The following is a 68828-nucleotide window of genomic DNA, read 5'->3' as shown; positions in this document are numbered from 1 at the left end:
GGGATGGTCAGTGACTCAAGGGTCCTCCCCAGGAAGGACGAGTGGGAACTCGCTGGTCATCCATGTAACTCACATCTCCTCCTGGCGTTTTGCCCAGAACAAGAATCAGCCTTGGTGCAAAGGTGAATTCAAGCCTCCACCACAACGGCTTCCGCCTTTCAGAAGGCAATTTTCCTGGGTCCAGCCATCAAGGTTTCAAAAGGCCTCCATTCCCTCCACGCACCCCATCACAGCAAGGCCCTTCCTGTTTCCACCTGCATTATCGCTCTGGTGCACAAACACCATAGGGGGTGGAGGGCTTGATTAACTGGGAATGGCTTTAGCTGTTTCAGCCTCTCTATGATCATTTTTAAAACATTAAAAGCACAGAAGATGATTCTTTAACTGTTTTCACAATCAGAAATCAAAGGGGAGGAGGAAACCTTTTAAAATCAGAATAGACTGAAAGTGGAACACGTGCCCAGCAAATGCACAAGCCCACACTGACGGGAGGGGGGTAAGTGCACAGGGAGGGGGGACACACGTGGTCACTTCTGCCTGCAAAGACGGGAGGGCCCAGGAAGAGGGGTCCTGAAGGGGGACTTTAACCTGCGTTTAAAAGATGTTTAGGGGCCAGCCTGGTGGTGTAAGCAGTTAAGTGCGTGCGCTCCGCTGCAGTGGCCCGGGGTCCGCCGGTTCGGATCCCGGGCGCGCACCGACGCACCACTTGGCAAGCCATGCTGTGGCGGCGTCCCATATAAAGTGGAGGAAGATGGGCATGGATGTTAGCCCAGGGCCAGTCTTCCTCAGCAAAAAAAAAAGAGGAGGATTGGCAGATGTTAGCACAGGGCTGATCGCCTCACCAAAAAGAAAAAAAAAAAGACGTTTAAAAGATGAGGTGGTGCACACCAGGCAACAGCTGGCGAGGGGTTCAGAGGTCATCCAGGCCTGTGTCTCTTCCATCCGACACTATTTCCATGCAGAAACCTCTGTCTTCATTGCCTCTATCACCAGGAAATCGTATCAAAGTAATTGGGAAGATGGATCCCAAAAGCCTGGAATGTAGAATGTTAAGAGTGGAAAAAAATTGTTTTCTCTTTTTCAAATGTTCAAGTAGACATAAGAATTGTGAATAAGTGAGCAAAAGTTGGCTGGGAATTCTGGGCAGGAGGGTGACATAGACGCTGTTCTCTGGATATCGTTCTCAGCCTTCCCTCCCTCCTGTCCCAACAAAACACCCCTGAAATGGCCGTCAGAAAAAGCAGAAGACTTGCAAAAACCCTGGAAACTAGCCGCCCACACCAAGGAAATGTGAGGACTTTCTGCTGGACCGTGCCCTGAGGGCCAAACAGAAGGCCTGGTTGAGAGAAGGCAGGCTGCTACCGCACCGATAGGGGCTGTGTGTTCAGGACAAAGTAGAAGATGCTGGCTACCCAGGGGAGTCCCCCTCACTCAGCAGGCAGCCACCATCCCAGGGTGGTCCAAGGGATGATGGGGTGAAGGCGCACCCCTAAGCTTCCCTCCCTCTCTGCACTCCTGCAGCTTTCAGACCACCCCAAGTGCACTCTGTGCCTGGCTGGTCACACCTGGGCACAGCCACCGAGAAGCTCTGAGAAGCAGCTGGTGGCTCCATAAAGCAGAAAAGCATGCCGCCATCCTGCCAGGAATTCCCCAAAATCTTTAATTAACTTATTTGCAATGGTATGTCTTCTTCAGAATTTAAAAATAATAAAACTCCATTTTTTTTTCCTTTTCTAAAAATTCATCCATGGAGGTGGCACTAAATCTCCCAGCAGCGGCGGCTCAGCTCCTGCTTTCTCCCACTCCTCCTGGGCTGCATGGTGTCTAAAACGATCATTCCCTGCTGTGCTCTCTGGCCGTTCTCCTCGAGTCCTTGGGTTGAACCTGAACGACTGAGAAAGATTCAGGCAGAAACTCTTACCACCTCCCACTGAAGTGGCTCAGTTCCTTCTTGACTTGAGTCGTCGTTGGATAGCTAAAAATGATGTCCCTTTCTTCCCCCGCTAAGTGTGGGATCATTTGAGAAACAGGTCACAGGAATTAGGCAACTGGAGATGAAAATGTCAGGTTTATCACTGACAAAGGGGACAGGAGAATGTGGCTTTATCTCAGACAAATTGGCTCCCTAGTGGTTCACGCTTGACCTAGACAGACTTTGCCATCAGCCCCTGATAACGCTGCCCCCTGCAGGGCCACGCCATTTATTGCCAGGCAAAGAGCAGCCCAGAAAACACTCTTGCTGAGGAGCTGAGCCACATTCACCAGTCAGGTAAGACATTCCTCTGAGGAGTGGGTGACAGAAAGGCCTCCAGAGATTCTGTGGCCTAAGTTGGCACCCCACTCCTACTCTCAATCTCACCCCCGCACAAAAAAAATGAAACCAGGGAGGGGCCGGCCCAGTGGAGTAGTGGTTAAGTTCACGTGCTCCGCTTTGGCAGCCCGGGGGTCGCAGGCTCAGATCCCAGGTGTGGACCTACACACCGGTTATCAAGCCTGCTGTGGCAGCATCCCACATATAAAATAGAGCAAGATGGGCACAGATGTTAGCCCAGGGCCAATCTTCCTCAGCAAAAAGAGAAGGATTGGCAAAAGATGTTAGCTCAGGGCTAATCTTCCTCACACACAGAAAAAAATGAAACCAGGGAAATAAAGATCCTACTCTAACAGTCATACCGGTCAGCCTTAGACTTTTCTCTGTGAGGATGAGGCAAAGGAAAGCTCACAGGATCTGGGAAGATTCTGCAGCTCCAAAGATAAACATCCCCTAAAGTTTCTGAGGAATCTGCCTCTTTAGGGGGGAAAAGAAAAAGATTTACTGCAGCACAAGTTTCTTAAAAAATATCTGAATACCTGATTCGAATTCTCAATAAGATTCCGGGGGCTCTGGAAAAGATCTAGAAACTAGAAAAGATCATAATAAAGAGGCAGAAATCTCAGAGCAGGCAGTGTAACAAGGAGACAGAAACCACAATAGCTGGGTCAAAGCCTATGACGTAGGCTGTAAATAGCAGACAAGACACTGGAGAAAATAAAATTAACATGGTGGAGGGTGAAATGATGGAGAGACGAAAAGGAGAGAGGCAGGCGGTCAGACATGGGGGCTATAACCTGGGAATGACGGGGATTCTGGGCAGAAAAGAATAATACAGCAAAAGCAGTAACTAAAGACATGGGAGGAGAAGACTTTTCTGGGATCCAGAAAGAACTCAGCTGGAAACTGAGGGGATATTCCGAGTCTCAAGCAAAGTTAATGAAAAGAGGGCAACATTTAGGCACGCTATGCTGGAATTCTCAAAGGAAAAGGAGTTCACAAAATTTCTGGAACACACACACACCCTTGGAACAGGGAACTGAAGAGTGAGAGAGATTTTGCTTTTCTTTTTATATCCTTTGTTCTGTTGTATTTTTTTAAACCACCACGTGCATATATTTCTTTTATAATTCTAACAACAGGCTTAAATTGGAGGAAGGGGTGATAAATAAGGATCTTATAGACAAAGGGGGAAAAGAACACAGAGCCTAAAATTAAAATGATTTCAGACTTCTCACATCATCCAAAGAAATAAATGTCAATTTTTTTTTACCTCAGCTCATCATTAGAAATACATTTTACTTTCTAACCCATATATATATATATATATATATATATATATATATATATATATATATATATATATACATACACATATGTGTATATATTGAAACAGGATAAAGGATATAAAAAGAATATTTAAATCTCCCTCTTTCTTAGATCTTCAGATATTCATGATGCAATAATTATCCTTACTACAGTCAATGCACTTGAATGTTTTCTATTCTTGTCTATATCATTCCACGTTTTTTCAGATGCAGTCACAATCTATTAAATGGAGTGGGTTGTGACCTGCAGTTTGAAATACACTGATCTAGAAAAACCTAAAAGAAAAGCCATGTTGTCATTCATGGATGACGGCAGCAAAAAGACCTTCTCAGGTGTGGAAGTTGTTTGAAAAATAATCCCCCTGAATAAATCCCTTGAAAATGTATGCTAGGATACTAGGGAAAAAATCAGATGTAAAAACTCAAGAATGAGGAAAAAAAATCCAGCTTAAAGCATCTGCTTACAGGTTTATAACTTTCATGTCTTCTCAAAAGAATGGGAATTGCTGGCATCTTTTTTTGCAATCTTCTGGCAATATCTTTTAAAAATTGGAATGTACGTACGCATCTCACTCTTGGGAATCTATCGTACAAAAATAAAGACATCAGTATATAAGGATATATAAACTAAGATGCTGCTCGCAGCTATATGTAGAGCAGCAAAATCACTAGCAATGACCTACAAGTCCAATAACATGTAGATGGTTTAATAAATTATGGTGTGTCTATACTAAAGGAATAAACAGCATGTAGCTATTTCTAATAAATTAGCTATAAGTGTATTAACTGGAAAAGTGTCCATGACAAAATGAACCTACGAGAATGTCCGTGATAAAATGATTTAAAAAAGCAAGTAGTTGAATAATTTCTGTATGATTCTGTTTTTGTAAAACATTGAGGCAGAACCTATTAAAGGGTTTACAGCTGCATGTATTTATGCGAGCAGAAGGATGTGGAAGGGACACGGCAAACTGTCAAGGCTGGTTAATTCTAAAGGGTGGGGCAGAGGAGAAAGAGGGAGATCACTGGCTGTTCTGAAACACTTTTGAGCTGACTTGTTGCAATAAATATGCCTTACTTGCGCAATTTCTAATCCAATTTAAAAAATGATCTACTTGGTAAAGGGCATTAAACTTAACATATAACTTAAAGTTGTAGGTTATATAACTTAAAGTTAATATACATGTACTACTCTAAATAATTGTTTCTTTAAAAATTTTTTCAAAATTGAAGATTCCAAAAAAGTATTTATTCCTTTAAAAAAGATTAGCTATTATAAACAAAACTGACAAAGTTTATAATCCCAGATGAAATTAAGAGAAAGTGGGAATGAATGAGGAAAAACTTATTTTCCACAACGAGAAGTAAAACTTATAGTTCTATATGGACTATGACCATTGAATATCATATCAAACACATCTGACAACCTTTAAGGTAAACTCATGTAGAGTTAATAAAGAATTCTAACTCTTGCTTTCTAAGTTATTGAGGATGACAGTAAACAAGCAGTCTATGCAGCACTAAAAAGAAAATTAACAGAAAAATGTGCGTTAGGCCTAAAACTAAAGCACAATATTAAGTCCCAAACAACCCTCCTTATCAAGGGGACCAGGGCAGGTCCTGCTTATTCCTGAGGAGTGGGTTTCCGTTCCCTGCTAGCTTGCATGATTATTCAAACAAGCCAATAATATTCTCTATGAAAACCAGGGGTCATCTCACGCTTTTGATACTATAAAGCCTGCCTCCCACAGCCCTTGCTTATTCACTCTGTTCCTGAGTACCCTCTGGTCCCTGTATGACCCTGCACAGTATGCTGTTCCCTCCTCCCCTGGACAGTGAGCATATGTGACTAAAGAAACCCCCCAGAAACGGGTGTCATGTGTTCAGCCACCCCCATAACCCTAGGGCAGGAATCTTTCCTTCGCCAGTGGGGTGAATAGCTGGCAATTAAAACACAAAAGGATATAAAAAAGCAGAAGGCATCAAATAAATTGACAAAAGCAGTGCTAATCCTGGTACGGCTGGGAGAGAAAAGGAAAAGAGAAGATTTCATTAATTCAACAGAAGATAGGAAAGGAGAAAAAGGATGGTGAGCAGAAAATATAGCATAATAGTAAAAGTAAGTCCAAATAAATCATTAATGGCAATAAATGTGAACTGATTAAGCACATTTAGGAAGACAGAGATTATCAGACTGGGTAAAAATAAAAATCCTATTGTATGTTATTAATTTTTCCTTCAACTCTGGAATAATCTCAGCTACCGTATCTTCAACATTACTTCCCCACCATATTCTTTTTTATTTACTTCTGCAATTCCTATTGGACATGTTTTGGAGTCTCTCAATCTATCCTCCTGCTTTTTGAACTGTTCCCTCTTATTTTAAATCTCTTTGTTTCTCCATCTGCATTCTGTGTAGATTCTTCAGAACTATCTTCCAATTCACTAACTTTATCTTCAACTATATCCAGTCTAAAGTTCATCCCATCTTTTGAGATATTCTTTATTTCATGACTATATTTTTATTTCTGAGATTTATAATTGTTTATATGTCATATCCATATGTTCGTTTCATTTTCATCCACATTGTTTCATAATTTCTTGTTGTCAAAGGATGTCTTCATTTATCTCTTTGAGGTAAATGAGAAATTCCTTATTTTCAAGTGTTGCCAGTGTATTCTGAAAAAATGAATTTCATCTGAGTTCATATTTCAGTTGTCGAGTTGGTTGGCTGTCTTTTTTAGCATTTGATTACTTCACGTGCTTTAGAATTTTGGTTTGCAGTCTCATTATGGCTGGGAGTTTTTTCTTTTGCTTTGTGCTCTATTTTTCACTTTCTCCTTTCTCGTCTGGTGGATTTAGTTTGGCGGTTGCATCCACTGTGCCTAGTCCAGAACTGGTCCTGTGATGGCAGCTGTGAACTTGTGCTCTTCACTGACATGAGGGTCTCGCAGACCCAGGCACAGGATTAGAGGACGGCTTGACCCAATTCTTGATTGTGAGGCTGTCTTTGCTCTGCTGCCTCCTTAAGCCCACAGTTTGGGCCATAGCTCCTGAGAGCTGGTCAGTTGCCATATTTTTCAGCCTCCTTTCACAAGTGAGGGGGCCTCACTCCAGTCCCCGGCTTCAGCCAGAGAGTCTGGTTCTACCCTCTATTCCGTGCGTAACATTTTAGCTCCCACTACCCCATCGGCCCTTGGCTTTGGCCCTACTCACCACTTTGCTTTCCAGTTAGTTCTCTTTCTTGTCCACTGAGATGTTTATCCTGTTTTTTAGCCTGTTTATGTCTTATTAATGTTTTTTAAAACTTTTTCTCTCATTGTTATGTGTTTGGAGCATAAAGGGTATGTCAAAGTATGAACTTTCCAACCTTCCTCTAGTGAATGTTTAAGTCACTTGGAGATGGAGTTTCTACTTCTCACAGTGGAAACATACTAGTGGATAGAGTTTGGGGTGAAATAGTCGAGCACTGAGACTACAACCCTGGAGCTTAGTGGGCTGCGCAGGGATGTGGACCAGACCAGCAAAAGTCCATCTGGGCAACATCTCATTACGGACCAGCTTCCTACAGCTACCCCATGTGGCAGTAAGATGATTTGCAGGAGCAGAACGTTCCACCCAAAGTGCTCTCCTGCTTGGGAGTGGAAGCCCAGCTGACACCCCCTTTGTGAACTGCACGTGCCCACCACAGGCTTTTTAGACAATTCAGAAGACCACAGAGAAAGCTAATATCACCTATGGGCTCTCAGTCGGCTAAACAGAAAAATGAAAAAGAGGTGACCCTTTCATTTTTGGAACAATGCATACTGTTAAGATAGAATACAAACAAAATAACAGAAAGAAAAATAAGAGAGACATAGTGGAGTGTTTAAATTCTTCTCCAGAAAAAGACTCATAAACTTCAATATTGACCGAAAAAAGAAGCACAAAATTCCGAAGAAACCAATAACCAAGAGGACAATAAAATAGAAGTTACCAAAGAATTAGCTCCCTAAAGGACTCCTGGGTTAGATGCTGTTGCTGGCAAGGCTTTCCAAATGTTTAAGGAACAGCAGTGTCTATTGTTGCACAAATTATTTCAAAACCCGGAAGAAAAAAAGAATGCTCCTCAATTTGTGTTGTAAACTGATCTAATTCTGATTCTCAAATCTACCAAAAAAATAAAGTAATAAATAACAATCAAAGAAAACCATAGACCAGGGTTTGCAAACACAAGTGTCTTTAAGAGCCAGAAAGTAATATAAATGGGTGACATAAATTGGGTGCGAAATGACAGGAAAAAGCAGGAGCTACAGGAAGTGGAGAGTGTGCAGTCCTTCATCAGGAATTCAAAACCAACCTGGGCTGGTCAAATTAACAAGTCCCATGAGTCACCAGTTTGCAGCCTCTCATATAGGTCGATTTCTGTTACAAACATAGGTGTAAAAATCCTAAATGAAATATTAGCAAGTCCAATTCAACCTATATTACAATTAAAAAAAAAAATCTACTAAGACCAAGTTACATTTACCATAAGGAATGCAAAAATGTTTTAACATGTGGAAATTATTTTTAAAATAACCCATCATCTCAATAGGTTACATTAGAAAAACCCATATGAGCATTTCAGTAGATGTTGGGACTTACTTCCTGACAAGCAGAGGCCCAGGGCTCCAGAGCTGGGTTGGGTGTGAGCTGGAAGAGGGTTTCCTAAAGGCAGCATCTAGGAGTAAAGCCAGCACCAGGCCCAGCAGACAGCCCAGTGAAGTGTCTGTCCAAAAAATGGACCAGATAAAGGCGTGAAGAGAGAGGCTGGGGAGATGCTTGGAGGCACAGTCTCGGGGCTCTACTGCAGGGAGCCTCCATGTCCTCTGGTCCTGAGCCAAGTTCCGACTCGAGCTGCCGAAACCGCATTTGAAAACATTCAGCATCTATGCCTCATAAAACATCTCCTAAAACTACGCCTCGAAGGATAATGCCTTCACGTGAGAGAGGATGTATCATACAAGCATCCCACTTAAAACCAAAAAATCCTTTCTCATTCTGATTTTCTGAGGAGGCATTTTGTATTTTCAAGACTTTCTACAATAAAAGGGGAAAAAAAAGCACAGTGGAAGTTATGGGGAACCTGAAGAGGAGACAGAGAGCAGCAATGAACGTTGCATTTTATATGGTCAAACCTAAATCAGTCTACGCACGTCATACCTCGGTAACAAATCTGTTTTAAAAAAAGTTAAATCTAAATGGATACTGATAGAGTGACTGGGAATAAATGCTAAATAAAGACTCCTACACCTCCACTTCATACTACATACAAAAACAAACCGCAGAGGGATTAAAGAGTTAAATGTAAAAGTATAAAACAGAAATTGTGGGGGAAAATATATGAGACCATATACCTCATCAAAGATGGGGGGAGATCTACTGAACTGGAACAGAAAATGAGGAGCCACAGAACAAGAGGAACATATTTGATTCCCAAAAAAGTTAAAAATTTTAGAAAAGTCTTAAAAAATCAAAGTACAGTGATAAATTTAGGGAAACTTTAAAAGGATGAACAACTCTTAAAATTGATAAGGAAAAGACAAATGCAATATCGTTAGATAAACTCATGAAGATTGTGAAGAGGCAAATTCCAGGAAGAGCAAATCCAGTCAAGAAAGCAATTAACAGACACTCCCCAGCAGAGAACTGCAAATTATAAAACCAAGGAGGTCACGTCTCACCTCTCAGGTTAGCAAAAATTAAAAACAGCGCTAACACCTGCTGCTGGAAGGGATGCAGGAAAACAACACCCTCATACAGTGCTGCTGGAAATGGGAACTGGCACAGCATTTTGGAAGAGCAATCTAGCAATAGCTCTTAAAATTAAAAATTCTTTTTTCCCCAGTAATCCCATTCCTGGGAAACTCTACCATTGAAATAAAGGCATTAGTGCATAGAGTTATGTGTAGAACCACATTTATTATAGCCTTGTGGGAGTGGCAAAAACTGACCAAGTGAATGCCTGTTCAAGAAGGGAGTGGAATATTATGCGGCCATTAAAAAGAAAGACTTAGACCTGTCCCATCCAACTTGGGGGAATTTCTACTATGTGTTTATGGTGAAGGGAGAAAAGCAAGATGCAGAGGAGTGTATGTAATATGAGTCAACTTTTTAAATATAATGACATCCATTCCCCCCAAAATAAACGTGTGTGTGTGTGTGAATTGTTACAGAGAAAGGTGGAAGGAAGGAAGATAGGAAGGAAACAAGAAAGCCAGCCAGGCTGTTAACATGGAGGGGAAGGGGAGAGAAATACTTATAAATAAGTTTCTATATTTAAAAATCTTGTGTGTAGTGCCAGCCGGGTGGCATAGTGGTTAAGCTCTCACACTCCGCTTTGGCGGCCCAGGGTTCTCTGGTTCAGATCCTGGGCATGGACCTACGCACCGCTCATCAAGATGTGATGTAGCGGAGACCCACATACAAAATAGAGGAAGATTCGCACAGATGTTAGCTCAATGACAATCTTCCTCAAGCCTAAAGAGGAAGATTGGCAGCAGATGTTAGCTCAGGGCCAATCTTCTTCACCAGAAAAATAAATAAAAATTAAAAATAAAAACGTTGTGTGCAATGTGACCCCATCTATGCAAAATTATGTCCACATAAAGAGATGGGGGAAAGGATGCTCACCAAAATATTAACGATGAATATCTCAGGGGGTGAGATTGCAGGTGACTTTTACTTTGTTCCTTATATTTTTTCTGTTTTAAATGTATATAATAAGTATCTATTATTTATATAATCAGTGGAAAACAAAGTTATTTTCATGGGGGGGCATATTGGCAGGCAGAGGTCCCTAGGGGACCTGATTTAATGAGCACACAAGATCGATATTTAATTAACATATCAATTGCTGGCACGTCCAGGGACGGTTTCCAAAATCCTTGAAGTGTAGGTTCTCTTAAGTAGCCAAGCTGTTGTCTGAAACATTGTTTACAATTCTCCCATTTAACTAGGGCTGAAGAATGGAATGATGGCGAATACTGAACCGGCGGGAGATGATTAAAGGTGGTTTTATGTAAGTGCCATCAAATACCTGGATCTCCTGTACTCATCCCAGCTTAGAATTCCCTCACCAAGCCCCTCTCCCAGCAACTTCCAAATCCCTTTATCATTGCCTTCAAATTTTTACTTTTTTTCACCATTTCTTTTTCCAGACCCCTCTGTAGTGGTTTTTGCTTTGTGTGTGTGTGTGTGTGCGCGTGTGTGTGTGTGTGTGTAAGAGGAAGATTAGCCCTGAGCTAACATCCGTTGCCAGTCCTCCTCTTTTTGCTGAGGAAGATTGGCCCTGGGCTAACATCCCGGCCAGTCTCCCTCTACTTTATATGGGACGCTGCCACAGCATGGCTTGACAAGTGGTGCGTTGGTCCATGCCCGGGATCCGAACCTGCGAACCCTGGGCAGCAGAAGCGGAGCTCGTGAACTTAACCACTTCTGTAGTGGTTTTTAAGGTCTCCATTTTAAATCTTCAGTCTTGGTTCTGTTCTATTCTGGTGCTCGGCACTCCCCGGCGGGGGATGCACCTTGCTTTGGTGGGGACTGCTTTCTCTCTTCTCCCCTTTCTCTCTCCGTGGACCTGTCGGCTTCAGGGGAAAGCTACAGGTGTCTACGCGGAGCTTGAACATGCCACGCTCTGAAAAAATGTTAGGGTCAGCTGGTTAAATAGGAAGTTGGGCTTCTCCTGCTCTTTCTTTCCCAACATTTTATTGAGCACTGCTGGGTGTCCAATGCCGGCCGCAGGATTCAAAGGTGAATAAGGCATGATCCCAGAGAAATCACGCCCAGATACGTCCTCGACTGTACAGTGCTGGGGAAGCACTTGGGGAGGATGCCATTGATGGGGGGAACAGCACATGCCAAGGTCTAGTGGTTTCCAAGTGTGTTCCCAGATTAGCAACACAGCATCACCTGGGAACTTGTTGAAAATTCTAATTCTCAAGCCCATTCCCCACCTACCAAAGCAGAAACTCTGGGCGTGGGGCCCAGCAATCTGTTTTATCAAGTCTTCCAGGTGATTCTCACACAGCCTAGAGTCTGAGAACCGCAGCTCTAGCAGAGGCGTGAGGATGCTTAGGATGAGAGAGACGGGAGAAGAAAGAGGCTTTGTGAAGGGCCTCGGATGCCAGTCAAGGGGGTTAGACTTCGCCCCATAAGTGCGGCCTTCAGGGTCGCAAAAAAAAGCAGCGGCCTGTGGCACTTACGCACTCGCTCCCAACTGGGCGTTTCTGGGAGCTCTAGCATTCTCTGCGCGCCCTGGAGCGGAGAGTTTATCCGCGCGGGGCTGAGTTCTCCGCCCCTCTCCCCCACCCCACCCCGCGACACCAGGCAGCCAGCAAGAGAGAGGTCGGGCCCCGGTACCCTGGGTTTGCCGTCCAAGAAGAGGCGAGCACACACTCGAGATGGATCACGGACGGAGACAAGGAAGGCGCGGCGTGGGTACCCGACCCCGCGCCCCGCCCCACGCCCTCCGCGGCCGAGGCAGGCGGCTCTGCGGGCCCCAGTCTCCGCCCCTGGCCCGCGGGGCGCGGCGATTCGGGCCCGCGGGCCCCGCCCCGGCGCGCGCCCGGCCCGCCTCCCGAGGGGCAGGCAGCAAGGCTCGCGCCCGTGCGCGCGCCCGCGGCCGGGTTGCAGGGCTGGGCGCGCGCCCCGCGTCCCGGGCAGGAAGATGGTGGCGAGCGCGCGAGTGCAGAAGCTGGTGCGGCGGTACAAGCTGGCGATCGCCACGGCGCTGGCCATCCTGCTGCTGCAAGGCCTAGTGGTGTGGAGCTTCAGCGGCCTGGAGGAGGACGAGCCGGGCGAGGTGCTCCGACTGCGGGGCTGGCAGGAGGGCAGGCCGGGCGCGGGGGCGCGCGGGCGCGCGGGGTCCTGGCGGGGCTGCGGGCGGCCCCGGCCGGGGAAGTGGGGCACGGGCCGCGTGCGTGCCGGGCGCGGGCGGCTGCCTGGAGTGCAGCATCGGACGCCTGGCGCCCCCTTTCCAGGCGGGCCCGGGGCACTGCGCGTCGGGGCGGTGCGCGACCCGGAGGCCCGGGCCGCGGGCGGACAGGGGACTGGGGTGGGAGGGGCGGGTCTTGGTGGCGTGGTCTCCCGCCCCAGGAGCAATGAAGGTCAGGCGTAGGGAGCGGGGCCGGGAGGCGGAGCTGGGTCCGAGCCTGCTCCGAGGTGGGGAGCCCCAGGCCAAACTTTCTGAAGTTGGGAGGGGGCGGGGGTGTGCGCGCCGTGGGCGGAGCAGGGGGGCAGAGGGACCCCGGGCATCCGCGCCCAGCGGCGCCTGACGGGCAGTGGCTAGTGGGGAAGTGGAGCCCGGAGGTGGAACTCAGTCTGGCAACTGAGGGAAAAGGGAGCGACCCCGGGCAACTGAGGGAAAAGGGAGCGACCCCGAGGGAGAGACGTGGAGTGTCCCCGATGCATGGCTTTCTCAGCCAGGGGTCTGAAGAACCTGCGTGGGTCTTCAGGAGAGGATGGCAGGGCAAAGTGAGCTGGTGAGTTGGCCTCAGGACATTACGGAATTGGGGAGGGGGTCCCTCTGGCTCTAAGGGAATGAGGACAGCAGCAGCTGGTTTAGCAGAGCCCCAGGCCCTGGAGCAGGGACAAAGCCGTTCTGCTCAGTCCCCAAGTCCCTGCCCCCAGGGTCTCACTTACTCTTGGCTGATGTGATTTTAGCTGGAGGCCCAGATATGTCCTCCCCAGTCTGGTCAGGAAGGGTCCAGTGGGGTCTGGGGCCATCCTGAAAGGTCTGGGCGGATAGGCCAAACCCTGGCCCCAAGCTGTGGGTCAGAAGGCGGGGCTTCCCTGCCCCCAGCGCCACCCCCTTGGTTCTAGTGCCCCTAGGGCTCTGAGTCAGATGCTCTGCTGGCCATGTCCTCTTGGGTTCTCCACGTGGCAGGGTGAAGGCCAAGGGAGCCCCAGTGCCCACTTCCCCTTCCTGCATCTGGGCAGTCTGGAAAGCCTGGTGTTGATGGAGACTGGGAGAAGAGCTGCCCTTGCCTTTTTTGGGAGAACCAAGAGGCTGGGATGGTGAGGGGAGCTGGAACAGAGTCACATGAGACCATAACTCCAAAAGGAAGGGGCCGTGGGGGAGGCTGGCTCTGTGACATCCAAAGGGAGTGAGCTTGTTCTGTGTGGACCAATAAGTAGGAGAAAGAGGAAGAGTGTGTTTCGGGCTCAGTGTAAGAAGAGTCTTTGGGCAGATGAGACATTCTAAGATGGAATGGCTGCCCAGGCAGTTAGGGAGCCTTCTGACCCTGGAGTATGTGACAGAGGCCGGTGACCACTCTGGGGAGAGGCATGGCACGGCATCTGAGGCTTCTCAGAAACAAATGGCCCTGAACAGCATGGCTCCACGAGTCTTTGTTTGGGCTGCGAGATTGTCCAGGCCTCAAGGTCCCTGCTGCCCTGCCCACAGGCTGGGGTGGAGAACTGGGGCAGTAGAGTGGCTGGAAGCCCGTCTCCCCACCTCCTCCTCCAGCTTCCTAGCAGAAGCTGATAGGGGAATCCCTGGACTGGAATGGAAAACGATCCTTGATGACCTAAAGGTTGTGCTATCCAAACAGCCTTCGGTGCTTGGCCCCCCTCAGCAGCCACCTCACCAGACCTCGGGGTTGCCAGGCAGCATAACATAGTGCTTACGAAGGTGGGCACTGAGGTGGGACCACCCCACTTCACCGACCTATGTCCTATTCTAGCACTGCTACTAAGTAGCCGTGTGACCACTGGCAAATTACCTAACCTCTTTCCATGTTCTCATCAGTATCACCCCACAAGACGGGGATAATAGCACCTCTTTCATTGGGTGATTGTAAATATTAAATGAAAATGATGCCTCTGAAGTATTTGCAGGAGTTCCTGGCATATCCTAAGCTGTCAGTAAATGACTCTTCTTCTTATCTCAGCACTGCACACTGAGAATAGGGATTCATTCATTCATTCACTCATTCATTCAACAAATATTTCTTAAGTCCTACTTTGTACCAGGCACTGTGATAGTACTGGGAATACAGAAATAAACAAAATAGACAAGGTCTCAGCCCTGGTGGGCAAACAGTCTGCGGGGAGAGACTGACAGTGAAAAGGAAATTCAGTAGAATAACAAGGGGGCTGGTTTAGAGCAGGTGGTCGGGGAAGGCTTCTGCAGGAAGTGGCATGTGAGCTGAAGGAGCCAGTCAGCCTGGGGAAGTGGGGGCAGAGTTTGGGCAAAAGACCCTGAGGAGAATGGGCTTAGCTGGGGCCCTTTGAGGAATGGGAACGAGGGTATGGTGGTACTCTGGAAGAAGGTTCAAGACCTAGTCCAGGGCACATCCTAGAGACCACAGTAAGGGGCTGGGGTTTTATTCTGAGTGCAGTGGGAGAGCACCAAAGGGGCTGAAGCAGCGATGGGATCAGATATGCATTTAAGACGCACACTCTCTCTGTTTATGGAAGGGCTAGAGTGGAGACCAGGGGTGACTATTAACATCCAAAGAGCCACTTTATGCTTTTCCAAGCTTTCACAAACATTGTCTCACCACTTACTTTAAACACAGTCTGAGAAGTCTGAAGGTGGTAGGGTGTGGGGTGAGCGTTTCTCTGTTCACTGTCTCCGTGGCTCAGAGACGGATTCCGAGGAGGGGCTGTGGAGCCTGGAAGTGGCAGAGGACTTTGAATGCCCCCTCAGTGGGGAGGAGGCGGCCTCGGAGGCCAGAATGCATCCATGACAGAGGTCAGAGGGCCAGAAGGAGGGGACGCTGACCTCAAGGACCACAGAGGGCAGCTCCACTAGGGCCACAATATGGGCCTCTGCCGCTGACCAGATGAACATGCCTGCAAGGGGGCAGAGGTGGGGGTTGGTTGCCCACCAGGGGACCTCCCTCCCATTCTTCACTGCTGCCTCCTGGTCCCCCAGCCTCCTCTGAGATTGTCCTTCTCGGGGTCCACCAGCTCCCTGCTGCAGTGCATGGCACCACGATGCCCATCTCCTCCCACATGCTGTCCCCCACCGTAGCCAGCCTGGCCCTGTGCCCCATGCCCTGCCCTCCGGACTAGCCTCCTGGCTCGCTGATACTGGCTTCCACCCTGAGAGCCCACAGCTCCTCTGCCATCCCTACCCACCTAAGCTTGAGAATGTCTTTCTCTCCCCATGGTGTGGCCGGATCAGACGTCACCGGGTTGATGTACACTGAGCTCAGTGGGGCTGCCCAGTCCAGGGTGCCCTCCCCAATGTGGATACAGAATGGGGTCTGCTGCTTCCTCCCCACCTTGCCCTCCCTCTCGCAGGTATCTCTTCTCAGATGGAGATAGATGCCCTCATCTCTCATTGCGCACTTCTCAAGAGATTAGAGGGCTGTGCCAGGCACAGAGGGCATGGTGCTAGGGTGTAGGGGTAGGGCTCTGACCCTAAGGTGACTGTCAGCCTGACACGTGAAGTGCCTGCTATGCTCTTGACAGGGGAGGGGAGGAAGGTCCTAGCGAGGGGAGGGGCGGGGAAAACTCAACCCAAGAGAGTCCAAAGTGTCTGAGGGCCTTGGGCCCTCTCCTGACTTCACATTTGACTATTTCCTCCTCCACTTCCAGTAATAATAATAAAGATGGCAGCATTGAATGCTGAGCCTGTGCCAAGAGCTTTACATTCATTCATTCATTCATTCAACAAATATTTATTGAGCATCTCCCATTGCCAGACATTCTTCTGGGCTCTTGGAATCCATCAGTGAACAAAACGACAAAAAGCCTTGTCCCCATGGAGCTTACATCCTTGAAGGGGAGAGACACAGAATAACACGATATAATAAATACATTAGAGGATGAGTGAAGGCAGTAAGTGCCATGGGGAAAATAAAGCAGAGGATGCAGGAGGGCTGGAGCTTTAAGTACAGTGGTCAGCGTGGCCTTACTGAGAAGATACCATCTGAGGAAAGAATTGAAGGAGGCAAGGAATGAGCTGTGGGGACATCTGGGGGAGAGCATTCCAGACACAGGGGACAGCAAGTGCCAGGTGGGATTGGAGGATGCTGAGAAGGCCATTGTGGCTGGAAAAACATGAACATGAGAAGAGGTTGGTAGGAGATGAGGTCAGAGAAGGGCAGGGTGGCAGGAGGGGGCAGCCAGACACAGCTCACACAGCCTTTGTAGGCCCCTGTAAGGTCTTTGGGCTTTTATCCTCAGAGGGGAAGCCATGGGTGGTTTCAAGCAGAGGGCTGGTGAGATGGACCTTGTTTTCACAGGAACACTGGCTCTCTGATGAGAACCAACTATAGGGGCAGGGACCCCAGGTGGTGGGGGGGTGGGCAGTGATGGAGGCAATGAGAGGTGACCAGATTCTGGATGTATTTGGAAGGATTTACCGGTGATGGCTGTGAGGGAAACAGGAGTCAAAGATGACTCCCAAAAGTTTTTGGCCTGAGCAACTTGAAGGAGGAGTCATTGTTAACTGAGATGGGGAAGACTGAAGCAGGGGCCAGCTGGGGAGGAAGATCAGGAGTCGCTTTTGGACTTGTGGGTTTGAGAGTTCTATCAGCCTCCCAAGGGAGATGTCAAGAAGGCTGGCAGTTCAACACCTGATGGTTCCAGGGAGCAATTCGGGCCAGAGAGAGAAATCTGGGAGTGGATGGAGTTTAAAGACTCAATGAGGTCTCCTGGGAAGCAAGGGCAAGGAGAGATCCCAGGGTAGCCTTGGGAGATAAGGAAGGGTCAGCCAAGAAGACTGACAAGGAGTGGCCACGGAGGCAGGGGAAACACCAGGAGGGCGTCCTGGAAGCCAAGTGAGGAGGGTGCTTCAAGAAGAGGCTGTGGTCCAGCAAGTCAAGCTGCTGAAAGGCCAGGCCAGAAAAGGACTTGCCCTTGAGTGGTGGAGGGGAGGCCCGTGGAGTGGGTCCACAGAGAACGGCCGGAGGAATGGGGACGGCCAGTGGAGACAGCTCTTTCCAGCTGCTTTATCTCAAGCTCTCTCATTTGACACTGACACTTCCCTCCTATATTTTACAGCTGAGGGAACACACTCAGAGAAGGTAGGTAACTGCGGAGGAGTGGCAGAGCCCTGGTGACTCCAGAGTCGTCACATGATGCCTCTTGCTCCTCCGTCCCTTCCACATCTCACCCACCAGACACCAAGCAGACGCCCCTATGTGCACTGGGGAGATGGGGCTGACATGACAGGCTCTCCCCAAGGAGCTCAGTCTGCTAGAGGAACGTCCCACTCAGGGCAAAGGGGCTGGCTTGCGACAAGGGGACTTGGAGCTGGATCTTGAAGCATAGATAGGATTTGATCAGGAGTGGGGGGGTGGGGTTAAGACAGGGGGACGGGGTTGGGGGGCGTGCTGGCCCCATGGCGCAGCAGTTAAGTGCACGCGCTCTGCTGCTGGCAGCCTGGGTTCAGATCCCAAGCGCGCACCGATGCCCTGCTTGTCAGGCCATGCTGTGGCGGCGTCCCATGTAAAGTGGAGGAAGATAGACACGGATGTTAGCCCAGGGCCAGTCTTCCTCAGCGAAAAAAAAAAGAAGAGGATTGGCATGGATGTTAGCGCAGGGCTGATGCTCCTCACACACACACAAAAAAAGACAGAGGGACAGGGAAGGCTGGGGATACACGCTTTCGAGTGTGACCGGGCCATCTAGGGAAGCGCCTGGGTTGCGAAGAGGCAGCAGGACCCAGGAAGCAGGGTGTGGCAGCCGTGGAGGCACACCGCTCAGATTTCCCTTCGAGAGAGAACCTGTCGGGAGAAGTAGTTGCCAGCCTCCAGCTGCAGGTGCCTTCAGGCTCTGCTTCAGCCTTCCAGCCACAGCCAGGCACCTCCTGGGCAGCCCCCAGCCAGTGACTCAGTGTGGCGGTGGTACAAGGGCTGGCATCTGCAGACTGTCTTTGCGCTGGTTTCCCATTAGCTGGCCAAGGCTCTCTCTGAGCTGAGCTGTAGACTGACGCTCTTCATTCCTGCCCCACCTTGCACAGGTGTCAGGCTGGCTTGGTGGTCTAAAGGCTTTCTCTCTGATTCCTGTTCCTGCTCCCCCATCGTCCCTAGGAGTTACCCCCAATGAATCTCTTGCTCTCTATCTTGGTCTCTGCTTCCCAGAGAACCCAGCCAGTCATGGGGTCTCAGATTTCACCTGTGTCCTCCACACCAGGCAAGACCCCTTCACTCTGTTGTGGCCTCAGCACTCCCACGTGGAAATGCTGTCATCAGCAGAATGCTTTCTTTTGAAGAACACGGCCTCTTCCCAGCCAGGCCCGGTGGGTTGTGCTGGGTCGACACTCTTGTGTCATTTGCAGGGTCTCTGCACCCTTCTCTTGTGATATATGTGGACATTCATTTTCATATCTGCTGGAAAAGAAAGTAGTCTCTGAATCCAAAGCACAAGAGACTCAGTGCCCTGTGACCTGTGATCTGTGAGATAGTGGGGATGTGGGTGTGACGGTGCCATGGAGGGAAGCGACGCTTCCTTGGCCGCTGGTCAGGGAGGCTCCCAGTGGAAGTGCTATGTGTGCAGAGTCCTCAGGTGAACAGAACTTCTCTAGGTAAAGAGTGGCAGGGGCCTCTAGGCCTGACGCCAGCAGGGAGCTAAAGGAGCTGGAGAGTGACTGCCCCAGTGACCTGTGTCTGTCTGTCTTTTACAGAAGGGAAGGCAGAGGAAGCCACGGCCGCTGGACCCCGGCGAGGGCTCCAAGGACACAGATAGTTCAGCCGGGCGGCGGGGCAGTGCAGGCAGAAGGCACGGGCGCTGGCGGGGCCGTGCTGAGAGCCCAGGTGTACCCGTGGCCAAGGTGGTACGGGCAGTAACCAGCCGGCAGAGAGCCAGCCGGCGGGTCCCGCCCGCCCCACCCCCAGAGGCCCCAGGCCGCCAGAACCTGAGTGGGGCAGCGGCCGGGGAGGCGCTGGTTGGGGTGGCTGGCTTCCCACCACATGGAGACACAGGGAGTGTGGAGGGCGCCCCCCAGCCTACTGACAATGGCTTCACCCCCAAATGCGAGATTGTGGGCAAGGACGCGCTGTCTGCACTGGCCCGGGCCAGCTCCAAGCAGTGCCAGCAGGAGATCGCCAACGTGGTGTGCCTGCACCAGGCTGGGAACCTCATGCCCAAGGCTGTGCCCCGGCACTGCCAGCTGGCTGGTAAGAGACAGGCATGGGCGGAGAGGTGGCAGCCCCAGAAGGTGGCATGGCAGGGATCCTCACCCCCATTTCTCAGAGGAAGAAAGCTCAGAAAGGCCCACCTCCCTGCCCAAGTTGGTGATAAGTGCATGAAGTGGCAGAGGCAGAGCTGGGACCCAGGAGCGTCGGGTTCTTTCTTTGGAAGGCAGGCAGCACCCCTTCCCATCTCACTCCCACGCTGGGGAGGGGCCTCACTGATGCCCCTGTTCTCTACTCTCAGGGAAGATGAGTCCTGGCATCCAGTGGGATGAGGTCCGGGCCCAGCAGCCAGTGGATGGCCCTCCAGTACGAATCGCCTACATGCTGGTGGTTCATGGCCGTGCCATCCGCCAGCTGAAGCGTCTCCTCAAGGCTGTGTACCATGAGAAGCACTTCTTCTATATCCACGTGGACAAGGTACTTGGCGGTGGTGGTGGTGAGGAGACCAGGGGAATCTGAGTGGGCAGAGCAGAGATCCAGAAGGTTGCAGACGGACAGGGTCTCTGATCTGCTCCGGTGGCCCAGAGATGGGGAAATAGGCCTAGAATGGGGGAGTGGCCAGCACAAGGTGACACGGCCAGTTAGGAGCTGGAGCCTTGCCTTGTGCCCTCTCCATTCCGTGTCACTTGTACTCTGTCCCAGGGTTGGGGTAGAGTGGGGAGCTTGTAGTGCTGGGGGTCCACCTGCGGCTGCTGAGTATCCCCCTCCTCGCCCCCGCCTCGCAGCGCTCCAACTACCTGCACCGCGAAGTGGTGGAGCTGGCTCGGCAGTATGATAATGTGCGGGTGACGCCCTGGCGCATGGTCACCATCTGGGGCGGGGCCAGCCTGCTGAGGATGTATCTCCGGAGCATGCAGGACCTGCTGGAGGTGCCCGGCTGGACCTGGGACTTCTTCATCAACCTCAGTGCCACCGACTACCCAACCAGGTGTGGGGTGGTACTCTGAACCCTCCAGATGGGAGGGGGCCATCTGGGCACTCGGGGTTGGAGGGTCCTGATGGATTCCTATCCCCCCCCCCACGCCTCATTCTGGGATCCGCATAGCCCAGATATGGTCCCTTGGCCCCAGCCATGTTTTAGAGGAGGGGTTGGTGAAAGATGATATGAGGACTGAGAGTGGCAAGAGGTGGGGAGGAGGAGGAGCCAGAGGTCTGTACCTGGGGGTGCTAGGTCAGACAGCAAGGGGTGGAGGAAGGATGAGGTGGTCTTCCTCAGGGGCCTCAGGTGCCCACCACCCCAGAGCATCAACCAGGGGTAGGGTACGTGGCGAGGACAGCTCTCAGTGAGAAAGGAAGGGACCAAGGGGTGAAGGTAAAGAGTGCTAGAGGGAGTCTGCGCTGGGCCAGTGACTGAGCAACCCCCCTCACCACTCTGCCCACACACCATTCCCTCTCCAGGACCAACGAGGAGCTGGTGGCTTTCCTGTCCAAGAACCGGGACAAGAACTTCCTCAAGTCACATGGCCGGGACAACTCCAGGTGAGGGGGTGGGGATGGGCCTTGGCCCTGGGGTCTCATCACATCCTCTCCCACACAGGGGGCTTGGTGGCCCTAGCCCAGGGTTACAAAGCCTCCAAACCAATCACAGATTGAGGAGTGCTGGTTCCTAGGCGGATGAGAGAGCCTGGACCCCACCTTGCACAATCCTCAGCCGTGGCCGGTCTGCCACCCACAGGTTCATCAAGAAACAAGGCCTGGACCGGCTCTTCCACGAGTGCGACTCGCACATGTGGCGCCTGGGAGAGCGGCAGATCCCGGCAGGCATCGTGGTGGATGGCGGCTCTGACTGGTTCGTGCTGACACGCAGCTTTGTGGAGTATGTGGTGTACACAGACGACCCGCTCGTGGCCCAGCTACGCCAGTTCTACACGTACACACTGCTGCCAGCCGAGGTGGGTGAGCCGGGCCTGCACTGTGACCAGGGAGGGCACATGATGGCGTGCCCATGGCTCACCCTCCACCCTGCCCTGCCACCCACAGTCCTTCTTCCACACGGTGCTGGAGAACAGCCCGGCCTGTGAGAGCCTCGTGGACAACAACCTGCGGGTCACCAACTGGAACCGCAAGCTGGGCTGCAAGTGCCAGTACAAGCACATCGTGGACTGGTGCGGCTGCTCCCCCAATGACTTCAAGCCGCAGGACTTCCTACGGCTGCAGGTGCATCCCCATGACCCCTTGCTAGGGCCGCACCCCAACTTTTCACTGTCAGCTTTCCAGAGTCAGAAAGGATTCAGGGTGGGCTAGTCAGAGAACCTGCAGAGCCTTCCCCTGGAGCAGGCCTCGGGGCTCTGGGCCTACAGTGGCAGCAGGAAAAGCCGGGGAGGCTGATCTGTAGGCAGTGCTGGGAGGGTCCCCCTCCCCTGCCGTGCTCTCTGGGACCTCCAGACCCCTTCACCCTCCCTGCCTCACCCCTCCAGCAAGTCTCCAGACCCACCTTCTTCGCCCGGAAGTTTGAGTCGACCGTGAACCAGGAGGTACTGGAAATCCTGGACTTCCACCTGTACGGCAACTACCCCCCTGGCACGCCAGCCCTCAAGGCCTACTGGGAGAACACCTACGACGTGGCCGATGGCCCCAGTGGGCTCAGTGATGTCATGCTCACTGCTTACACCGCCTTTGCCCGCCTCAGCCTACGCCATGCCGCCACTGCTGCACCCCCACTGGCCACCCCACTGTGCAGGTGAGACCTCCTTCTGACATATTGCAGGCCCTCAGGGTGTGGTGCCCTATGGGGAGGCCAGTCAGAAAGAGATGGCCCCTGCCCCCAGGGAGCCCCCAGTCTGAGGCAGGGAAAAATGGAAATAAAACAAAGACGGCAGAAGCCAGGCACACAGGTGCTGTGGGTGTGAGATTTGGGGCAAAGGAAGTGCCTGGGGATGGGAGACCCCAGAGCCTCCTCCCTGGGACTCCAGGCTAAGTCAGGTGTGCTGATGGCATCTCCCTTTCTCCCTGCTGGAACCTTCTTAGGTTTGAGCCCAGGGGCTTGCCGTCCAGTGTGCACCTGTATTTCTATGACGACCATTTCCAGGGCTACCTGGTGACGCAGGCGGTGCAGCCCTCAGCCCAGGGGACGGCAGAGACGCTTGAGATGTGGCTGATGCCCCAGGGGTCGCTGAAGCTGTTGGGGCGCAGTGACCAGGCCAGCCGGCTCCAGAGTTTGGAGGTGGGACAGGTCCTCCCCTTGCTTTCTCCTGACCCCCAGCAAGACTCAGGGTAGTGGGGAGAGAGGGACAGACACCAAGGGAAGGGCAAGGCCTGGGTTAGGCCTTTCAGGACTGGGTTCATGGGCTCTTCTTTCCGGTGATGGTAGCCTTGGCGATGCCCTGTGCACATGCCTGTGTCACCCCCACATGCGCACATTGAGGAGCACCTCCCACTTGGGGTGCACGGAGGACGTGCAGTGTGCGGGCAGGGGACTGTAGTTCCACTACAACACAAGCCAGTCTTCTGAACTACAGGGATTTTCTTCTAGAGGGACTTAGACATTCCATTCAGGCCATAGGTTAGGCTTTTGAGTGTCTCCTTGGTCTCTTTTTCAGAGGCCTTGGCTTCATGTGGGGATGGTCTCTGCACGGGGCTTCAAACCTTATCTCTGCCTTACTCTCCCCACCACTGCAGAGCAAGTCAGAACAGGAGCCTACAAGGAATCTCAGAGCTGGGAGAGATATTAAAGAAATCCTAGTCTGAGCCCTACATTTTGTAGGTGGGGAAATAGAGGCCCAGAGGGAGACGGTAACTGGCCCGAGGTCACAGTGAGTTACAGTCAGCATCAGAGTAGGGAGAAGGACATTTCCCCCAGGCTCCTGCCCAGCTGCCTCCCTCCCTACAGGTTGGCACCGACTGGGACCCCAAGGAGCGTCTTTTCCGGAACTTTGGGGGGTTGCTGGGGCCGCTGGACGAGCCTGTGGCCATGCAGCGCTGGGCCCGGGGCCCCAACCTCACAGCCACTGTGGTGTGGATCGACCCCACCTATGTGGTGGCCACGTCTTATGACATCACGGTAGACGCGGAGACTGAGGTCACGCAGTACAAGCCCCCACTGAGCCGGCCCCTGCGGCCAGGGGCCTGGACTGTTAGACTGCTTCGGTTCTGGGAACCCCTGGGTGAGACCCGCTTCCTCGTGCTGCCCTTGACCTTCAACCGCAAACTACCTCTCAGGAAAGGTAAGGATCTAGTTCCCAAATGATGCCCAGAAGCCAAACAGAATTGGATTCGCCAGGCAGGTGACCCTGAGAAGCTGACCGTCAGAGCTGACCCCATCCCTAGAGTAGGGAAAGGGGAAGGTTGGGGCCTTGATCATGTGTCCCTTAGCATCCAGGGCCCTGCCCTGGTGTGGCAGAAAGAGAAGCTCTGGAGTCAGGTGGAACATGGCTCTGACACTTTAATTGGGCTTTTATCCTTGGCAAATTATTTGGCCTTCCTGAGCCTCAGTCTTACGACATGTAAAGTAGGAGTAATACAACTACTGGAGACCTCCTGGGTGCATGGTACACAAATACACTCAAACTAGCTCAAGTCAAAAAGGGGAAATTATTGGAAGAATGCAGGGCTCTCCCCTGGAACCCAGGAAATGTCTCAGGTCTCACTGGGAACCAGAGGTGCTGTCTCTCTCTCTCTGGGGCCATCTTGTCCCTCGTCCTGTCCTCTCTTGGTGTGTCAGCCTCAGGCTCTGGCTTCTCGATACATGATACATGGCCTCTCAGTGCAACAGAGACTGACCAGGGCCTCTTGGTTCCCAAGGTCCACATTTTGGGGACAGCAAATCTGATTGGCTGTCCTAGTCCATTGTGTGGCAGGTGGGCAGGGTCACATGGCCCTCCACCCACTTGGCTGAGGCTAAGAGAGCAGGCTCTGAACACAAGCATAGGCCGCAGGTTCCCACACGGGGGGCCTAATACAGATAACTACCCCCAAGGAGATATTAGGGGTGAGTATGTGGGTAAAAGTGGCTGGTATGCAGTAGGTGCTCAATAGGTAGGTAGATGTTTCCTTCCTCCAGCCACATCCTGTCACAGAGAAGGTAGGTGAGAACAGGGGTAACCCAGAGAAGGATGGGGTACTGGGGGTGGGGCATGGCAGATCCAGAGCAGGAAGCCACACTCTTGCTCTCCTAGGACTGTCTGATGAAGGGGAAGGGGAAGAATGGAGGCAAGCTTTACAGCAGGCGGGTATTGGAGCTGAGCCTGGAATGAGCTGGATTTTTATAGACAGAGAAGGGCATTCTAAGCTGAGGGGAGACCAAGTTGGCAGGTGTCTGGTGCATGAGGGAACAGAGGGTAGAGGGGAATATGATGCAGTGGGGTGGCGGGAAGGAAGGCTGGCGAAGCAAGCAGGCCCCCACGGCTGGAGGGCCTAAGTACTGGGCTTCTGATGGCTCTGGGAAGCACTGGGGATGGTTGAGAGGGGCATAGGTGACACAAACCACACCATTATCGGAAAGTTACGTTATTTTCTAAAGTGCCTTGAACCTACTGTTTTACTTAATCCTCATATTGGGATCTCAGGGATTACTGTCTTGATTTTATAAAACTAAGTTTTCCAGGCACAAAAAGTTCCATGGATTAGCCCAAGGTCACAGGTCACTCAGCAAGATGTGACTCAGTGGTAGAGTTGGGACAGGAACTAGGGTGCTCAGACCTGACTCCCAGGATCTGGTCTTCATGAAATCAGTTGGGCAGGGCATGCTCACTGCCTGCTCTGCATCCCCAGATGATGCCAGCTGGCTGCACGCTGGGCCACCCCACAACGAGTACATGGAGCAGAGTTTCCAGGGCCTAAGTGGCATCTTGAACTTGCCTCCGCCAGAGCCCGCAGAGGAGGCCGCCCGGCGGCACACAGAGCTCACAGGCCCTGCACTCGAGGCCTGGACAGATGGGGAACTGAGCAACTTCTGGTCTGTGGCTGGACTGTGTGCCATGGGCCCCTCCGCCTGCCCCTCCCTGGAGCTCTGCAGACTGACCAGCTGGAGCTCTCTGTTCCCTGACCCCAAATCAGAGCTGGGGCCTGTCAAAGCAAACGGGCGACTCAGGTAGCAGGGCCCCAGCCAGCAGCTCCGGAAGACCGGGGGATTTGCACCTTACTGAAGCAGAGGGGTGTCCACCCCCACAGGCAAGAACCAGAGGCCCAGGCAGCACACCCATGTCAGCCATCAAGAACCCGCATAGACGGCAGGAAGGTGGGCACAATATCTACTCCTGCTGATGGCTCTGCTGGGGACCAGAAGTTGGCGGGAACATGGGGAGAAGGGCTCCAGCTTCCACACCCCGTTCTTGCTCACCTTCCCCTCTAAGTTTTGGGTTTTTTTTAAAGGAAAATAGGTGGTGGGGGGAAGAACTGGAAACAAAAGATGTGCAATAGGGCTCAGAGGAGCCCCAGGAAGTGGCCATGGCTCTGGGGAGCAGGGGCCTGTCGAGCCCATCTGCTGTTGCCCTGGAGGAGGCTGGGTCTGCCTCACTCTTCAGGGCCTCATCCCCCAGCCTGGGCCTGTGGTGCTCACGGCTGAGGTTCTGCAGGGGTGCAAGTGCCGTGCCAGGCTCTGAGGCCTGGAGAACAGGTGATTTGGGGGAGCACTGCAGAGCTGGACTCTAGCGGGACAGCCTCTCCTCTTGTAGCCAGGGGACCGCAGAGCGGGTGGGGCTGGCTCTAGGGCTTTCCAGCATACCCTGCCCCTGGATGGAAAAGTCACCAGGGCTTACTGAGACCAATGCAGGGTCTCCCAGGTAACCAGAACTGCGAGCAGGGCCTGGGCTCCCGCCCTAGAGGAGCTAGCCCTCATGAGCAGCGTGGGAAGAAGACTCTGTCAGGGCTCTCAGAAGAACCTGGAGCAGCGTTGTGCCTGAAGCTCAGTGTGAAGTCTGAAATATGCAACAGAAGAAATATATCTCTATCTCTCTAAGCTAAGCCTCTGTGTTTTTCCTCCTGGATGTCAGGGAGCCATCACTGTTGGGCCTTCTCCTAAAAGTCTTGGCTGGTATTTTGGCAGCTGGTGGAGCTGGGAGAGCTTTGGAGAAGGTGGAGGTCTCATTCCCCCAGAGTGAGAACAGTTTAGAATCCATCCAAGAGCCAGAAGGGATGCAAGAGCCCATCTAATCCAGCTCCCTCTTCTTCTGAGGGGTAAACAGGCCCAGAGAGGCTCAGAGACCACCTCATTGCCACCTAGTAGGCCAGCGGGAGAGCCAGCTGAGTTCTTGAGAGACCCGATCCAGCCACGGCCTGGTGGTTACCTTGGTGCTTGTCCCTTTAGAGGCAGGAGCAGCGGTGGCTTGGGTCCCTGGCCACTGCCCTAGGACCTGGGAGGGCCATGGTAAAAAGGTTTGCCCAGGCTCCCTCCTTTCCTCAAGCCCTTTCTCCCTCCAACTCTCCTGCCATTGTCAGCAAGGGCTCAGTATCACCTCACACTTTGCTTAATGTGGGAGGGAAAAGGTTTCTCAGACCTTTAAAATCACCCCCATCAGCCAGTCACGCTGGCCTGATCAGCTGAGCTTGGGGGACAAAGGGCTCAGTTCCTGCCCAGGCTGCCACATGTCAAGTTTTCCGAGTTGCCAGGAGGGGGCACCCTTGACCACCAATAACAGCATTGGGGTCTTTGTTGGTTTAGCCACTGTGCTTACCTGGAGTGCAGTATCTCATTTAATCCCCACAGCCCTTTGAGGCACTTTTATTATCTTCATTTAGCCCATCAGAGAACTGTGAACTGATGAGCCCAAAGCTATTAGGTGGTGGCAGCAGGCTTCAGATGGAAGCAGGCGGTCTCCAGGCCACTCTGTCACTCCATTCTCCTGCTCTCCTACGGGCAGATAACCAGGAAGGAGCTAACAGCAAGAACTCCAAGGAAGAACAGTGTTTGGGTTCAGGGACTAAGATGACTGTTTATTCTGGCTCCTATTTTAGTAAACATCTAAAGCTCCACTGTGGGTCACTAGAATTTTTTTTTTTTTACATCAACTCCTAGGTCAATAAAAAGAAAAATTAATAACTGGGTTCAGCATATTAGGCACAGGCAGTAAATATCAGAACATGTAGACTCTGCTGGCTAAGGACTCACCGACCAGCCTGCAGGTTTAATCTGGGCTGTGGTTATGCTATTGTTAGGTTAACATGACAGTTTTCAAAGTCCTGTTTTTTGAAGCTAGGCGGGATATGCACTCTGTCTCAGCCCCTGCCACTCCCACCCTATCACCCCAGGTCCTAGTTACTCGTTACTGTCACCTGCTGCGAACATTCTGAGTTTGCACTTCCAGCCCAGTGCATGTGATCCTGAGGATTCTGAGGTAATTGGTCTGAGGTAGCAACCCAACAATGGTGTGAGTTCAAAGCTCCCCTAGGCGATTCTGATTTGCAGGCTGGCGGGAGAACTACCAAGTCCAGCCCCACTCCCACTGCTCTGGTGGGCTGTCTTGGCCCCATAAGTTAGAAGCATTGCAGGACTGGGACCAGGCTCCACAACTCCTGACAGGTCCGTAGGGCAGGCCTGGCGGCGGGGGCCCTCTGCTGCCGTCCTCTCCCCTGTCCAGGTCCCTGAGGCAAGTGTGAGTGCGCTTCTCTGCCCACGGTATATCCTACCCTCGTCTTTCTGTAGGGTAGCTCAGCCTGGAGGCTTGGGCTTTTTGAGCCTTCTTTGAAATCCTCCTCTGGCTGGGCCCCTGGGGTCGAGATCAGGATTTGGCCAGGCGGGACGTGGGGCGGGGGTGCAGGCCAGTTGGGGCATGCTGGGCACCCGGAGCTGCACACTAATTCCTTTGGAGGGACGGGGAGAACTTGGGCAGAGAGGCTTTTGTACTTTGTGGCCCACATGTGCCCGGTTTCCAGGGCAACCATGGACACCTCCAGTCCCTTAGAGGTGACAAGACCAGAAGACAGCCAATTGGCATCCAGGGCCCAGTTACCTGGGCCAGTGGGAAGTGGAGGGGGGCACAGTTGGGCTGGGAGGGGATCTGGGACAGAGAAGTGCAGAGATCTTGGCCAGCTGGCGCGCCCCTGGCTGTCTCTCAGGCTTAGCAGAAGCAGAGCCTGCTCTCCTGAAGGTTATAGAGGGAACTTCATGGCTGCCAGGTCTGCAGAGGGGATTGCCATTTAGGGGACACTAGGTCATGGCATGGGATTAACCATAACAAGCAGGGGCAGAAGCAAAGAACCTCGAGAGCTGCTCACAGATATCCTGGCTCTGAATGAAGTTGTTCCTGTGGGCCAGGGTTCCTGGGTTGGGGGGTGACCAGGCATGGGGAGAGAGCCAGTCCTGTGGCCCTGCTGGCTGTCCTCAAGGTCGCTCAAGGCTGATGCCTTTTCTTGGCACCCCTCTGCCACTGCTCCTCCGCATGCAGAGATCACCATGGACAACAGCCTCCTAGCCATAGTTGTGGCCACTGGTAAGTCCCTACTGCTGTCCGAGTCTCAGGGTTGGGGCAGATGCGCCCTTGGCCCCTCACCATAGTCCGGAAGCCCAGCCTCCTCATCTATAGGGTCATCTAGAGAAGCCACTTGGGAAGAATGCTGTGTATGGTCAGTGTGTGATCCTGAGGTCCCTTCTCTGCCAGTTCCACGATGCCATAGTCCAGGACAGCAGGAGGGGCTGGACACAGGAGTCTGAGTTCAGACTCTAGAGCCCTCCCCTGCCTCCTCAGATCCAGTGTGTCTAAGGGTGTCTGCCCTGACAAAAGTTCCCGCCCCTCCCTAAGTGTGTCCCTCTGTAATCTCCCTTACACACATTGCTCCTTCCCTGGGCTGAAGGAGGAGACAGGATAAAGCTACTCTGCTCTTCTGCACAAATCTCTGCCACAGGGAGTTGATGCAGCAGCAAAAAGGGAGCTGCGTGCACCTCAGTTTCCCTTGCATGTCAAGCTGGCACTAGACCCAGCCAGGTCATTCTTCCCCGACTTCTGGAGCAGAATTCCAACCTGGGGAGGTGAGACGGGCCTGTGCATGCCGGATCCAGGCTGCACCCGACTGTGCCTCTGGGGGGAGGGTAGTTTCATCCCTGGTGTTCATCATGGCCATCCTGCTGCTGCTGCTCTACCAGCGTAAGCCCCAGGGCTGCCAGGTCCCCTGCTCCTGCCACTTCTTCTGGAGCCCCAGCCAAAACGTAAGCACCCCTACCCAACAACCCTTCCCTTCATGCCCCCTACCCTAATCCCAACAAAAGGGCACCTGCTCTCTGGCCAAGGAGAAGCAACTGTTCAGTATGGAAGAGGTCTTTGTAACCTATGATAGACTGCCTCTTCCAGCCTGGGGCCCCTCAGGGCCAGGGCAGCAGCGTGGAAAGAGTTAATAACATCCTGGCCAGCCTCCTCCCTGGCCATTGTTAAACAGAACCCAGTGCTGGGAGCTGCTGATGAAGACAGTGGGACAACGGTCTTTTCCCAGCTCTCCAAGCAACTGGAGGCCCACCCTCTCCCTAGCTCCAACGGGAAAGCCCAGAGCCCTGACTTCTCAAGGTGGGGGTGGGTGCTGTCAGTCCTCTCCCCAGGGATGGGGCACCATATGGGATCCTGGGTACAGAAAGCAAAACAAATCTTCTGACTTGCAGCCTCCCCAGGCTCTGATGCCCCCAGCTCTGGGCACCAGACAGAGGATGGAGAGGTGGGACAGGAAGAGGAAGTATTCTCTGACTCTCCCCACAAAGGTCATCAGAGCTGGCTGCAAGATCGTGAGAGAAGGAGCTAGTGGCCAGTAAGGAGTGGAATCTCTACACCCGAGTGCATTTCAGAAATGATGGTCTGAGCTTTGTGCCTTGAACTTGGTGGAGAGAACTAAAGGGATGGGGAGAGGGACACAGGGACAGAAAGGGTTTGGGCTCTGCTCTCTTGCTCACTGACCCTAAATCCTGAGCTTCACTTTAAGTTGTCCCTCATAACCCCCAGGACTGCCCCCTCCCCACTTCAGCACCATGGGACGTCCCACCGAGGTCCAGCCAGAAAGGTGCCGAGAGTCCCAGGGGATGCAGGTGAGGGAGGACCCTTGGGGTTGCCACTTAGGAGTGGGGGGAGAGGTGTGTGCTGGGGGCCTGAAGCCAGGCCAGGGGCCTAGTGAAGCTAAGGGAAGGATGGGATGAGGCCTAGAGAGACTTGTTGGAGAGGAGGAGGGCACGTGGTACCCTGATCTTGGGCTCACCCTGGAGAAGAGGGTGCAGATGGAAGCTGGAGAAGGGTCATGCATGCCTGCCTGGCTCCCTTGGCTTTTCTTGGTCACATGGCTATCCCCAGGGGGCCGAGGTATTCTGTGTGGGGCTGCCCAGCAGTTACCTGCCGCCCCTGTGGCAGCTGGCTCACCTGCCCAGCTATGAGAGTGTTCGAAAGAAGGACCGGCAGCAGCAGACTCACCAGCTGACTGCACAGCGCTTCGGGCTCTGGGCCTGCAGAGGTGAATGTTCAGCCCTCCCAGCCTTGGATGCCCCGGAGAATTGAGCTTTTTTCCTATTACTCTGTTATACACAATGCCCAATTAGAGCCCCTCGGGCCAGGACAAGGAAAGGGCCACTGATGGAGAGCCCCAGGATTTGGCTGGAGGCCCCACTTCACCTCTTTGGGTAGAAGGAAGGATGGCAGACATCAGCCCAAGGAGTCACCCTGTGACTCAGGATGGGCTCCTGCAGAAGGGTTTCTATGGAGCCAACAGCTCTAGGACTCAACTTGTTTCCAGGAAGGACTGTGACTGGGGGAGAGGAGACACAGAAAGCAGCACTCCAAAGAAAGGGCGGGTGTGTATGGGGGCGGTGTAAGGGAAAGGTTAATGCTTTTGCTCTCCTGCCCCTCCAGCTGCCACCGAGCTATGAAGAAGCCTTAAGGTCACTGCCAGCACCACGACTCAACCGTGGCTCTGCTCACCCACCCCAGGAGGCAGCCACCTGCCCTGCTCCGGGAAACCCTACTGTGTAGGGAGGGAACAAGCTCCTCCATTCTGCCCCTTCCCACTTCTCCAGGGAACTGGCAAGATGCCCCCACAAATCTCCCCCAGCTGGGCCTTGGTACATGAGACCTCATGAGAAGGAAGCCAAAGTGAACCTCAACAAACCCCGGATCACCTTTGCCAAGGATCTGCAGTTGGGAAATCTGGGGTCATGCCCTGAGAACACAGTGACAAGTTCAAGGCAGACCTCCAGAACTGGGAGGTTTCTCTGCCCTCAGTCTCTGGAGCTCCTGCCTTCAGGGCAAAGGAGAGTCCTTGGAAGGAAGCCACTAGACTCTACAAGTGGGGGGCTACAGCCAACATTGCCTACCTCCAACAGCCAGGACGACCATCCACCCTAGCTGAGACTCCCTTCCTGGCCCTTCCACGCAAAGCCAAGCCTCTAAAGGTCTTAGGTTGGGTTGACAATGTAGGCCTGCCCCTAGTCCTCTCGAGGCCCAGACTGAGTATTCCTGAAGCCAGATTCTTTGTTACTGTTTATGGTTTGAGATAAACCAAGAACCAGAAAAGAATAAGCTTGGTGTGTCTCTCTCTGGGTGGGAGGGAAGAAGCCCATTTGTCACCCTCACCCATTCTGCCTTGTCATTGACAAAAAGACCTTGGTATTCCAGGGAAGATGGGGCCTCTCTGCCCTGGAACTGCAGAGGCAGGGAAGGGTCTGCCATGCGGCCATTTCTGGGGCTGCCGCCCCAGCTCCCTCTGAATGTGGCTCCGGAGAGGAACATGACCATGTTGCTTTCTCTGTTGGCCCTTCCCACCCACTCCTCCCAGGGCCCTGACTTCTGTGGGATCCAGAAGGGGAAGTGGCATTGAGCACAAGCTCTCCTCTTCCTTCCCCTCTGGGGGATGGTGCTAAAGCAATCCCCTCCACAAAACAAAGTCCCCTCTTCTTATTTCTTTGCTCTAGGAGGCCTCTCTCCTGCTTCAAGGTTCCCCCTTGGTGTGCACTAGAGATGGATAAGGACCAAATCAGTAGGCAGCTCCATCCAGGTTTGTCCCCAAATAGCACAGACTCATGACTCCAGCTAACTTTATTTTTGGCCCAGGTCAGGTCTTGCAAAGGGTTTCCCAGCCAGTCACTTCACAGAGTCTCTTGCAGTCACCATCAAGCAGACGTCTTCCTCGGGAGGCCTTGTTGTTACCCCAACCCTTGACTTCAGCTGGTACCACCCTCTCCTGTCAGCTGGGTTCCAGTCTCTGTCCAATGGCCTCAACCAGGAGCTCAAAGCATAGCTACCAGTTTGAAGGTGCCCTCAGGCTTGGCAGGAACCACGTGAACAAAAGTCTTGTAGAGCACAGCACCCTTGGGCAGCCTGGTAACCAGATCCACAGCCTCTGAGTTGCTGGGACTAGGCACGTAGACTTCCTTAGTGAAGCGGACTACCCCCTCCTCCAGGGCATACAGGCACTTCCTCTTCCCCAGCCCCACCTGCAACACACAGACCTGGTTAGCTGGATAGACAGCCAGGGGGTCCATCCCAGGGCTTCAGGACAGACTTCACACAAGAATTCAGGCCGTGAGGCCAAAGGGGAGGGTTCAGAAAGCTCTATCTCAGGTACCCTTTCCCATTGCTTGGCACTTCCTTGCCTTCTACTTCTTTAGTGACTCCATGACAGAGGAGGGAAAAGAAAACTCCAACAGCCAATCCTGGTGGTTGCTCAGTCCCTGAGGGCTGATACCTGGACCCACGTCTGTGCAGCTGGCCAGAAGCCATACCAGATAGGGCCCCAAACCAGGCCCAGGAAAATGCCCCTAATCACTGCCCCTGGGAGCTTGCTTCACTTAGACTTAAAAAACACCGGACCGGGCTGGCCCGGTGGTGCAGCAGTTAAGTGCACGTGCTCTGCTTCGGCGGCCTGGGGTTCACAGGTTCGGATCCAGGGCGCACACCGACACACCGCTTGTCAAGCCATGCTGTGGCGGCATCCCATATAAAGTAGAGGAAGATGGGCACAGATGTTAGCCCAGGGCCAATCTTCCTCAGCAAAAAGAGGAGGATTGGCATCGGGTGTTAGCTCAGGGTTGATCTTCCACACACACACACACACAAAAAAAACCACACACTGGAGTTATATTAAACAGTAGTTTGATATACATTTTCATCTATATAGTGATCTATAAAGTTTAAGCTCTATGGAAAGTATTGACTAAAGCTATATGGATAGTGCACATACTAATAAAACAAGAATGATATCAGCCAACAATGATGCAGTGCTCACTGTGTGCCAACTCTGTTCCAAGCTCTTTTATATACATTAACTCATTCAATTCTCACCTTGTGAAGCAAGCACTATTTCTAACCCTGTTTTTTGGACGAAAAATATGAGCAAAGAGATTAAACTATGTGTTGGATATACAGTTTTTTAACTGTATATATTTTAGCTTTTTTCTTTTAGAACTTGAGATTGGATGTGTGGCGATTTTTACCCAGGCAGTCCAGCATTCTTCAGTATTTCTCTGATTAAAAGAATGGGTTCTGGAGCCAGGACGCCTGGTTCAAATCCTAGCACTACTACCTACTACTGTGTGATCCGGGCAAGTTGCTTTACTTCACTGTGTCTCAGTTCTTTCATCTATAAAATGGGGATAAATATTAACTACTTTAAAGGGTCACCTGAAGGATTAAATGAGTTAACAATCATAAGGAGCTTAGAACACTGCCTCGCTCAAAACATGTTAGCTTTTATTACCGCTGACATTATTATTTTAGCAAATCCAAAGAGTTAACAGCCACACATCCAATGTCTCAAGTTCTAAAAGATAAAGCTACTACAAATACAATCAATTCACATACAAATTAGCATTTCTGAAATAATTATAGGTTACCATTAGCCTTTTCGTACCTAATAAAACTGCCAAAAAAAGAGGCGGGGGGATGGATTACAAAGGAAACTAAACTAATATTTAAAATAATGTGAAGAGTATAGTACAGATATGTCTTAACAAAGAACTTTCCTACCTCAAAAAGTAATCCCAATTTGCTGAAACTGAAATCCCTGCCTGGTACGGACCTAATTTCTAGCGCGCTGAATTCTATTTCACTAAATTCAAACTATCTTTCAGCCATCTAATAACAACTTTATGCAAAGAAGGAATTATCAGAAATAAGGAAAAATGGGCCGGCCCTGTGGCTTAGTGGTTAACTGTGCGCGCTCTGCTGCTGGCGGCCCGGGTTCAGATCCCGGGCGCGCACCGATGCACCGCTTCTCCAGCCATGCTGAGGCCGAGTCCCACATACAGCAACTAGAAGGATGTGCAACTATGACATACAACTATCTACTGGGGCGTTGGGGGAAAAAATGAATAAAAACAAACAAACAAACAAACAAAAAAAACAATACTATCTTTAAAAAAAAAAAAAAAAGAAATAAGGAAAAATGAATAAATTGAAATTAGTTTCCCAAGATTCAAAAAATATCTTAAATCACCAGGCATCTCCTCCAAGAACCAGGGATTAGAAAGGAGACCCAAGAGAACCAGGCTAATGCTATACTAGGGCAAAACATAGTGACTGGGAGTCAGGCAGACCTGGGTTCAAATCCCAGCTCTGTCCCTTGGGCCCCTCACTCTCTAAGTCTCTGGCACCTTACCTATAAAACGCAGATGATACCTACTACCTCACAGGGATGGGGTAAGGATGAAATGAGATAATGTAGGCCCAGGAATCAGCATGATGCTTGGCATTTGATAAGCACCCAATAAATGCAACTGTTCTTATTACTATTGCTGTGCTTAGGAGCGTGGAAAGGTGGTCCTAGAAAGAAAAAAGGGGGGAGGGCCACAGAGCAACTCACGTGGGCGCCTGGGTGCCAACGGAAGTGGCGCTGAGTCGCAAGGATGTTGCCAGCATGAACATAGTGACCTAGAAGAGAAGTACACAAGTGTACTCACTCTGAGTCCCAGTGATGGGGCAGCGCAACAAACTGCTAAGAAAACATGACAGCCCAAATGCTGCACACCAACCTCTAAGGCTGCCCCTGGATAAAACCAACTTCCAGATGGTCCAACACAAGCAGCCCCCTGTCCGCCACCCAGCAGCCTCCTCTCTCCAGTTACATGGCCAAGGTTCCTATCTATCTACTCTACCTCAGGGCCCCACCCCGCATCAGGTCTTTCTGCCTCTCTAATCTGGAGCCAAATGCTCTCGTGAGCTAAAGGAGAGTGACGGTGGGGCACCTGCATGGTCTTCCCACTCTTCAAAGGAATGCCAGGGGCAGCAGGGTAGGGTGCAGCTGGGAAATAGAAACCAAGGCACACCCTCACCCTCCATTTTCTTGATGCCAAAGCGTCTGCCTGGTGACTTTCCACCGAGGTTTTTGGAGCTGCCACCTGTCTTCTTGGATGCATATCTGACGGCAAGAGCTTCAGCCTGAGGGGGGCTCAGCAGGGCTGTAACTGCAGAGAGAACAGAAATGTTGTTCAGACAGAGAGGCTCCCAATCAGACTCTCTTTCTCTGCATCAATGGGCCATTTGCTAAGCTGAGAGATGGCAGCGGGCAGTGGCAGGGGAGGTGAGGAAAATATGTGAGCAGAAATGCCACTTGACTGTGTTGGCGAGGGACAAGTCATTCCTTGTATTTTCCAGGGTGTAAGCACTGCATGAGACTGTGTGTGTGTGGCCAGGGGAGAAGGGGGCAGTGAAATATAAATGGGAAAAAAAAAAAGTAAACACCACGTGTCCTGCATCCTGACACATTCAGTCCTGTTGTGAGACAAACAGAAACAGAAGCCAGCAAGAGGACACCACAGAGCTGCCTGTTTCCGCCTCACTCACCACATGCCCTCAAGGCTCCATGCAATGTGGAGGGGCCAGCCCACAGAACCCAGCAACAGGACACCCAGAGAGGCTCCTACTTTGGCCCCATGCACCACTTTCTTACCCACCCACCCATCCACTGCACACCAGATACTTGTAAACAAAAAGGGCAGCATCTCTGAGGGTGGCTCCCACAGGCTCCTGGCCATCTCAGAAGGCTGGACTCTTTTTTCGGCAAGCCCATCAAGCATAGGTCCGACCAAGAAGACTGACACCGTGCCCTTGTTAATCTGACCTCTCCATACTCATTCCAAAGTGCTCAACGGCAGTTATTCTAAAAAGGAAAGTGAACTAAAATTCATACTAACCAAGATGGAAACCACTTGCTATATGACAAGTGCAGGGCTGGCAGTGCTTGCCTTCAGGTATCCAGACACAGCCATGGTTAATCAGGGCCATGCCAGGGTATTTAGAGAAGCCTTGTGGGTCTCTAGAGCCTGTAAGCTTAGAGTTCCTGAAGCCTAGGTTTCTGAAGTTTTAATGAGAACAGAGACTAGCTGGGGCAAAGGACCAGCGATAAAGACTTAGAGACAACATGTTAAATGCCCAGCACCAGGATCTACCTACCTTTATTTATTTTTTTTATTTTTTTATTTTTTTTGTGAGGAAGATCAGCCCTGAGCTAACATCCATGCTAATCCTCCTCTTTTTGCTGAGGAAGACCGGCTCTGAGCTAACATCTATTGCCAATCCTCCTCCTTTTTTTTTTGCCCCCAAAACCCCAGTAGATAGTTGTACGTCATAGGTGCACATCCTTCTAGTTGCTGTATGTGGGACGCGGCCTCAGCATGGCCGGAGAAGCGGTGCATCGGTGCGCGCCCGGGATCCGAACCCGGGCCGCCAGTAGCAGAGCGCACGCTCTTAACCACTAAGCCACGGGGCCAGCCCTACCTACCTTTAAACACCTCTTTATTCATTCATTCACTCACTTATCAAGCTCAGGAACTGGGCTCTTGCTTTACCTATATCATCTCAGTCACAAATCTTTGCTCTCCACCCTACTCCCCATCCTCCTCCTCCAAGTAAATGATGTCACCACCTAACCAGTTGCAGATTCCTTCCCTATGCTCACCTCACATATCCAGCTAACCAGCAAGCTCTGTGGATTCTACCTCCAAAACAGATCTCAGATCCATCCATTTCCCTCCAAGTTCACTGACACTACTAACATCTCCGCTAAATCATCTCTCATCGGGGCTACTATTACAGCTTCCCATCCGGTTTCCTCATTTCCACTCCTATCCCCTCTTAAATTCACGTAAGAGCAATGGTTTAATTCTCAAAATGTAAAATTCGGTCAAGTCACTCTCTTGCCCTCACTCTCTTCCAGGGCTAGGCTCCTGTCATCCTTTAGGTCTTAACTTACATGTTACCTTCTCAGAGGGCTTCCCTGACCACCCAGCCCAAAGAAAGACACATACACACATTTTTACTTTCACAGCACTTGTCACAATTTACAACCATTTTATTTATGTGCTCATTTATTGGTTCATCCACTAGAAAGAACCGCCCAGGGGATAGAGACTACGTCTTCATCTTCTCTGAGATCCCCAACACCTACCACAGTGTTTGGCACAAAGAGCTCAATCCGTTGAACGATCGGATTCACTTTTTGAGCTCCAATGTGCCAATGTTAGTACCCCATTTTTATAGATGAAGGGATCCAAACAAACTCAGAGAGAGGAAGCAGAGTGCCCATGTCACCAACCGCCAAGAAAGCTGTACTTGCATGCCAGGCAGGGGAGGAACACGTGCTCCTCGAACCACCACCACCCACACGGCTCGGCGCCCTAGATGTGTCACATGATCAGAGACAGCCACCCCTCAAACCTCGCGGGCCCCACACACTCCCCCGTCCGCACCCAGGGTCCTCCGGAGGAACCGGCCTCCACCCCGCGGCTCCCTGCAAGGTGTCCACTCCGCCTCCAGCCCTCGCCCCGCAATGACCACGGCGTCCCGTTACCAGCTGTTCTCGTCCTCAGCGCCAGCACCGCCAACGCCATGTTTGCCGTACACTCGCTTCCGGTCTCAGAAATCTACTTCCGCTACCGGGAGATATACTTCCGGGGCGTGCGAGACAGTTGAAAGAGTGGCGCGAGAAGTCGCAGGTGAGCGTAGCGGCTGCTGGCGCGGCGGGCGGGCGGGGCAGGGCTTCCTTCTTGATCCCTGTTCCGCAGAGGCTTGGTGGCCAGGGCGTCCTGGACCGCAGAGTGGGGAGGAACTGCCCCGCCCTGGGGCCGGGGTGAGAGGCGCGGAGCGTGCCCGGCAGGAGCCGGCTTGGCCGATCCCTCGTTTTGCGGGAGTCAGGGAGACAGGGATAAGGTCCCTCCCTAGTCATTCTGCTTACTTTACTGAGCGCCTACCCTGTGCCAGATACTGTACTAAGCGTTGCAGATGCATGATTTCATTTATTTCTCACAACCTTCTAAAGTAGGTATTGTTGTTATTCCTATTTTACTAGAGAAGAAAGCCCAGAAAGGTTACATTGCTCATCCCGTGTCACATCTACAGCACTGGTAAATATTTGTTCGAGGAATGTCTTTTGTATATGATCCAGCAACTGCACTCCTAGGTATATATGCAAGAAAGTTGAAAATACGTCCCCACAAAAACTTGGACGTGAACGTTCACAGCAGCATTATTCATAATGGCCAAAAAAATGGAAACAAACCAAATATCTATCAAGTAATTAATGGATAAACAAAATGTGGCATATCTATACAGTGGAATATTATTCAGCCGGAAAAATTGAAGTACTGACATGCTACAACGTAAATTATCCTTGAAAACATAATGCTAAGTGAAAGAAGACAGTCACAAAAGACCACGTAGTGTATGATTCCGTTTATACGAAATATCCAGAATAGGCAAATCGTTAGAAATAGAAGTAGATTTGTGGTTGCCAGGGGCTAGGGGAGGGGGAAATGGACAGTGACTGCTTAATGGCTATGGCATTTCATTTTAGGGTGATGAAAACGTTCTGGAATTAGTAGTAGTGATGGTTGTACAACTTTGTGAATATACCAAAAACCACCCATTGAACTGTACATTTTAAAAGGATGAATTTTGTGGTATGTGAGTTATATCTCAATTTTTTAAAAAAGGATGACTTGGCATCTCCAGTTCAAATGCAGAGATCAACAAGGGGGTGCTGTTGAGTCTTGTTACTACCCCATTAAAATTTTGTAATAGTAACTTCCACTTTGCTTATACCTCACCTTGGCCTAGAAAGGATTTGAAGAGGGTTCCTGTTAGGCTACAGACGTAACTGTTCTGAGTCCCAGAATGAACGTGTTGGGACCCTCTCCTATTTCTCTGTTTCTCTATTTCTCTATATATTGTATTTATTTCCATAAAGCTAGGCCATAGAACACCTCTAGTAGACTGAATTGATTGAGTCTCTGTCTCCTCTCTCTTTTCCTTTTAGGGAATTAATTTGATAGCACGTATTGATGGCTCTCAAGAAGTCATCACTCTCACTGGAATCCAGTGAGAGTGACTCTGAGGAGTTGCCAACATTTGCCTTTCTAAAGAAGGAACCATCTTCAGCAAAGAGAAGACACCCTCAGAGGGAGGAGAAGATTGTAGTGGTTGACACTTCAGATTCTGAGGCTTCCTGTCCTTCATCACCACGGTTGAAAGATCCATCACCTGTTCCAGACACGGCCGCAACTGTCATACAAACCGAGCCAGTCAGGGTGCTAAGCAGTGGAAGTGAAGATGAGGAGGAATTTGTTCCCCTGGCTGAGAGGCTTACATGTAAGTTTTTGACCCACAAGCAGCTGAGCCCCAAGGACTCTAGCTCCCCAGTTAAAAGTATTGTAGATCATCAAAATTATGAAGGAGCATTATGTGACTGGAAAAAACAGCCCTTTCCAAAGATCCCTGATGTTCCCCTCTGTGACACCTCAGAGAGGCGTGCATTAAATAACAAAGACCTTTTGGTAGACAATCCATGCCATCAGCTTCCAGCCTACCAAGGTACCTGCCCTGTCCAGAGCAACAGCTGGACAGTAATCAAAACGAATGCTGAGGACGCCCTGCCTCAGAAGAGAACCAAGCGTAGTCAGAAGGTCCGGAAGAAAGGCTCACAGGGATGCCAGCAGCGGGGACAAGCAAGCCAGAAGGAAAGCACCCTGAGACAACAGGAAAGGAAGAAGAAGGCAGCACTGGTTAATGGGCTGAAAGCTCAGAGGCCAGAGGAATGCTTAAAGCACATCGTTGTGGTGCTGGATCCAGGTCCTCATAGCATCTGTCTTCACCCTATGCTGAGTTAACTGCCTTCTGGGCCACCCACTGACAGCCCCTTTCCCATCTGTTGCAGTGCTGTTACAGATGGGAGGTGGGGGCCAGCTCCTCGGAGCACTGCAGTCCATGGAATGCTGCTGTGTGATTGAGGCACAGGCCGTGCCTCACAGCATCACCTGGAGGAGGAGGGCTGGGCCAGCCGAGGTAGGGGTTTTCTGGCTGATCTCTCTCCTCCCCTTTAGAGTTACAGGATAAATATGCTTTTATTCTAAAGGATATCTATCAGTCAAGGCCCCAGCAGGAAAACAGATGGCACACTCAATTTAGGATAATTTGAGGAGGATTTAATAAAGGGAGTGTTTTCTAAGGCGTGGGCAGGGTACAAGGAAACTACAAGGGTCAGCTCAGTACCTCACGGTAATAACAGCATTAACCAGTTTCTGCACCTCAGGTACTGTTTGCATTTCAGATCAGATAATCGTGTTGTGCTGGGCTATCCTGTGCATTGTAGAATGCTTAGGTGGCATCCCTGGCATCTATCCAGTAGATGCCAGTAGCACCCCTCCCCATCGTGACAATGGAAAATGTCTCCAGATATCGCCAGATGTCTGTTGTAGGGAAAAATCGCCCCTGGTTGAGAACCACTGGCATAGCTGTTTCCATGCCTAGGCCTGAAGGGATGAGAGGAGGAAGTGTTTACAAAAATCGGGAAGGAGAGAGAAATGTAAAGAGAACCCACCTGAGAGAAGTTTGACCTCCAGTAGAGGAGTGTAGGCAAACCTAGGTGACCCCATTGGGAGGGAGCCAGGGAAAGCCATACCCTGACTTCACTCCTCCCTCCTTCCTATCTCCTGCTGGGTTCCCACTGGCCATACCCAGCCAGAGGGCGTGCACCCCTTGCGATGTGGTCTGTAGAGATCACCCTCCTCCAGCAGACAACAGAGTAGGGAAGGGTGGAGAGTGGATCTGTGGGCAGAGGGAAGATAATCTGCACAGGATTCCTAGTTCTCTCTAACTGGGCTTTGGGAAAGGGCGGGCTCGTGTCTGAATCCCAGTCTCATGGCTTTATTGCTATGACCCTGGGCAAATTATTTCTTTGTGCCTCATGTATAAAATGAGGACACGGTTAGTCCCTCTCAGTCCCCTCTGTTGTGGAGACTAAATGAGATAACCACACACTGAGCATGTAGTAGGCGCACGGTAAATGTTCCTTCACTGTCCGGGCTCCTCGGGTTACTACAGCTCTTGTGCCTTCCACTCCTCTTATCTGTGAATCCAAAATACTCCACCCCTCATTTTCAAGAGTCTAGTGATGAAACATTAAGATTTTTTTCCTCTCTTGTTTGGATCTCATAATTTTCTCAGTAATTTAGGGCAATTACACACTTTTTAATTTGGGGTATTAGCAAACCTTTATATTCACAAAGCAGTTTATCCTTTCAAGGCACTTCCACACTTTCTCTTTTTTTCTGCCTCCCTGCCTCCCTTCCTTGAGGAAGATCAGCCCTGAGCTAACATCCAGTGCCAATCTTCCTCGTTTTGCTGAGGAAGACTGGCCCTGAGCTAACATCTGTGCCAATCTGCCTCCTCTTTATGTGGGACGTGGCCTCAGCATGGCCTGACAAGCGGTGCGTTGGTGCGCGCCTGGGATCCGAACCTGGGCCACCAGTGGAGCATGCGCACTTAACCACTAAGCCACGGGGCGGGCCCCCACTCTCTCTTTTTTTTAATATAATTTTATTTATTTATTTTTTTCCCCCAGAGCCCCAGCAGATAGTTGTATGTCATAGCTGCACATCCTTCTAGTTGCTGCATGTGGGACACGGCCTCAGCGTGGCCGGAGAAGCGGTGCATCGGTGCGCGCCCGGGATCCGAACCCGGGCCGCCAGCAGCGGAGCGCGCGCACTTCACTGCTAAGCCACAGGGCCGGTCCCTCACTCTCTCTCTTATGTTTCGGTCACAGCTATCCTGTAAGGAAGAAATGCTTCCCCCCACATCACAGGTGGGGAAACTGCGGCTCAGAGAAGTTGAAAGCCTTGTTAAGGATCACAGCTGATCAGTGGTTGAGTGGGAACTAGAACCCAGAGCTCCTCCCACTTACACGTCGCTGTTATTATGGGTCTTAGCTTTTGCTTACAGGGAGCCAGTCAGAAAGCCCTGCACAGCCCTGCTCTCGATCACTCTATAATACTGCACCACTGTGGGACTGTCTGCTGGGAGGCGGCCTTGGCTTTGATTATGCCCTGGCTGTGGTGAAGAGGAGGTGCTCTCACAGACTGAAGTTTCCCTATGGTTCTTATCTTTGTCACACAAAACCACGTGTTTGTAAGGGCCACTCAGCTCATCGTTGGCATCTACCCTCAAAGCCCAAGTTACTTATTTGTACCACATCCTTTGGAAGGGTCTCCTTTCCTTCCACTCCCCTATTCAAAATGAATAGAAATATTGGCAGTCACTTCTCAGCCCGTCAGCTCACTAACGTTCCTTGCTTATGCACTGCCTCTTGAGATGCAGTGCACCAAGGTTGAACTGGAGCATCAGGAGTTGAGCACTGGGGAGGAACAGGGTCACGGATTATTGTTTCTTGCCACTGTGACTTTATTCCAAAAGAAAAAATATAATGCAAAATGGGCTAGGCTGATGGGGGTGAGTTCATTCACCCAGGAGGCCTGGGACTCTCTCGCAGGTGCTGAGCACCTGCTGACCTGCCTCCCTCTGCTGGGTTCTGGGTCCTTTGGCAGGATGGAGAGGAGGGCTGGGTGGAGGAGCCGATGGTCCTGGTGCTGCTCCTGGCAGAGGCGTTTGTGTCCATGATCTGCAACTTCAAGCAGGTGGGTAGAGCCAAAGGGGGGTGGGTGCTGAGGCATAGGGTTGAGGATAGGGTTGTCTGTAGGGAGCAAGAATTAATGCAGCTTCTGCCACTTCACGCAGGGAAGTCTGGGCAGCACCGAGAAAGGGAAGGAAACACTTCGGAGCTTTGTAACTGACGTCACAGCAAGGACAGCGGGGAAAGCTCTGTCCCTGGTGATTGTGGATCAGGAGAAGAGCTTCAGGTTTGGATTTAGCATTAAAGGGGGCAACTCTTGGGCCAACAGGGGTGAATTCATTCATCCCAGATCTGGGTCCCTCTGCAAGATAGCATCCCTGACAAGGCCTGGGAGACGCTCTGGTCCACTCTTCTCACACCCCTTCTGCCTGAGCTCAGCCTGGAACTGCTGCCCTTTGATTTCCTTCCCTGCTCCAGTGCTCCGAATCCTCCAAGGAGAAGGAAACAGGGAGTGGCAAATAGAGAACAGGCCAAGGAGAAGCAGCAGCAGAGACAACCAGAGGCCAACACAAGGCCCCTGGTGTCCAGGGTAGACGTGGAAGAGGTAAGAACTTCGTGTTGCCCGAGTCAGCTTGGGTGCCCGCTTTGCTATTGATAAAGAGTAAAATGCCTGCTGGCCGTACTTTCTGCACTGGCACCAAGTAGGAGAGAAGGGGCCACACAGGGAGCCAAGGGGCTGGGGTGCAGCTTCAGTGGAAGTGAGAGGGGAACAACTTCAAACTTGTCTCTCTCCGCCCTTCCAGTCCATCCTGCTTTTGGGTTTCTAGGCACTGGTGGATCTGCAGCTACACACACAGGCACAGGCTCGAGTTGTGCAGAGCTGGAAAGAGCTGGCTGACTTCGCATGCACGTTCACAAAGGCTGTGGCTGAGGCGCCCTTCAAGTGAGTGCCCCCGGCCAGTCCTGGCTCCAATGCTGGGCCTCGTCCTTTACAGCAGTTCTGGTACCCAAAGATGTCCCTTTCCCCTCAGCTCTGCTGTCAGCCCATTGTCTCTCAAGCTTGAGGCAGGAGCTGACCTCCTCTGGGCATTCCTGGGAAGAGCCCTCAAGCTCAGTCCCTTTAAAATGTTCTGCTTTAGCTTATGTGGAAGTTTGTGTTCTGCAGGTTGGTACTGGGTGACAAGTCGGCCAGGTTACCAGGATTCATTACAGGTCAGATCACAATGTAATAAGTCCTCATAAAACACATTTTTAGCCTACTTAGTTTAAGGATTGTTCATAGTCAGAATTTAAAATTAATAAGGGACCTGAGACCATCCAGTCCAAGTCCCTGATTTTATACCTGAGGGAACTGAGGCCTGAGGAGACTGGCTTGTCTAAGCTCCTAGCAAGTTAGAACCAGAACTAGACTCCCAGTTGCCTGATACCTAGTACCTTCTGCCTACCCCTTACACACTGCCTCTCAGGTCAATACAAACCAGTCTCAACATAAAAGAGTCCAGTACTTTTCTGTTACCTTCTCTTTTAATGAAAAAGGACTAGATATCGTTTTTAAGGGAATCAGCAAGTAGCACTGCTTGGGAACAAAGCGAGCACTCAAATGCGTCAGATATAACACTGTACCCACCTCTTCTGAGGTCAGTGGAGGAAGGGTTTTAAGTTCCCAGTTAACGGGACAGGTGCAAGAGAGTAACAAGTGACTCACAGCTCTTCAACTGTGCTGTTGGCAGGAAGCTCCGAGATCAAACTAATTTCTCCTTCTGCCTGGAGAGTGACTGGGCTGGAGGGGCAAAGGTGGACCGCGCTGGCAGAGGACTTGCACTGGTCTGGAGGAGACAGATCCAGCAGTTGAACCGCGTCAGCCTGGAAATGGCCAGTGCTGTTATGGATGCCTATCCTTCCCCACAGCTCCTGGTCCAGGTATGCTGTTCCCGGTGTCAGCACCCAGCACCCTCTGGCCTTAGCGGACTCCCAGATGGTTTCCATGGATAGCACTGGTGAGGGCCCAAGAATGCCTCTAGGTCAACAGTGCAGGTCTGCTAAGATCAGAGTTGTTGACACTGACCCAGGGAGGGAGGACAGGTTCTCACCCCCAACCCAAGTCAACTGCCCCCTTGTTCATGGATGAGGAATGACCACGTGGTATACTAAGAGGTCATTTACTACTTTCAGGCTTATCGGCGGTGTTTTTCGGAGCAAGAACGCCAGAATTTGCTTGCAGACATACAGGTGCGCCGTGGGGAAGGTGTGACATCCACCTCCCGCCGAGTTGGACCAGAGCTGTCCAGGCGTATCTACCTTCAGATGAGCACTCTGCAGCCAGATCTCTCTTTAGACACTGCAGACTGATGCTAGCCCTCAAGGACAAGGATAGACAGCTGGAGACGTCCGCCTCACCCAGCTCAGAACATGACTACAAAGCAGAGATTGGAAGCGCCTCCCGAACCCAAGGCTGGGTCAGGCCAACAGACTCTTCCTGGGTGTCGTTCTGTGTGAAAGTCTCCCTACCTGTCAACTTGGGGCAGAAGGCTGAGATACTTGCATGTACTTCACCAGCATTTAATGTGCCTCTCCTAGCAAAAATCAGCTGCCATGTATAAACCACCCCTACCCCTGCCCCAGCCAGCCCTCAAAATACAAAGGAACAAAGACAGACCACTCAGACACATATTTAATAATTGTAGAAATCCAAAAGAACCTCAGCATCAAATCTCAAGATCATGAGTGAACTGCCCTTGGTGGGCTGGCTTACCCAGGCTGGGTGTGCTCCAGCCTTCCTCACCCACTGGAGCTGCCTCGACCAGCCAGGGAACAGGGGTGCAATCACTATGCTGACTTCTGTATTCTCTCAGTCTCATTTTATGTACTCTGTGTTTAGATTCAATAAAGCATTTGTACCAATGGCTCTGGAGCTTGGAGGAAGACTAAAGGAATGTGTAGTGATTATGAGTAAGGTGTGGGCCTACGCAGCAGAGCTATCCTTGGGGAAGGAGAGAACAAGTCATTTCTTCCAGTATCAAGACAGCCATGAGTGGCAGTCCTATCCAAATGGGCCACTAGGGCTAAAAAGCTGGACCCTGACCTTAGTCTCTGAACTGTGACAGGTTCCTGCTCTCCCTGGGGAGAGGCAAGGAGCTTGCAATTGGGAGCTTTTAGTGAATGAGCACCATGACACAGCCATTTCTGATCCCTTCATCTAGCTGCTGTGAAAAGATGAGGCAAAGGAGGCCACAGAGCAAGAAAATGCTTAATCTGGCAGACAAGAGAATGGACAGTGCTGCCCTTATCTGTGGTGGTCATGAGTGAACGCCCCACTCTTGAAACTCCATGGTGCTACTGGTTTCCCTTCATTGTGCAGGTGTAGTTATAGGTCTAGAATCAAACAATTCTAAACCCGTCTCCATGAAACTTGAGTTTTCAGGTTGCCTTTGAGGTATTTAGTCATACCAACCACTAACAGATGGTCACTAACAGAGCTGTCATAGACAATGGCTTTGCAAGGGTCCGCCTTCCTGGTTATTGGCAATTGGGGAGTTAATGCTCTGAAACTGAGGCAAGGAGGCTGGACCATCTCCATTTTATGGAAGCCACATAAGTTGGGGCAGGACTCCACAGGAGCTGCCCAAGACCCTCATGGCATTGAGATTTCCATTTGTGGGTCATGAATCTGTCTGCCATGGAAGATTCTATACTCTGGCTGAGAGATACTCAATTCTGGTGTGAGTCCTGTCCTCTTGGGACATTATTAAGGAGGCAAAATGATGGAAAAGAAAGAAAGGATACCCGAGTGGGACTCCAGTTCTGCCTCAAACTAGCTAGGAGACCAGTCTAGTAGGCAAGTCATGAAAGGCCTGTTTTCCTGTCTGCAGGTGTTATATTAGACTGGATGGTCCTGAAGTCCCTTTCACAGCCTGAGAGTTTGTATGGTTATTAAAATGTTTGAATGTCTGAGGTCCTTAAGAAAACAAGTACGCCCCACCCCCCCAATTTAGGCTAGATTTGCTGAGTGTGGTGTTCCCTTAGTCCCCAAAAACACACTGCCTCCTGATCTGCCCTGGCTACCCGGGGAGGGATGAAAGGAAGGGTTTGTGACATAAAAAACATGTAAATGTAGTGACAGCTGACCATTTAGTAGAAATGAGCCTTGCCTTTACACAGCTTTGTATAACAACTAGAAAAGGCTATGTTTTTTCCTCTCCCACCCCCAGCCTGTTCCTTTAGGCATGCAGGTAACTGTTCCCACCTCCCATTTCTCCTTATTCCACCAGGGAACCCTGACTAAGGAACAAAGAAGTCCTACAAAGAGGAGGTCTCAAGTACCAATCAGCAGCCATTTGATGATGGCAGGTAGGTCTGATGCTAAAAAGAGGTTGTGTCCAGCAGAACCCAATTCCATAGGAATCCAAGCTCCAAGGCTGGGAGGCAGCAGGTGTTGAGGACAAGCTCACTGCTGAGAGTCGGTCTGCAGGACCCACTGGAGGATGTTGTGGCTGCGCAGGCCCCGGACCGCATTGTCGTAGATGGTGTTCACACTGGTGCAGAGGGGCTGCTGCTGCAGCTCTGTCACCCGACAAGCAACCAGCCCGCCGGCCACACACAGCAGCAGCAGCAGCAGCAGCTTCAGCACAGCCCAGGACCGGGTATGTTTCCGGGGTGGTGGCTTCCGTGGGCGAGAGCCGGACTTAGATTCTTGAGGGACAAAGTCACAATAGACAAAAAAGTTCAGTCAGTTTGGGGAGACCCACACTCTACCAAGCAATGCTAGTCTCCTCCATGCAGATCCATATACCCCCTCTTCTCTAACGACAACTCTCCAGGCCCTGAAGAGAAAACTGTCCTAAGAACATCTGAGCTCTTAAAAACTTTGCCATGCAGGGGCCAGCCAGTGGTGCAGCGGTTAACTGCGCGCGCTCCACTCTGGCCGCCCAGGGTTTGCAGGTTTGGATCCCAGGCGCGCACTGACGCACTGCTTGTCAAGCCATGCTGTGGCGGCATGCCATATAAAGTGGAGGAAGATGGGCACAGATGTTAGCCCAGGGCCAATCTTCCTCAGCAAAAAGAGGAGGATTGGCATTGGATGTTAGTTCAGGGCTGATCTTCCTCAAAAAAAAAAAAAAAAAAAAAACTTTGCTATGCAGAGACTGAAACATAAACACCTTCTCCCTTGGATCTCAAGGGAGTACACCCAAAACTGGAACTCTTTCTCCATGTCTCACTTAGCACACACAGTCCCCAGGGTCCTAAGTTATCCTCCATAACATGGTGACAATCCAGGCCCCTCGGGATTGGGGGAGGGCCTTATCAGGAGGCATCAAGCATAGATAGAGTGCTGCCCATTAAGGGAAACAGGTTTGAGAGTTATTAATATTGTTAAAGTCATTATTATTATATAAGATGCACATAAAAAGAAAGCCTGGAAGGTACACCATATTGTTAACAGTGATTACTGCTGGGAATGGGGGACTACAGGTTAATTGCCATTTACTGATATATATATGGGACTTTTCTAAATTCTCTGCAGTGAACACATATTAAATTTATAATTAGAAAAAAACTGATTTGATTTTTAGGCAAAATTTTGAGACTTGACTGAGCACCCACACGCCAAGAACTGCATGATCCTGTCACACTGATGTTCTCATTTAATCCTATCACTATAAGGAGGTATGATCCTCATTTTACACAAGGAGACAAAAAGGGTGGTGAGGTTAGGTGACTTGCTCAAGGCCAAGGAGAGTGAGCAGTGACAGGGCCACGGGCCTCCACCCTCCCTACAGAGCTCCTCCCCCCTCAGGTGCCTCTCCCTCGGGGGTCCCTTTGGGCCCAGAGGGTCTGCGATCCTCCTCTGTACATGGAGCCACATCACTATACAAATTCAACTGGACATATTCAGGCAAAACACTGACAAGTGTTTTTATACAACAGCTCTCTGAATGCAGGCCAAATGATTCCTGTGGTGTTCAAGCAAAAAGAGAGTGATCTGTTCCAACTTGGAAAGACAACCATAGGCGGTGCTGGCTTTACTGAGATGGCACCACACACTCAAAACACACCCAGGACACTTCACAGATGACATGAGGGACTTTTAAGGGTAATCTGACCATATGCAATCTTTGCCTCTCTCAATGATTTTAGGAATCTAACCCCTACAAAATGTGCAACTCCCTGTTCTAGGAATGCTTTAAGCCACATCTGACCAAAACACATGGACATAAGCACATGGCTCTGAGGAAACACACCAGCCGGGCACTCACTCCTTAGGAGAGACCCCCATTCCCCATAAGCAAACGCCCCAGAGTTACTCCCAGGCCTTAGAGTATATTGTATCTGACAAGGTTTGCAAACTTGCTTGCTCACTCACTCACTCACTCATCTCTGCCTGAAAACATAAGCGAGTCACCCCACTGCACCCGTGCAAACTGAGAGCAAACGTACTCGGGGCCTGATTTGTTTCCTTCTTAGGTTTCTTCTCCTGCTCCCGCTTGGCTGCCTTGAGAGCATCATACTCCTTTCTCCGGCGCTCCTTCTCTTCTGCCTTCTCCCGCTTCCGCAGTTCCCGCTCCTGAGCCTCCTTAGCTCGCTGCTTGGCCTCCCGCTTCTTCTCGGCCTCTGCAAGAAAATATACCCCAAAATGACTTCTCTCCCACAAACTTTCCAGTGTGCTTTCCCAAGTGACTAAAAGTATGGCTTCAGCCTCCTTTTCCCTCATGCCATGGGTCACATAGGATATATTAAAAGGAAACAGCTGTCTTTCTGCTCTCTGGGAAGTAAGCCCTCCCTAAAATACAATAAGCTGCTCTCAAGGTTTGCTGAATGGGTTCTTATCAAGGGGTTCCTAGCCACAAGCAGCAGAGATTAGGGTGATGTAGCAAGGGGGACAGGAGAAAGGTGTGGGTGCTGAGTCTGGTGCTCCTCTAGAATTAGGTACTAATGCAGAAGGCACAGCAACTACCCAGCTCAGAGATGAGAAGAAACAAGGGAGGTGTTGATTCTACGGGATTGCTATCTTCCCAAGCTTCGGAAAAGAATGTGGTGTGGGGAGGCAAGTAAGCAGAGAAAGCAAGCACTCAGGTCCAGGGTTAGAGATGATGGAAATGTTTTCCCGAGAAAGTGAGACTAATAGTTTGTCAGAAGGACTCACTAGACTTCAACTCAGGAGTCCACGTAACACATTCAGATTTACTTCACAGCCCAAGTCTGCTTACACGCTGGACCCCACTTACAAATTACTGGGTTCTAAAAATGCATTTCCAAATTAGTTATTTGGAAGCCTGAAGTACATTTTTCCAAAGCCAGAATGCCACAAATGATGGTGAAATGTCCTTTTAGGGCTGAAAAGCCTATTTGAACCATCATGTAACTGAATAGTAGCACTATAAGTACTGTAGCTTTCCACTGCTTCTCCACGTACAAACAAGCTCCAAGTTCCAGCTGGGCACTGAGAATGCCAAGAACACACTACACCCAGCCTCAAGAGAACATGTGCTGTCAAGCAGCAGAAGCAGCAGTGGTCAGGGTAAACATGGGCACCACAGCAGCCATACACGTAAAACGGACGGTCATAACTCAGGGGTTCCACCTCAGGGACTGCTGTAACCAGTACTGCACACATCCCTCCTCTAACCATGGGAGCCCTCCAGTAAGGGGGCTCAGAAGTCAGCCAGCCAGTCAACAGAGCACCTACTGTGTGCCAGGCCTTGTTCTAAGTGCTCGAGATGTAGCAGTGAAGATAAGTCAGGTTCTAGTGCCTAAGTTATCTACTTTCTACAGGAGGAGAGAGACAATAAACAAGTGAACAAATAGTAAAAAGACAGTGATATGTGCCATAAAGGAAATAACAGAGGATGTGACGGAGAATGACAGATGGGATGGCCATTCTAGTTTAGATGGTTCCAAAAGGGTTAACCTCAGGCAACATCTGAGCGAGACATGAGGGACTACAGGAAGTCAGCCATGTGAAGATCTGAGGGAAACGGAAACCAAGCAAAGCCTCTAAGGTGAGCCTGTACTTTATATGTTCAAGCGACAGCAGAGTGGTGGAAGTTAACAGCATTCTCTCCCTTGTGTATGGAACAAGGCCAGAGAGGCCAGCAAGCTTGGGCTGTGGCAGGCCTTGTCAGCCATATTACTGAGTTTGAATTTCATTCTAAGTTCAACTGGAAGCCATTAGAAGGTTTTAAGCAAATAGCAGCATAATTGATTCAAGTTTTAAAAAGATCTCCTTGGCTGCTATGTGGAAAATGGCTTTGTGGAGAGGGCACAAGTATGGAGACAGGACATCGTGTTAGGAGGTACTATGGTAGTCCATAGGATGGTAGCTTGATTACGGTGGTGGTTCTGGAGGTGGGGAAATGGTCACGTACAGGACTTGCTGACAGACTGGATATGGGAATGAGGTCTTTCCAATTTTAGGCTTGAATAACTGCAATGATGGTGATCTCCTATTATGGGGGAACAGTGAGAGGGGGTGAAGGGGATCTGTTTCAGCCATGTTTAATTTGAGATACCTATTAACCCTCCAAGCAGACACGAAAGGCAAGCAGTTGAACATGACTCTGGAGCTCAGTGGAGAAGCCGGGACCAGAGAGAGAATCGTCAGATAAAGATGATGCTGTCTACCACCGCACTGCTCCCCACTGCTCCTCACGACTCTTCTACTGGATTCTAGCTCCTGAAGCACGAGAGAATCAGCTGGCTCGGATAAGGACCCGGAAGATGACTAGAGGAGTGATGGCCACCTACCTCGTTCTACTTCCAGCCGCCGCTGCCTCTCTCGCTCCTGATCTGCCTGCACGGCCTTCATGTGCTGTAACACCTGCAAAGGGGAAGGAGGGAGCTGAATTACTCAAAGCAGTAGTCTTCTCAGCTCACATGTCTGCTCAGCGGAGTCTCAAAACAGACTGCTCTTCTCAAGGTCCCAGATCACCCTGGGCCTGGCAGCAATGCAGAGTTAATGGAGTAAATCCTTTCTTTGTATCCTAACTTACTGCACCAGCCCTACTTGGAGAAGAGTCATATGAGCCCAGGTCACTAGAACTGTCAAGAAAAAAGTCTGTGAAACACAATGCCAAGTGGAATCTGTAAGAAGTCCCGCCATTTACAACCACTCTTACACACACGATTTCATCTAAGTCTCCCAGCAACTCTTGATGAGCAGGGACAGCACCTCCCCTAAGATGCTTTCCTGACCTCCCTCTTTCGGCTACCGCAGGATCCCCTCCTCCCAGTCCTGGGGAGTTTCCTTATCTATCTCAGTCATAAGACCTTAAGTTCCCTAAGAGGGGGGACTACTGCCCTGTCTGTAGGCGAGCATAGAGCTTAGCTAATAATAGGCACTCAATACACGTGTGATGAAGTGACTGGCTTCCCATTTCAAAAGGAAGGAAACCGAGGCTCTGATATGGCGATCAGTCCACGTCATGTGGCTCGAAAGCAGCACAGCCCGAGTGCGGGTCTTCAGAGTTCCCAGACCAGAGGTTGTTCTGCTCACTTCTAGTGCTCCTTCCTTTGAGCACTTTTCAGCAAGGGAAAGACCCATGGGGCCCACACACCACACAGTGCACTGGCACCCTGAGCCCCTCCAATCCTCGTCGACTTAGTCATGGATGATCTCTGACTGAAACAGCCAGAGATTCTCACTATGGGAATGGATAGGGGAGAAGGTAAAAGACTTTTTTTTTTTTTTGGTTTGTTCATGTTTTTTAGAAGCTGGTATTCCTTGGATGTAGGGGACAGAGTGTAAACTTGGACCCCAACACGATCCTGACTCTACCACCTACTATCTGTGTGACCTTAGCAAGTCACTTAACCTTTCTGAGGCGATTTTCTCATCTGGGAAACAGAGATAAGACAGACTCCTCTGGCCTGTTGTGAAGATTAAATTACATAACTTATACTGGCTGCCTAACATAACCCCTGGCATTATATATGCTCAATAAATACAGCTGCTTGTTACTTTATCTTCTTTACTGCATTAATAAGAAGAAAACTTAAACTATTCTAAATTAAGACAGCAAATTGTCTGTTTCATTATTGTACTAAACAATCTGCAGGACAGACGTGTATTCCCACCCCCCCAAAGCCCCAGTAGATAGTTGTATGTCATAGTTGCACATCCTTCTAGTTGCTGTATGTGGGACGCGGCCTCAGCATGGCCGGAGAAGCGGTGCGTCGGTGCGCGCCCGGGATCCGAACCCGGGCCGCCAGCAGCGGAGCGCACGCACTTAACCACTAAGCCACGGGGCCAGCCCAGAACAGACGTGTATTCAAATGTAATTCTTTTATTTTGTAGAAACTTCAGACAAGCACACACCCATCATAAGAGGGGCTCCGGAGCAGGCCTGCAAAAGCAGTTCCCTTCAAGAGCCTGGTTTGAAGCCACAAGGAACTCTGTCCTGGGTAACCTAGGACTTGAACCTGCTGTCACCTCTCCAAAGGAAGTCAAGTTTACTAAAAACTGGCTGCTCAACGAGGAGCTGCAGGATCTGGAGCAAAGTCAAGCTTGATAGTGAGAGGCAGATGGTGGCAGCCCCAGTACTAAGTCTCTGTCTCACTCTGAACTCTGACTATTAAATAAGCACCAACTATTCAGTTGGTTTTACGGGATGCACAGCTGGCTAAATAAAGAGCTCAGAGGTTTAAGAGATATCCTTTTTCACTCTGGCTACAACACATCAGGAGTTAATTATCTGAAAACACACCAGGTTCAGAAATCAGAGACTCCTCTAGTCTAGACTGTGAGCCCCTGGAGGGTAGATTGGTCTACCTATCCCAGTCCACCGCATACAGTAAGCACTTGATGATTGCTGTTGCACTAACACATTGTTTTTAAAAGGTGCTTCACTCTGCACCACGCTGATCAGTAACTATGACTAATCCATGCACCCACTACATCAGAGCTGGTAAGACCTAAACTAACTCCTGGAGAAAAATGACCTCATTCTGACTGCCCCAAGCCGCTCTCCTACAATGCCTAAAGGTGACAGCTGAAGCTCTGGGGCAGCAGTGCCAGGGAGCGTGGCTTTAGTTACCACAAATGCACTGTGCTACCCGGAGCTTTGTCTGGAAGATATATGTGAGTACTAAAGAAATTTGCACTCAGTAAAAATTACTTTTGTGGATCAGCAGTATCATATGGTTCAACATATTATTTGTTGAATGAATAAGTGGATAAATGAAAGGTGTATGCATACTGAGGGTTGCTCCTGTCAGAGAAATGGAAGTAATACCTACTTCCCAGGGTCATGACGATTATGAGATGAAACAGGTAAAGCATGAGTGGTCAGTGGTATCCACTGTTTCTCTTCAGAACAGACATCACTCCTAAAGCACCAAGTCTTCAAAACAGGATTCACTGATCACGTGTACTATTCCCGTCTAAGGGCAAACTGTTGCCTTGCCTACTTGGTTGCATTGACTTTGTGCTTGGTTTCTTGTAACAATGGGTGATACAGATGATGAGACTATATAAGAAGACCTGAGCTAATAAGAAAAGAAAGGCCATTACTCTTGAGATCCATATAGAGATCCATCATACACACATTTCGCTTATGTTAATTTTAGCATTTAAAGTTAAATCTTTTTGTTCACCATGCCCCCTAAGCATAGCCATGTAAGTCATCCAGTGCTCAGCTGGAGAAGCAGCAATGTGTTCTAAAGCTGGAGGGAAAGAAACGACTGTAGTTGGAGTTTTTGAGAGGTGGGTATAGTGCTATTCTTAAGAAGCAATGGAAGGCATCTTCAAGGCTACTGGCCACCAACAATGTTTGCCTTCCATGCTGTCTTTAGTTCCTCACTCCTGTGTCAGAGGACTCCACTGAAATCAAATGCCAGATCTGCCCAAGCTGTGCCTGTTCACAGCTATAAACTTACAAATATTAACAATACCTTTATTATCAAAATTCCTACATAACTGTGACTCAGAAAGGCCACAGCCCCTAACCCTCTTGTCCCATTTAAACACCTGTTGACATAGAGCTGTGTTGGATCTTGCAAGGTCCTAGTTTCTTAATGGAAGTACTACAGTAGAGCAGACGATGGTATTATTCTACTACTTGTGAAGTAAACACAGAAACAAAGGTCCCTTTGCTTGATAGCTCATAGGAGACAGGTTTCACTGAGACCTTAGTGCTTTAATCAACACACAGCTACAGTGTCCTGGGGCGGAAAACAAGAGGCAGCAGAGGCAGGTCCCAAGGGGGAATGTGAAGGTGACACCGGGAGCTTCGTCTTACCTTGCTGGCACACTGCTTACACTGCTTCTCATCCAAGCAATCCCCTGCCACTTTGGCCAGGACAGGATCCAGGGGGTTATCCTTCAGGTCCAGCCACTTCAGGCTCTAAAGAGATGGGGCAGAGAGGCTGCCTAAGCCCAAGTTCACACACAGAGTCCCTCGAAGTGGAACAAAATGAGCAGGAAGAAAGTCCCTCTGTGTTCCAGCTGCAGGGAAAGCCATCTGAGGCAGTTCCAACAGGGTGGGTGTCTCTGCCAGCCTTTCTCACAGCCATGCTCCACGTTCCCGAGCCCTGTGCCACACTTGGCCACAAAACACGGGGTCATGAATTGTTACCTTGAGCTGAGCAAAGCTGACAGGCAGGGTGACCAGCCTGTTGTTGAGGAGATCCAGGTGCTGGAGGTTGACCAGACGGCCAAAATCGGCCGGCAGTTGCTGCAGTTTGTTCTTACTCAGGTCCAGCTTCACCAGGTGTGTGAGGCCACAGAAATCCGACTAGGACCCAAAGAGAGAACACCTGAGCCTCGGACTCACACACTTGCATCTAACAGTCCAGGAGCCCCCAAGTCAGGGGCACCTATGTGTAAATCTTGACTCCACCTTTTCCTAGCTATTCCACATCCAGTGAAAATGGACTCACTCATCAGCCCTGGTGGGAAGTAGTGAGAGGCGTATGCAAAAGGGCTTTGCACAAAGTAGACACAAATTAAGTGTGGGTTCCTTCCCTCTCAGTTCTCCTTCCAACCCATCCTCCACATCTCTCCTGGAGCGATTAGGGACCCACTGTCCTCTCACAGCACCCTACGTTCACCTCTCACAGGAGCTGTCAAACATAGTGCAACCATCCATTTTCCTAACAAGACGAAGCACCCCTTGAGCACCCAGTGTTATTCGCATTCCTTCTTTGCAGCACCTAGCACAGTACTTAGCACAGGTGCTCAATGACTGTTCTCTGAATGACTGACTGACTGACGGGGCTAGGGCCCATCCTACCCATATCCTGGCTCTTCTTCAGCACAGTTCAAAACATCACTCTTGTCACTAAGCCTTCGCTCAGCACCCAGCTGAAGTGATGCTCCAGCCTCAGCTAACGAGACATGAGTCATGTTCTCTGGGGACTTGTGAACGCCAGTGGATCTGCACTTCAGGGAGGGCACGACAACTGAACAGACTCAGCCTGAAAGTTGCACTTGGGGTGCTGAGTGACCATCTGACAGAGTGTAGAGCAGGTGTCAGGTTGCAAGGAATTGCTACCCTTCTTTAATGAGAGAGAAAATACTTTCCTGAAAAAGTGGGATCTCAGATGCTATTTTTCCATGTTAGAAACAGATCTTGATAGCTATGGGAAGATGCTATAGATGATAAGTGAGACCCAGGAGAATACTGAGAGGAGAACGGACTAATGATCCAATGAAGGTGCCAACTTCTGAGACTCGGTCTCTGAGCCAGAGCCCAAGAGAGTATGGCAAGGAGTGACATGGCCACAGTAATGGATGGAAAAGGCAACAATGACAAGAAACTTAGGCCTGACAGAGAAGGAGCACTGCCATTACCCAGGAGAGGCTGACGGGGCTGAAGGACTCCAGTGCCTACACAGCTGGAGCAAAAGGGAACTGGGAGAAGTTGTGCAAGAAAAAGCAAAAGGATTTGACCATAGATTGGATATGCTAGACGAAAAAGTATCTCAAGTAATTCAAGGACTGGGAGAACAATGATACAGTAGTCCCATAAAATCACACTTTTTCCTGTTCCCCATCAAAAGATGCACAAGGAGGCTGTTCATAAACAGCTTTCTCTCTGGAATGCAGAGCAATTACAAAATGGTCTCTAGCCTCCTCTATGCAATAGGGAGGTAAACTATTTTTCAAAGGAATAAAATAAGGCAGAAAAAAGATGAACCCAATAAGTGACCCAGCTGTTGACTTTAGTTTTCGTGGCCTGACTTTCCCGTTGTTCTAAAGAAAGAGGACTCTATACCTGGCTTCCCTTCCCACTGAGACAACCACCCCACTCCACCCCCAACACACTCGGATTCAGTTGTAGCCTGCGTGCAGGCCTGTCCTGAGATTATGCCTATGATACAAGTCCCCCAAAAAGGAAGGAGAAGCATCGGGCTCTAGAAGGAATCGTGCCTGCTTGCCAGTCTTACCGGTAGAGCAGTCAGTTTATTGCAGGACAGATCCAGTACGGTGGCCTTTGGGAGGGCAGCCTAAGAAAGGGAATGAGAACAAAATGTCAAACCAACACATGGAATGATTCAGTGACATCTGCTAATAAAGCGTTTTCCAGAGAAAGTTCCCACGATCAGGAAAGACTTTTTTTTGGGAGGAAGATCAGCCCTGAGCTAACATCCATGCTAATCCTCCTCTTTTTGCTAAAGAAGACCGGCTCTGAGCTAACATCTATTGCCAATCCTCCTCCTTTGTTCCCCAAAGCCCCAGTAGATAGTTGCACATCCTTCTAGTTGCTGTGTGTGGGACGCGGCCTCAGCATGGCCGGAGAAGCGGTGCGTCGGTGCGCGCCCAGGATCCAAACCCAGGCCACCAGTAGCAGAGTGCGCGCACTCAACCGCTAAGCCACGGGGCCAGCCCAGGAAAGACTTTTAAAAAAACAGCACTAAGGTATAATGTTCCTGAAGACAGGAGAGAAAAAAAATGAGCCAGTCACCCATGACCTAGGGAAGAATGCAAAGCGTAGGGATTTGGCTGTGGAACATCCAAGAAAGGAAAACAGATTCTTAAAAATTCTCCATAGCACTGTTAATATTTTCTCTAGCATCCCTCTTTTGTAGGTTTCAGGGCAGGGGCTGTGTCTAATACAGCTTTGCGATTTCCACATTCCCCAGTTCAGGGCCTCCCAGGCACTCAATATACATGTTGGCTGATTCACGACTGAATGAATGAGTAAATGAAGGAATGCCAGAGTGAAAACAAGGCCCTCACAGCCCATCTCCATTTTCCCATGGTGTTCAGGGCTGGAGAGGCTCGGCAAAACTGACCCTTCTTTCTCCCTAGGGCAATGCTGCGCTGAGCAGATGCCTGGAGTAAACAGTTCCGGACAGCAGTCCTAGGGCCAGGCTGAAACAAGGCTGGCAGTCTTCCTGGGGTGAGGAAGGAGGCAAAAATTCAGTTAAGGACCCTGGGCCAACCTGCACTTTCCAACTGTCAGAAACTCCTAAGAATGAAGTTTGGCCACCTAAAAAAGTTTTAGATGTTACAGTGAGAAGAATGCCATGATAATAACTACATGCATCAGCACTTGCTACCTGCCGAGTATTTTACATTACAATCTGATTTCATACTCACAACACTCCTATGAAATGGGAACTATTATCACCATATTATAAATAAGGAGATCTAGGCAAAGGTTAACTAGCTTGCCAAGGGCACTCAGCTATTAAGCAATGGAGCTGGAATATGAACTGGGAATCCCGTTCTAACCTCCACACTACACAGCCAAGGAGGAGGGAAGACTGGGCCAAGGGCCAAAGGCAAATGTAGTTTCCTCAGGGCAGGGAGGAACGTGTAGGTCATCCAAAGTGAGGCTATGGTGGGGGTGGGTGGTGGGAAAAGCAGGGATGCGTGACCTCACTCCACTTTGGCAACAAACTAGTTGTGTAATCTCCCTGGGACCTCAGGCCTCAGTTTCCTGAGTGGGGGTCAAGAGTAGGGGGGTGGAGGGGTGGGCCGCTGGCAGCATGGGCTTCCCGCCAGTTTCAGCTGAGCAGGGAAGAGACCTTGCCGACCAAGCAGTGAGACTTCACATTCTCCAAGGAAGGCCGCCTCAGGGGTGGGGCAGCCAGCTGCGATTGCCAGCTTCCTAGAAAAGCCTGGTTCTGGGCCACACCCAGGTCTACCCGGAGGCCTACTTTTCGGACCACGTCATTCATTCATTTGTTCATTCATTCTCCGAATACAGCCAGCAACCGCTCCGTGGGCACCTACTTTGGGTCCGGCACGGAGCTGAGCGCTGTGAAAGCCCCCAAAATAGGGAGTGATTCACTTCTGACCCGTAAACAGCCCAGGGCCGGACAAGCAGCTCCTCTCCATCTTCTGGAACTGCGCCAAAGTGACACGTGTACATCCCAGGAGGGACACCGGGGCCGGACGCGGCCTCCCCGGAAACTCAGTCCCACTCCCACCCTCCTGGTACTAGGATCTGGAAATTGAGGCACGGGAAAGGAGGCGGCCCAAGCAGGGGCCAGCGCCAGGCGCGCTTGGGCGCCTGGGCCTCGCGGGACTGTACCGACCAGCTCCTTGACGGGGACCTCATTCAGGTCGCTGAGGCTCAGGTCCAGCTCGTTGCCGTCCAGCTTGTCGCGGAGGTTCCCGCCCTTGCTACCGGCCTTGGTCATGGTGACGCCGGTTGAGCGGCTCCCGGCTTCGGGGCTGCGACGGGCAGGAGAAAGAGGCTGAGAAGCCGCTCGTCAAGGCAACGGACTCGCACCCAACCAACAACTCCTGCGTCCTCCGCCGCCGCAGGTGCGAGACCGCCGCCGCCCGTCCACCCGCCGGCCGCACTCCGAGCCCCGCGCCCCGCTCCCACCGGCGCCGCCGCGACGACGACCACTTCCGTGTCCACGTCACCTTCCGCGGCCACTGAGACGGACTGGGCCAGAGCGGCCCGAGCGCGTGAGGGAGCGCCCTCTAGCTCCCAGGATAGCGCACTGCAGTCGCCGCCACCGCCGGAGGGGTGGAGTTTCAAGGATCGGAGTTGGGTTGCCCAGCCGAGCGACAATGTTTCCCGGCGGCTTGGAGGGCGCGCGCTTGGGCGTCGTCGCTGGCAGCGCCAGGAGGCGAAAGGGCACGGGACTGAGGGCCAGAAGATCTTGGTTCACATCCAAAACTGACCTCATCAGATCATCCCCATACCCCTGGATTAGGAGCAGAAATTGAGTGTCCTTCAAAATTGCTCCTTGTTCTCTACTTAACCATCTCCAAAGCATCATCATCCGGAAAACTCAGCCTCTGGGGGCCCGCCCCATGGCTTAGAGGTTGAGTGCGCGCGCTCCGCGGCCGGGGTTGGGATCCCCGGGGCACACCAACGCACTGCTGAGGCGGCGTCCCACATACAGCAACTAAGAAGGATGTGCAACTATGACAAACGACTATCTACTGGGGCTTTGGGGAGAAAAAGGGGAAAAAAAGGAGGAGGATTGGCATTAGATGTTAGCTCAGGGCTGATCTTCCTCTCTCTTACACACACACACACACACACACACACAGCCTCTGAACGTTTCTTATCTCCTCCTCACTGCCCCAGCTCTTGTCCAGGCCGCCATCAACTCGTGCCTGCATTACTCTGAGTGTCTCTCTCTCCCATCAACCTCCACCCAGCTGCCCAGACAGTCTTTCTAAAAATCTAGCTGAGTCTGTTTAAAACCCTTCGAACCTCCAGACAGCTGTAGGATATGGACCACTCTCCTTTCTAGACTGGACCCAGCCTGTTTCTGCAGCCTCTTCACAAGCCCTATGCCCTGCCTGGGATGCTGCGTAGACTCCAGTAGGTGGCCTCCACACCTTTCCCTCTCCTGGAATGGCCCAGCCTTCCCCACCCACCTTGTCAACCTAGCTAATTTCAAGTCCTTCAGGAAACTTCCCCTGACCACTGTGAACCCCAGGCTGAGTTAGAGGTCCCTCCTTAGGGCTCTGGCAGTGCCCTTTGTGCTGCCTTATTATCAGAGGTGGTAGAGCTTGGTGGCTAAGGTGGGGGCCTCTGTCTGGCATTATACCAGTTGGGTGTTAATCCTGGCTCTGCCACTTGCTATTTATGAAACCTTACACAATCACCATGCTTTATCTATGGATCCATGAGAAATGTGCATAATAATAGTAGCTAGTTGAGAGAGTTTGGGGAGGACTGAATGAGTAAAACCCATGAAGAGCTTACCACAGTGACTGGCACTCAGTAAGTATCCAATAAATATTAGCTGTAATTCATAATCCACCATACTTATCTTTATGTGTCTGTCCTCCACTCTAGACTGATAGGGCAGGGATTTTGACTTTGTATCCCCAATGTCTGAGGGTCTGATGCGTGATAATTGCTCATTGAGGTGTCTGTTGAATGAATGAATGAATGAGAGAGTGAAGCACTTTACCCACTCCAAACTTCAGTTTGCTCATCTTTGAAATGGGGATATTAGAGCTTATCTCAGAGGGGAGCTGTGAAGACCAAATGAAGTCAGTGCCATGGCCTACTCATTGACTAAGTCATTGTACACACTCCTCCCTCCCCCCAGAAAGGCATTGTGCTGGGAAATAGCCAAGGGCAACTGGGTAATAATGTACCCATGGGCCCTCTAGGACCTGTTCAACTGACCCCGTCTTATCAAGAGTAATTAAGAGTGGTTTTTCAGGAACTGAGACCCCTTGTCCAATTCAGGCCAGTTGAGACCACCAACCTATCGACTGGGTCTGCACAAATGCCCGATGAGGGACCTTTTTGACATCAAAGGGCTGAAAACTCCACCCTCAGATCATGTTAACACCACCATTTTGTGAATATGCGTCCTATGAAGAGCTATGAAGCTTGACTATGCTTGCGCTGATCATCAATTACCTCGCTTCTCCTTACCTCCAATCATCTATCACCACGCTTCAGACCGCCCTGCCCTTCATCCCAGAAATTTTGCCCCAAGCCCTAGATCAGGGAGACAGATCTGAGAGCATATCTCTCCTGTCTCCTTGCAGATCAATCCTGCAGGTAAAGCTATTTTTCTTTTCCCAAAGGCTGATGCCGTAATAATTGGCTCTTCATGTGCATTGGGTGGCAAACCCTTGCTTGGTAACAATTTTCGGCGACCACAAAGGAACAAGGTCCTATGACTGCCCACCCAAGGCTCTGTAACCCCCAGCGGGGTGCAAGGTCTTTTCCTTGACCCTAAGTGGCCGCCTAGAAAATTTCGTCTAAAGGCTTGGCTGATGGCATTTTTTTTTTCTTTTGGAAGAAGAAACAGCGCACAAGCTTTACCACTACACCAGTGGGCTAGCCCCAACCTGAGGATTCTTAAGCCAAGCCCTCAGGACACCAAACAAGCTTAGTAAGATTTTGCTGTTCTTTGTAATACTTACACCTTCTGGAAACTAGGTTTTGAGCAATCGTGCTGGAAGGTGGAGTGCTTGACTCTTTAAAGATTAAAGATTTCTTTGTTTCTTGGTTTGAAAGCTGAAAAGGAGCCCAAAGTGCCCACTGTAATTTTAAATTATCCTGGGTTGTCTTGTCAGCTGTTTACAGTTATTTCCATTTTAGGGGGCTCTTTCCAAGGTGGCCACAATAAACAAGGTAATTTCTAAATTAGAGAGTTTGTTACAGTCACCGAGAAACTCAGTCCCCAAAACAGCCAGTTCAATTTAGACAAACATTAACATACAATACAATTCCACATATAACACAGACCATAAAACTAGCTAGTTTGCCAGGAGTTGCTCAGAACCAGGAGTAGCTCAGAAGCAGTGCTAGGAGTTACTCAGGAGCAACTTCACAAGTGAGCCTTTTATCCTGCCTCTAATTACCTTGGGTGGCTCAGGCCCAAGGTTCAGGACTCAGCCTGCCAGGATTCCCCAGAATACAAGCCAAACTTATATTTTCAGGGAACCAAACCAGAGAGGCAAGGTAAAGGACAGTTGCTTTCTTAAAGTTACTTACCCAGAGCCCAGAGACGTCTTGATCTAGAAGCTGTTTGTTCTCCCAAAAAAGAAAAATAAGTTATGAAAGGTACCTAAAAGAAAAGCATATTAGGTCATGGCTTTACAGACACCTACGTAATCTACTCCCGGGGTTAATGAGACTCAGAGATTTTCTGGGAAACTGCTGTTTAACACACCCAGGTATAGTTACCGCTCCTCTTGGCTGAAACCTGACAAGATATTTGAAAGGATCTAGCAACTTACAATCATAAATTCAGCCAAACTGAAAGCTAATATTCAGAGCCTGATAGGAATATTTTTATGCCTTCTTCCCTAAGTTAAAATAAAACTAAGCACTCAGAGGGAAAGAAGCAAATTAGGGATGATGTAGTTGGACAGGTAGATCGACCCGTAATGTCATTTAAGTTACAACCCAATTTTTAAGGAATTAAGAGCAACTGTCCTTAAAAATCCTTGCAAAACTGGAAATGTAGCTCTAGAGGCAGTTCAGATTCCATCCATTTCCTTATCTCAAAAAGGATTATATGAACGACAAAAAAGCAAACAACCTGATCAAAAAATGGGCAGAAGATATGAAAAGACATTTTTTCAAAGAAGATATACAGATGGCCAAGAGGCACATGAAAAGATGTTCAACGTCACTAATCATCAGGGAAATGCAAATCAAAACAACACTAAGATATCACCTTATACCAGTTAGAATGTCTATAATCACCAAGACAAGAAATAACAAATGTTGGAGAGGACATGGAGAAAAGGGAACCCTCATACACTGCTGGTGGGAATGCAAACTGGTGCAGCCACTGTGGAAAACAGTATGGAGTTTTCTCAAAAAATTAGAAATAGAAATACCATATGACCCAACTATCCTACTACTGGGCATTTATCCAAAGAACTTGAAATCAATAATTCAAAGAGACTTATGCACCCCTATGTTCATTGCAGCCTTATTCACTATAACCAGGAAGTGGAAGCAACCCAAGTGTCCCTCAACTGATGATTGGATAAAGAAGATGTGGTATATATATACAATGGAATACTACTCAGCCATAAAGAAAGACAAAATTGTCCCATATGCAACAACATAGATGGACTTTGAGGGTTATTATGTTAAGCAAAATAAGCCAGACAGAGAAAGACAAACACCATATGATTTCACTCATGTAGAAGATAAATAAACACATGGATAGAGACAACAGTTTAGTGGTTACCAGAGGAGAAGGGACTTGGGGGGTGGGCACAAGGGGCAAAGGGGCACATTTATATGGTGACTGACAAATAATAATGTACAACTGATATTTCACAATGTTACAAACTATTATAACCTCAATTAAAAAAAAAAAGCTTATAGCCTCTCCAGGAACTGTTATCTAGTCCATCACCAATTCCTAAGACTGAAGGAAAAAAGAGGAAAAGAGGAAAGAAAAACTGCCTATAGAGTGCCCTTGCCCAAAATCTAGCATCTTGGGTGTCTTCTCCACAAATATTAGCAGAAAAGCTTAAAAAAATGGATTCAATTATTCTTTCCTAACTAATGAACTTTATATTACTGTACCTGATTCATGGCAGTAATTTTAAAACAATAGTTATGGAGTCTTTGTGTATGTGTGTCTATATGTATGTTATATATGTGTGATATCTTACCTCCAGGTGGTATAATTTCTAAAAGAGCTCTATTCACTTGGCTTAAAGTAAGCACTTATATAAATTATTTCTAAATGTATTAGAAACTAACCCAAATGTCTTTCAAGTTAACATGATATAAATTAACCTTTGGTAAATGAAAGCTTATTTAAGTTTGTTGGTTTGATTGAAATAGGCATGTCCTCCAAGTTATCAACATTGGATATGATGTAATATGCAGCCTTTATTAGTAAAATGAGATCATGTTATCAGTGTTACAAAATCTGTCAGCAAAAATAATAGCTTAGAATGATAGCTGGTTTTGTCTAATGTTTCATAAAGTTTTTGTGGGGACTCTAAATAATTATTGGGAATAAGTAAACTAAATAGATATAAGTAAGGTAAAAGTTTTTGGGTAAACTTTTTAAAATAATTATGTGTTATGGCATGTATATTAAAAATAACTTCTAGGGACTGGCCCAGTGGCGTAGTGGTTAAGTTCACACACTCTGCTTTGGTGGCCCGGGGTTCACTGGTTTGTATCCCAGGTGTGGACCTACACACTGCTCAGCAAGCCACGCTGTAGCGGCATCCCACATACAAAATAGAGGAAGAATGGCACAGATGTTAGCTCAGCAACAATCTTCCTCAAGCAAAAAGAGAAATGTTAGCAACAGATGTTAGCTCAGGGCCAATCTTACTCAACAAAACAAACAAACAAAACAAAAACAAACAAACAAAAAAACTTCTAAAATCTCTTTGGTAACTTGAAACTTTGAAGTTTTCTTAGGTGAAATTAAATGATAAAAAATTAATTGACTATTTAGGTCATTTTCAAATAAGATAAAATATTGAAACATTATTACTAACCATGTCTAAGTTTATCTACTTTTGGCTTCTCATTAGAGAAACTAAAAGATGTTTGGGTCCATTAGTAAACATATCTTGTATTTTGTTTAAAAATAGTACTATGAAGTAGCATATTTCTAGAAATTATAAAAAGTGTTTATAAATTTGCCAAGCCACAGAATGCTCAAAATTAGAATTTAGTTTTCTCTCTTAAAAAGATAATTTTCTTGAACTTTTAGTCTGCTCTCAATAAAGAGATTATAAAAGGTTATTCTTTACCTTTGAGTAAGTCTACCTAAGAGATAGAAATTCTATGTTTTGTCAGAATAATTTCCTATGTTCTAAAAAGCTGAAGTCTCTCTGTTAAGAAAACTAAGTAAGGGGTTTTTGTTTGTCTGTTTAACTCTCTCTCTGGTTGCTTTTAACATCTTCTGTTGTAACCTTGGTTAAATAGATAACTAAGCATTGTTTCCTATCTGACCAAGTGTTATAAAACCTTTTGCTATTTTTCACAAACTTCCCAAAATTCAAACTTTGAGAATTTCCAGTGGTGCCCTGGAACTTCTCAAAGAATTTGTTCTCTCTTTCTATAAAGAAGGAAATATTAAACTAATTAGGCCAATTTGGTGTGTTAAATTACATGGGAAGCGTTGTCAAGTAAATGATGATAAACTTTCTTAGGTTATATTGCATGGGTAAATGTTATTAATATGAGTGTTTTTAAAATTACATAACAATCCTAAAATTCTGATCTGTCTTGGTTATCAGTCATAACTCTAGTTATTTTAAATTGTTGTATGTCACAGAAATAACCAAGTTTCTTTGTCAATTGCCATTTTTAAGTCTTTTTTCATTCACAGATAGTTATTGTTTTACTCTGATGCTTTTGCAGATATGTTTCATCTTCAGAGAGATTCATGGAAAGGACTCTGCTGCTTGCTCTAGAATATAGGTTTCTGACAAAATTTCATATTATAGAACTGAGCTGGGTAAGAAATTACAGAACTCTAACAAAGAAACTGATGGCCTCACAAAACTGCTAACAGAAGATCAAGAGTTTATTACATGGGACTGAATGAACTGATGAGGATAATTATAATTTTTATGACTTTTCACTTGAAATATTGCTGATCTTTAATGTTTTGCTTTCCTAGATTTAAGGAAACCCTTTTCTCTTAAAAGGGTTTTTTAAGCAAATTTTACCAAATAGCAATTTGGTAAAATTATACCTTTGTAAGCAGAATTGAAACATTTATTTTTTTTCTTCCTACTCAATCCCTCTAGAATTTGGAAACTCTTGATGAGTGAGCATTCTTATTTTCATGGCAATATAGTTATTTTCATAAGTTCAATAAGAATCTGACCTCCTTATAGCAGGACACAATTGGAAACCTTGGTTATATTATCAAGGCTTTGACTGGAATGTCATATTTGAGAGAAACATGCATAGACTCAGATATGACCAGATAGTTCTGAGGAACAAAGGCTGACTTTATGGAATAAAGCCACTTGGAAATATTGGTCTGATACCTTGCTTACAGGGTTCCCAGCAACTTTACCAGATGAGTAAAGAATTCACTTCCCTGGCAGGTGCAAAGAACCTCAGGATATTTTGGGGAACTTCAAGAAAAAAGAGGAATTCACCCAAGTCTATAGGTATTGCAGATAAAGTCTGATGACAAATCCTTGGTTTGGTTTTCCTCACCTTGAGAGGCCTTTAAAGTTCAATATGAGATTCCTTATGAAAAGTTCCAGCAAAGCAGATTTAAAAGAGCCCATATGATCAATTGCTATTCCTACTGTACTTATGTAAATAATTAGGCCAAGTTTACTGAAACTATACTTATTTTGCAAACCACTGAGTCTTAACTTGGCTATCTTTGGTAAAAATGAGGGTGATTTTAGAGAGAAAAATTATGCTTCAATAAAAACTACAGTACACCCTCATAGATATTAGATTCTAGTTCTATTAATTGTCTTTGAGGTTTTTGTTTTCTATCTGTAAATTAGACTGGATCCTGAATTCTTCCAGTCTCCCAAAATATCTGGTTGCAAATCTCCAAACTAACATTTTCAATTTTTTCCTTCATTTTCATTTGGAATCATTGAGAAATGAAACCATCCTTCTTCCCGAAGCCCTACAAATGAAGCTGGACAACTAGATATAAACTTAAGAGAGATTTATGCCTGTTGCTCTGTAAGCTGCTCAGAAAGACACTTGAACACTCTATGACATCATCAGAGACATTTCAAACTGCAAAAAATGCTTTGACCCTGATATCTAGAAATCTTCTTGACTGGCTGCCCTCTGCGCTCAGAAACTTGTTCATAATTTGTTCCAACCATTAACTTTGCTTTTTTTCTCTCCAGAAATGCTTCTTATTAAATACCTGGTTACTTACTTACACAATATAGGCCTAACTTTGGGAGCCCACCTGCATCATCATCTTACTAAGAGACTAGTTCAATGAGATGGAACAACCTATACCACTTATCAGCAGGAAGATGCTAGAACAGTCATCACCCCACTTCCCTCAAGATTGAGGAATGAACAACAAAAAGGTGAGATTTGTAACCACGGGCCCTCCAGGACCTGTTCAACTGACCCCATCTTATCAACAGAGTAATTAAGAGTGGTTTTTCAGGAACTGAGACCCCTTGTCCAATTCAGGCCAGTTGAGACCACTAACACATCAACTGGACCTGTGCAAATGCCAGATAAGTGACCTTTTTGACATCAAAGGGCTGAAAACTCCACCCTCAGATCATGTTAACACCACCATTTTGTGAACACGCATCCTATGAAGAGCCATGAAGCTTGACTACACTTGTGCAAATCATCAGTTACCTCGCTTTTCCTTACCTCCAATCATCTATCACCACACTTCAGACCACTCTGCCCTTCATCCCATAAATTTTGTCCCAAGCCCTAGATCAGGGAGACAGATCTTAGAGCATATCTCTCCTGTCTCCTTGCTGATTGATCT

General features: G+C 49.4%; 4 protein-coding genes across 11 annotated transcripts; 2 read left to right on the top strand and 2 right to left on the bottom strand.

The window, feature by feature from the left end:
• The first annotated feature begins 12273 nt into the window (after positions 1 to 12273).
• XYLT2 (xylosyltransferase 2) lies at positions 12274 to 26654 on the top strand. Of its 4 annotated transcripts, none has more exons than XM_087441000.1 (11): positions 12275 to 12463; positions 19244 to 19736; positions 19996 to 20171; positions 20480 to 20682; positions 21153 to 21233; positions 21430 to 21646; positions 21735 to 21911; positions 22172 to 22434; positions 22722 to 22917; positions 23584 to 23917; positions 25464 to 26654. In XM_087441000.1, the coding sequence occupies exons 1-11, from the start codon at positions 12329 to 12331 to the stop codon at positions 25784 to 25786; spliced, it is 2598 nt and encodes an 865-aa protein (XP_087297126.1). In that variant the 5' UTR covers positions 12275 to 12328; the 3' UTR covers positions 25787 to 26654. The 4 variants fall into 4 exon arrangements, with proteins under 4 accessions (XP_087297129.1, XP_087297126.1, XP_087297128.1 ...); XM_087441001.1 differs by lacking the exon at positions 12275 to 12463 and adding an exon at positions 13004 to 13142; XM_087441003.1 differs by lacking the exon at positions 23584 to 23917 and having other exon boundaries at positions 12274 to 12463; positions 25464 to 25649.
• Positions 26655 to 32668: 6014 nt separating this feature from the next.
• On the bottom strand, positions 32669 to 38501 carry MRPL27 (mitochondrial ribosomal protein L27). Its single transcript, XM_087441004.1, has 4 exons — positions 38436 to 38501; positions 35920 to 36051; positions 35451 to 35518; positions 32669 to 33084 (listed from the first exon to the last, which is right to left on the bottom strand). Exons 1-4 carry the CDS (start codon positions 38473 to 38475, stop codon positions 32878 to 32880), a joined length of 447 nt encoding a protein of 148 aa, XP_087297130.1. The 5' UTR covers positions 38476 to 38501; the 3' UTR covers positions 32669 to 32877.
• Positions 38502 to 38560: 59 nt separating this feature from the next.
• Positions 38561 to 46390, top strand: EME1 (essential meiotic structure-specific endonuclease 1). 5 transcript variants are annotated; one of them, XM_004434683.3, is made up of 9 exons: positions 38561 to 38580; positions 39900 to 40711; positions 40797 to 40924; positions 43462 to 43551; positions 43652 to 43773; positions 43965 to 44091; positions 44315 to 44430; positions 45218 to 45407; positions 45660 to 46390. In XM_004434683.3, exons 2-9 carry the CDS (start codon positions 39925 to 39927, stop codon positions 45834 to 45836), a joined length of 1737 nt encoding a protein of 578 aa, XP_004434740.1. In that variant the 5' UTR covers positions 38561 to 38580; positions 39900 to 39924; the 3' UTR covers positions 45837 to 46390. The 5 variants fall into 5 exon arrangements, with proteins under 5 accessions (XP_004434740.1, XP_087297124.1, XP_087297123.1 ...); XM_087440999.1 differs by lacking the exon at positions 38561 to 38580 and adding an exon at positions 38722 to 38988 and having other exon boundaries at positions 39900 to 40231; XM_087440996.1 differs by lacking the exon at positions 38561 to 38580 and adding an exon at positions 38726 to 38988.
• LRRC59 (leucine rich repeat containing 59) lies at positions 46141 to 60249 on the bottom strand. The gene is made up of 7 exons (XM_004434684.3): positions 59970 to 60249; positions 57870 to 57929; positions 56057 to 56215; positions 55721 to 55825; positions 52230 to 52302; positions 49923 to 50096; positions 46141 to 48176 (listed from the first exon to the last, which is right to left on the bottom strand). The coding sequence occupies exons 1-7, from the start codon at positions 60072 to 60074 to the stop codon at positions 47932 to 47934; spliced, it is 921 nt and encodes a 306-aa protein (XP_004434741.1). The 5' UTR covers positions 60075 to 60249; the 3' UTR covers positions 46141 to 47931.
• Positions 60250 to 68828: the final 8579 nt, after the last annotated feature.

This window comes from Ceratotherium simum, chromosome 16 (genome assembly GCF_057802395.1).
Source record: "Ceratotherium simum simum isolate JZ-2026a chromosome 16, ASM5780239v1, whole genome shotgun sequence".
In the NCBI taxonomy this organism is placed as follows: Eukaryota; Metazoa; Chordata; class Mammalia; order Perissodactyla; family Rhinocerotidae; genus Ceratotherium; species Ceratotherium simum.
Note: the sequence above shows the minus strand (reverse complement) of the source record. Positions and strands in the feature narration are given on the sequence as shown.

Excerpts from the sequence above, each read along its gene's own strand:
- XYLT2 (XM_087441000.1), top strand. The coding sequence starts at position 12,329 with ATGGTGGCGAGCGCGCGAGTGCAGAAGCTGGTGCGGCGGTACAAGCTG. Across the intron at positions 21,912-22,171 it reads AGGACTTCCTACGGCTGCAG|CAAGTCTCCAGACCCACCTT; the intron begins GTGCATCCCCAT and ends TCACCCCTCCAG. Across the intron at positions 23,918-25,463 it reads CAAACTACCTCTCAGGAAAG|ATGATGCCAGCTGGCTGCAC; the intron begins GTAAGGATCTAG and ends CTGCATCCCCAG.
- MRPL27 (XM_087441004.1), bottom strand. The coding sequence starts at position 38,475 with ATGGCGTTGGCGGTGCTGGCGCTGAGGACGAGAACAGCTG. Across the intron at positions 35,519-35,919 it reads TGGCATCAAGAAAATGGAGG|GTCACTATGTTCATGCTGGC; the intron begins GTGAGGGTGTGC and ends CTTCTCTTCTAG. Across the intron at positions 33,085-35,450 it reads GTTGGCACCCAGGCGCCCAC|GTGGGGCTGGGGAAGAGGAA; the intron begins GTGAGTTGCTCT and ends TGTGTGTTGCAG.
- EME1 (XM_004434683.3), top strand. The coding sequence starts at position 39,925 with ATGGCTCTCAAGAAGTCATCACTCTCACTGGAATCCAGTGAGAGTGAC. Across the intron at positions 43,552-43,651 it reads TGATCTGCAACTTCAAGCAG|GGAAGTCTGGGCAGCACCGA; the intron begins GTGGGTAGAGCC and ends CACTTCACGCAG. Across the intron at positions 44,431-45,217 it reads GTGGCTGAGGCGCCCTTCAA|GAAGCTCCGAGATCAAACTA; the intron begins GTGAGTGCCCCC and ends TGCTGTTGGCAG.
- LRRC59 (XM_004434684.3), bottom strand. The coding sequence starts at position 60,074 with ATGACCAAGGCCGGTAGCAAGGGCGGGAACCTCCGCGACAAGCTGGAC. Across the intron at positions 56,216-57,869 it reads ATAAACTGACTGCTCTACCG|TCGGATTTCTGTGGCCTCAC; the intron begins GTAAGACTGGCA and ends TTTGGGTCCTAG. Across the intron at positions 55,826-56,056 it reads TCAGCTTTGCTCAGCTCAAG|AGCCTGAAGTGGCTGGACCT; the intron begins GTAACAATTCAT and ends CCATCTCTTTAG.